This window comes from Dermacentor andersoni, chromosome 4 (assembly GCF_023375885.2).
Source record: "Dermacentor andersoni chromosome 4, qqDerAnde1_hic_scaffold, whole genome shotgun sequence".
Taxonomy (NCBI): Eukaryota; Metazoa; Arthropoda; class Arachnida; order Ixodida; family Ixodidae; genus Dermacentor; species Dermacentor andersoni.
This window is the reverse complement of record NC_092817.1, coordinates 201,377,270-201,449,358: the sequence shown is the minus strand read 5'-3', so window position 1 is coordinate 201,449,358 and position 72,089 is coordinate 201,377,270.

Here is a 72,089-nt window from a genome sequence, read left to right as displayed (position 1 = left end):
ATTTTCTATAGCAGCACAAACAAAAAAGGAACAAATAAATGGGATAAGGACAAATAAAAGCAATGCAGATAGTACGCTAATCGTAGTGTTTAATTCGTTGTCCTTAATTAAGTAGCCGAGAATCCTGATGGTTTTAACATGTGGGATTGGTTGTGCGCCCCCGCCACTATACTGATATGTGGGGGGGGGGGGGGGGGGGGGGAGCACTGCGCCTTCTCTGCACCTAGGTGGGACCACGTAGCAGGAGAAGCTCGGACTCTTGCGGGGAGCATATAAGTACGCAAATTTGCGCGTAAACCTGCGTCTGTATGACTGCTTCTTGCAAAGTTTCTTCTACTTGGGCATCATTCCCTCTCTTAATCCAGAAGGTAATGTCGACTGCATAGAGACTGTAGAGAAGGTTGGGGATGCGGTCAAGTATCTCGAGAAGCAGGGACATGGCGACATTGAACAGGAAGGGCACAAAACCGATCCTTGAGGTGTGCCGCTACTTCCTAGTCTGATGGTGTTGGATCTAAGGTCGCCAAGATAGAGCTGTGCAGTTCTATTGGTGAGAAAGGTACGGATGTACCTGTAGGCCTTCTCTCCCACACATAAGTTTTGAAGCCGAATGAGCATTTGAGAGTGTTTGACTCGGTCAAAAGCTTTTGTGAGGTCGAGGCCAACAATTGGCTTGGTTCCGCCCCTCGTGTTAGTGTTCGAAATTTGATGCTGGCAGCATGATATCCTGTGTGATATACTGCAGGATTGGCAGCATGATATCCGGTGTGGATAGTCCCTGTCGGTAGCCAATCATGTTGGCAGGGAAGAGATTGTTATCTTCGATGTATTTCTGCATTCGGTTTAGGATAACGTGTTGCATTACCTTCCCTACACATGATGTGAGAGAGATGGGTCTTAGGTTAGCCAAATGAAATTTTTTGCCTGGCTTGGCAATAAATATAATTTTGGCGCGATTCCACGTTTCAGGTACTTGAACGTTGTCCAATATAGTGTTCAGGGAACTAGTAAAGGCACTGACGGACCTGTCTTCCAAATTTCGGAGTGTCTTGTTTGAGACCTTGTCTCCGCCGGGGGTTGATCTGGTACGGAGTTGCTGTAAGGCTGCGCGGACCTCAGCCTCCAGTATAGGAGCGTCTAAGTCGGGGTTGGTCTTTCTGTTGTAGTCCGGATGACACATGGATGGTGTGTAATAAACGTACTTCGCCTCTAATTCTTTAAGGAGGCCAGAATCGGTACCGGCGAATTGGTGGGCTATTTTAGTGAGATTTTCGCTTTGTGCATATTTACTTTTGGCGGGGTCTATGAGGTGTCTCAGTAGCTGCCAGGTGTTCGCCATGCTGAGTTTTCCCTGCATGTCGTTACACAGCTGTTCCCACTGCTTCCATAAAATATTCTGTGCATGGGCCTCTATTTCCCTGCCAAGCAGGGTGACCTTCTTTCGAAGTTTCCAAATGAATGTTTGCGTTTTCCGGCGTCTTAATATGCTGTTGCGGGCTTCCCACAGCTGAAGGAGCCGGCTATTTATCTCGTCCAGGCCTGCCTCCTCTGGTATAGCGGAAGTGACAGTTTCCACATCCTGTAGTAGCACTTTTGTCCAGTCTCTGATGTCTGTGATCGTGTACGGCGCTGGTCCCACCCAACTTGCGCGTTCTGTCTGCCCTTCTGGTGTTGTGGGCCTGTATGGACTATTGAACTTCGGATACAATTATCACTACCGAGGGTCTCCCCGGTATTCGTCCATTGCGCATTTTGGACATTGCGGACGAAGGTGAGATCGTGTGATGTGTCTACCATGACACTCGGTTCCATCCTCGTGGGGATTAGAGGGTCACTTATCAATGGGAATTTCTTATTTTGGACGTGGGTTATTACATTGTTGTCCTTTCGTGTACTCGAGCGGTAGCCCCATGCTGTGTGGGGGGCGTTAAAGTCCCCCACAACCATGAGGCCATGCCGCCCAGTAAGCCGAGGGACGCGCGTAAAGAAGGCGCCGAAATTCTGCCTGCGCTCTTCAGGGCGGCGATATAAATTTAGAATGAAGAGGTTAGAGCCTGTTTTAGGACGGGGCAATAGTTCGAGGAGGACATGATCTATGTCTATGTCGTTGAAGGAATGTTCTAATACCGAAAAATCGCGTTGTACTAAAATGGCGGTGTACTGTAGTTTCATCATCATCATCATCATCAGCCTGGTTACGACCACTGCAGGGCAAAGGCCTCTCCCATACTTCTCCAACTGCCCCGGTCATGTGCTAATTGTGGCCATGTTGACCCTCCAAACTTCCTAATCTCATCTGCCCACCTAACTTTCTGTCGCCCCCTGCTACGCTTCCCTTCCCTCGGAATCCAGTCCGTAACCCTTAATGACCATCGGTTATTTTCCCTCCTCATTACATGTCCTGCCCATGCCCATTTCTTTTTCTTGATTTCAACTAAGATGTCATTAACGCGCGTTTGTTCCCTCACCCAATCTGCTCTTTTCTTATCCCTTAATGTTACACCTATCATTCTTCTTTCCATAGCTCGTTGCGTCGTCCTCAATTTAAGTAGAACCCTTTTCGTAAGCCTCCAGGTTTCTGCCCCGTACGTGAGTACTGGTAAGACACAGCTGTTATAAACTTTTCTCTTGAGGGATAATGGCAACCTGCTGTTCATGATCTCAGAATGCCTGCCAAACGCACCCCAGCCCATTCTCATTCTTCTGATTATTTCACTCTCATGATCCGGATCAGCAGTCACTACCTGTCCTAAGTAGATGTATTTCCTTACCACTTCCAGTGCCTCGCTACCTATCGTAAACTGCTGTTCCCTTCCGAGACTGTTAAACACTACTTTAGTTTTCTGCAGATTAATTTTTAATCCCACCTTTCTGCTCTGCCTCTCCAGGTCAGTGAGCATGCATTGCAGTTGGTCCCCTGAGTTACTAAGCAAGGCAATATCATCAGCGAAGCGCAAGTTACTAAGGTATTCTCCATAAACTCTTATCCCCAATTCTTCCCAATCCAGGTCTCTGAATACCTCCTGTAAACATGCTGTGAATAGCATTGGAGAGATCGTAGTTTACGCATGGTATTAAAGGGGGCTTTGTATCCAGCTAACTTAACCTGGAATCCCGTTTCTTGGAGGTCTATCACATCCGGAGGGGGTGTGATTTTATTTACTGCAGGAGGTTACCACGTTTTATAGGGATTCCCCTGCAGTTCCGTTGCCAGATTTTAATTTCTGGCCTCGACGCCATGATCGGCTGGTCCACTCCAGTTGGAGCGGTTGGTGCTGTGATAGGTCTTTGATATGGCGTAGCCAGTTTCGGTCTGGGTCTGCCCGACGTGGTAAGGGTTGTCGGTTCTATGCAGGCTAGGCAGGTGTCAGAGCTATCTACTTCTTTCTCGGCGGCGTCCAGCCTAGAGTTAATGCTCGGCCGCTGCTGTTGCTGCTGCTGAGCTGTGTCTCGACGCCGGAGGCGAAAGTGGTAATTAGAAGTTCGAGCCGTTTAAGGTCACAACCTTCATCGCTAGATAATTTATTTACGTCGCATTCTCTCGCCTTTCGCTTGGCAGGATTGCTAGCTAAACGTTGGTGGTCAGCTATAGCACAGTGGTTTCACTTGCGGGGGGGGGGGGGGGTGTTCTGTTTTAGTTCGGCGATAGTTTTGGCCTGGTTGGCAATAGTTAGTTTTACCTAGAAGATTTCGGCGTGGACGGCTTGCATGTCCGAGTTATTATTGTTGTTAAACAAATAATTTTGGGAGGCTGTGGCTGCCCAACTCACCTGTGATTTGTTTTGTGGTCCAGTGGGCTATAGCTGCTTGGCTGGTCCTGGCTGATCCTGGACAGGTGATAGTGGCGATATTGGGAGAAAGTCTGTTCCCGTCTTTTGCTGCTCTGGGAAAAGGACAGCAGAAAATGCTTGTCTATGGGAATGTGGGCGAGAAACTTGTAGCGCATGACAAATACCATGAGATACGTGAGCTACAGGGATAATGTAAAGAGCGCGATTAAGTGGTTAGTGAAAGAACTTGTGAAGTAGAGACAGGGTTGCAACGCCTTGGCCGCAAGACAAATGTGATAAGTTAAGCTCGGCTTTGAGGGATGAAGCAGTGATTTTATATAAATGCGAAATATGAGTGAATCTAGCAGCTGGATTTTGAACGGATTGTTACGTCTCAACACGACCGAGGGCCTTAATTAGTTCATTAGCACGAGGCAACCGCACCCATTCATCAGTGATCTCCCGAAGTCAATGCATCGTTTACACTGCATGGTTGACGGGTCCACAAAATCCCCACTACCAGCACCTGCCAATCTGAATTAATGATGAAAAGGGCCAACGTCGAATGCTATATACAGTGGGAATGGCGTAGACCTCGGATTCCCAGATTGCTACGCGCTTGCTAAATATGCAGGGACATATTTAACCCCATCGAAGGCGGAGTTCGTCGGAGAAGTGGGATATCATGGGCAGGATATCGTAACCGATTTGACGGTTGTGATTAGCCGCTATACAGTCACCAGATTTCCTAGTCCAGTCGCCTAGTGAAGACAACGGTATTAAAAGCGGAAACCTTTCGTGCAGTGAGAGAGGGTGAGGAGTCCGGCTGAAAACTCACACTTTTATTACGCTCCTGCATGGGGTAGGCTTCTGTATCAGGAGCCAGTGTAACTAATTTAAAATAAACCTTTTTCCTTCATTCCTACTACCGGACATGCTCGTTGATGGGCTTGGTGGATTCCTGACCCAAACGCTGCTTCGAGCCGCAACAGGATTCTAAAATTTTTGTGAGACCTACTTCGGGTGGGTTTCAGATGGGAGATGCGTACTCTAACTTAGCCCCGACTAATGGTGCATCAGCAATAGTTTTACGCGTCTCGGAGCGTTTCGTAAATGATGTTTTAAGAAACCCACAGTTCTGTTAGCTTATGACGTGACTTCAACAATGTGTGCGTTCCAGGACATAATGTTACATAATGTAACTTCAAGGTATTATTACGTAGTTAGTTTTTTAACGTGGACGTTAGCTATATTATAAGTGAGATGATGGGGATTTTGACGGTGAGCGAAGGAAATGAGTTTGCATTTAGTAGCGTTTAGGGGGACATCAACCAGCCATCACACCACTGTAGTATGTGGTCGAGGTCTTGTTGTAGAATCATGTAGTCAGATTGGCTAGTAACCGTTTATGAGGCAGTCGTCAGCAAACATGCGGATATTAGAAGATGCATGCAATGGGAGGTCTTTAATGTATATTAGAAATAGAATAGGACCGAGGACAGAGCCTTGAGGCACTCCCGATGACACTAGAATTGAGCTGGACAATTTGTTATGTGTAAACACTAGTTGTGAACGGTTAGTCAAGATTTTTTATCCAATTTTTACATCCGGGTGCAAGTTTTAGAAGGGTCATTTGAAAATTAGGCGTTTGTGGAGTACTTTATCAAAGGCTTTCGCGAAGTCAAGAAATATGGAGTAGGTTTGTACGTTAACGTCAAGGTTAGCATGAAGGTCATGAACAGATGATGGCAAGCTTGGTTTCGCAAGAGCGACCCCTACGAAACCCATGTTGAGAATGGTGCAAGAAGTTATGAGAGTCGAGGAAGCTCATGAGGCAAGAGTAGATGACGTGTTCCGTGAGTTTGCGAGGTAGGCTGGTCAAAGAAGTTGGTCGCTGGTTGAGACTTGAGTTTTTGTTACCGCATTTGAAGATTGGAACAACCTCTCCCAGTTTACAGTCATCTGTAATGATAACTGTTGAAAGAAATCGCAAAAATAATAAAGCAAAATAGGTCGAAAAAATTTGCCTTTTGTTTTTCAACAGTTTCGCAATGATGTTGCCCAGTCCAGATGCTTATAACAACTTGATCTTTTCGGTGAAGGTTGAGATACTATCAACAGAAAAACTGATTGCAGGCATGAAAGATTTCACATGACACGTAAGGAAGTGTTCACTTCTTTAGTCAAGACAGATACAAAGGCGCTGTTGAAAACATCGGTACATTCAGTGTCTTAAATAATCTCTCCAGAGTCGTTAGTAAGATTGGAAGTAACTACCGCTAGGGGGTTTATTATCTGCCAGAACTTGCGTGGGTTATTAAATAACATATTAGGCAAATCGTTGTTAAAAAAAAAATAGAATTTGGCATTACGAATTGCTACGAGATAAGCCTTTTCAGCTGCGTAATACTTATCCCAGTTTTGAACGCCCCTTTTAAGTTTGGTATTCCAGAAGCTTTTCTTGTTATTTAGGCAGTACAAAACTTTGTGAAAATATGGTTTCTGGCTGCTTGCACGAATAACAGTTTTAGGAATGAACATGCGTATTAGCTCGATTAGTTCCTGCGAAAAAATTAGCCAATTTTCCTTAACCGAACAATGCTAAAAGTTAGCCTCAAATGTTAATAAGACGGTGCTAAGTTCATTATTTGTGGCAATATTATTGCCGTTATCGTATAAGGCTATTGTATTTTTTTGTGCATGCGAATGATGGACAATAGGCGTGAAATTGAAATCTACATGAATAACTTTATGGTCACTAATTTCACGCAGATAGCGAATCAAACACAGGCTATCGGGATGGGTTGTCAGTAATAAATCCAAAATATTAGAGGAATTGAATGTGACACGCGTTGGCCGATTTACTAACTGGGTTAGGTTACAGTCAACGCAAACATCAAGAAACTCTCTAGCTTTTGTTGGGTTAGCCATTGCAGTCTCTTCGTTCCAATTAATACCAAGAAAACTATGATCGCCAAAAAGAACGACATTAGCTTTAGGATATGTCAACGTAAGCTGGTTTACAATAGTGTTATGTACGCGAGAAAACTTAATATTGTTGCATGGTGTTTATAACAAACAACCAATAATATAAATTGCCGTAAAGCTTGAAGTAGTACCCACAAAATTTCTAAATCGGAGTCAATGCTAATTACAGAACATGGCAATTATTTACGGGCTGCAATAAAAACACCGCCCTCGTAAGTGCTTTTTCGGTCTCTGCGATAGACCAATGTCTATCGCAGAGACCGAAAAAGCACTTACGAAATTCGGTAGATTGGCGAGTGGGTCGGCAGCATCACCAGATAGCCACGTTTCGGTTTGTATCAGTACACTGCTATCTGAAGACATGACAAGGTGAGATAGGTGATCACGTTTGGGTATGTAACTTGACATGTTAGTGAAGATTAGGAAAAAGAGAAAGATTAGCGTTTGGTCCAGTGTGAAAATCGGCGATAAATGCTTGACGGCTACGTGGTTGTCGTTGGATTCCTTTCACTGTTTTTCAAGTTTCATTGAACAAATAGCGTTTCGAGCCGATGTGCAGTTTCTATAGCTTCGGGAAAAGGGAACAGACTTCTGTCTTTCAAACTTGACTGAGTGACTTCTGGTGTTGTGAACCCTCCGTGAAAATTTCTTGTCTATGCTGTACGGTGGCCCTTTCAACTTATATCCGTTTGAAAGGATCCGGTCTTTTGCTTTCTGGAACGTGAATTTGGCTATTATCGGCCTACATCTGCCGGCTGTGTGACGGCTTAAGCGATGCGCACGGTCGATTTTTTGGGGGTTAATATCTATACCTAAGTGATCACAGCAATGGCGAATAATTATTTGCTAAGATGTGGCATACGATTCAGATGGCTTAGCGTCTGGAAGGCCGTAGAAAATTTTATTGTTGCGTCGCGACTTGCTTTCGGCGCCATCCAAACGTGCCTAAATAGCATCTGTTAAGTTTGATGCATAAACGGTGTTATTTTTGATAGCTTCTAGTTCGGCTTGGAGGGATGGTAGGGAATAGTAGCGCTTTTCAACATCATCCATTCTCTCAGTTAGGTCGAATAGGGTTTGCTCTGTCGTCAACAGTTGGCTGTTTAGTCCCTGCACTTGTGTTTCCAGCGTTAACTGGCCTGCGGAAAGTTTTTGTATGAGTAGTTAAGCGAGAATAGAATCAGCACCAAGGTTTGTCTCGACGTCTCCCGATAAAAAGCTAACAACAACTCAACAACATGCGCACACTCAGCAACGGTCGCACAGCAGCAAGGTGTTCTTTGTAGCTGCAGCGAGAAGTAATTGCTGCTCCTCTCATTAAGGAGGGATTGTGATACACCAACCTGAGTAGTAAAAAGTAGCAGGTTTGTAGGTGACGGCACGAAGCAGCCACCAAGCCCGCGAAGTGCGGCGGACAGAAGCAGCTCATTTCTAGTTGGCAGCGTAGGTGACGTTATTAACGATGTCCATCCACCATCCAAGGCCAGGGTCAGCGGCATTGGCGACTTACTTAAGATAGAGTTAATTAGGGCACTCGAACCCACGACCGCTGCTGGGAGTCGAACCGCCTTGGCGCTTCCACGTCATGGTACAAAAAGGGTATGGACCCACGACGATTGGTGGGAGTTGAACCTTCCACCGTTTGTGTTAATTAATGGTGAATTCAAACGGCGGACTCGGAGCACTTCTGGCAGTAGTTTTTCTGCTCCATGCGGAGCAAGTCTATTTCATTGGCAGATTGAGACTGCTTCCCGTATCTTTCATTGGCGAATGGGGAGCAGCTCCGCCGCTAGATCCGCTCCACGCAGTAGCGCTCTCCGCAAAAATTGACGGAGTGGATAAAAAATTGCTTGATGTCAGGCCACCCACGCAGCCAACGTACCGCCATGGCGCGCAAGCGCGTGAACGCAATCGCGGTCTCTCTGAAGCAACGAGTGGTGCTTCACAACTTGCGCTTTTACTCCTTGCGGACAGCAATGATTCATCTAGCTCAAGTTCCGAATCGACCAGCGGAGACTCAAGCGATGAAGAAGCTTAGGAAGCTATAGTCTATTGAAGCAAGCTTTCGACACCATGTTCGACCGAAAGTTGCGCGTTTCGTCGACGACGTCGTTCGCCAGTGTACGGAAGAGATATAGCGACGGCTCCTTTTCGGAAGTTCGCATTTTAACAGCATTTACTTTTGTTGACGAAATGCAGTTCCGAAGGAACTTCAGGCTGTCCCTTATGTGTTACCACTGAAGTGATCGCAGGCTTCGCTGCGTGCCCGATGCTTCTGACACGCAATAACGGCGGACAAAAGAAGCAGACCTAGAAGCGGTGTGACTTCCATTAGAGCACGCCCATTATTTCCATTCCGACTCCGCTATCAAGGATTTGACAATTTACACGGCGCAAGTGGCCCCGGATTTCGTGCCACCCAGCGTCTAATTCCCGCTTTATGTGGCCGAGTGTGAACTTTTACGTGCACCGCTGGGCTCGCGAATGCCTTCCGAGACAACGTTACAAGACAACACGACACAAGAAGTCACCAATTGACTCGTTTCGTCCACTTTACGTCCGCTTCGATCACATTCACATCGACATCGTTGGCCCACTGCCTTCATCCCGAGGTGCTCGCTACATACTCGCTTGAGTAGACCGTTACGCCCGCTGGCCTGAAGCATTTTTATGCGAAGCATACTACTAGCCGCACAACCACGTTCTTCCTTGCTGCGCCGCGCGCGGCCGCGTAGCTACCATATGACGTCATAACAGCTGCAAAAGCGGAGGCTCAACTCGTGCGCTCGCTTGCGGCCGCTTAGCTACATAGCCGGGTCTCAGCTCGTGCGCTCGCCTGCGGTCGCACAGATGGTACTGCGGCCTAACTCCCGCTCCTCCCGCTAGGGCACTGACGTCACAACAGCTGCAAGCCGGGCTCAACTCTTGCAAGATGGGCTGGGTGGGAATCGAACCAGGGTCTCCGGAGTGTGAGACGGAGACGCTACCACTGATGCCACGATGCTTCAAAGCTGTACAAAAGCGCCTCTAGTGAATGCGGTGTTGCCTTAGAAACGAGCTGTTTCTAAGGCTCAGGCGTGCGTCGCTTGCTCAGGCGCACATTTCGTTGCCGCGCCGAACGCTGCGTTGCTCGACGTTGAGTTGAGTTGAGTGGTTGTAGGCTACTGGTGGGATTAGCCTTGCAGTAGCTGCCGGCAATTGCTCCACCGTAGCGACACTTAAAATACATAAATCATATAAATCAGACACAGACCTCACAACTACACTACACATAGTCACACCTAAGGTCACCATGTGGAGGCCAAATCCGTGTCCTGCAGGTAATTTAAAAGAAGGCGAGAAACCTCCTTCCTATCTAACCGGTTCCCGCGCGGGAAAACAATGTCCTGTATAGAACTGTGGGGAATTCCTGTCCTCTTGAGGGACCCGAATAACACGCTCCTTTCCGCGTCATACAGAGTACAGCACATAAGGTAATGTTCTATGTCACCGCACACACCACACGTTGAACATAATGGTGACAACGCCAGGCCAGTCTTACACATCCACCCAGGGGTACGAGCAGAGCCCGTGCGAATGCGGAGCAGTAAAGTGGCTTGGTTTCTTTTGAGACCCTTAGTCACACATGGCTTGTGAGGTGAGCTCCACAAAGAGTGGAAGTGGCACGACACCGCTTCTCTGAAGAGTCTCTTGTCCTCTTGAGGCACTTTTCTCAAAGGATTCCCAGACAGCGCTCTATGGGCAAGGCTGTCCGCCATCTCGTTGCCTATGATACCTATGTGCGAGGGCACCCATTGGAATCGTATGGAGAAGCCTTTGATAAGGAGAGTGTGCACCAAGCGTAGGGAGCTTAGACATAAAGCATCAGTAGGGAACCCATACTCTAACCTTTGAAGGGCGGATTTCGAATCTGTAAGAATGACTACGGGTTGAGGCGTACAAAGCCGTAGCTTTTTTAGGGCTGCCTCAATGGCAACGCTTTCGGCCGTTGTGGAGGACACGATTGTAGTGAAGCGAACCGACCAATCATACTTTAAAGCGGGAATATGAAAAGCAGCTGCACTAGATCCTCTGACCTTGTCCACAGAGCCATCAGTAAAAATTTGAAGATGACGTGCATATTCAGTTTCAAGATGTTCCAGTACGAGCGAACGTGTTGCCGCCAAAGGAGAACTCCGCTTAGCACGAACGTGAGGAATTGTCAACGAACAATCGAGGCTCGCGAAAGACCAAGGTGGATTCAACCTCTTAGTTCGACCTCTAGCGTCAAGACCCAGGTAACCAATAGTATTAAGGGCCAAGTACGCTCGGGACTCGGATCTCTTTCGAAGGCTCTGTAGAAGGGCTCGACCGGCTATCGTCTGTTTGAGGCGGCCAATTTGCATCAATAGCCTTTGTGAAGCGACTAGGCTAAGAGGTCTCGATAGAGACTCATAAAGTACTGCATTATTAGGAGCAGACTGCGGGACGCCAAGAGCCCTCCTTAGGCCCTTTCTGTGCAAAACCTCAAGTCGTTCCAGCTGTGATAGTGAGGGGGAAATTAAAGGGAGCTGGTACATTATTCGACTCGTCACTAGTGCATCGTGCAGCCTGATCATTGAAGAAGGGTGATTTCCCCATTGCTCACTTGCAACTCTACGGATCACATTGAGACGCGGAGATAGTGATGTCACAATAGAGTCCTCAGCTCGTCGCCACTGTAGACGGTAGTCAATAATTACGCCCAAAAAGCGTTTGTACTTCAATTGACGAAGGCAAGATTGATCAATGTCTATCTTCAGCCGCGCATACCGTCTTCCTCTACCTGGAAACATGATGAAGCCAGATTTTTCCACCGAGAGAGTCAACCCTACACCTTGAAGGTAATATTGAACTGAAAGTAAGGCCTGTCGAGCTATCAGAGCTAAACGCTTGTGTTGATATCCGCTTAACCAAATACAAATGTCGTCCGCGTATATCGACATATGGATATGCCTGCAATGTTTTTGCACTTCAGCGGGAAGACCAGCCATTACAACATTAAACAGCGTCGGGGAAAGAACACTTCCCTGAGGTACACCTCGCGATACCGCCCTTTCGGTGCTTATGGTACTTCCTAACCGCACTTGGATTTTACGATCACTGATAAGTGAGTGAATGAAGCGCAGAAGATAGCCCTGTACGCCTATGTCCATCAAGCTATTTAGTACTGAACTTTGAAGTACGTTATCATAAGCCTTTGATACGTCTAGGAAAATAGCTAGTGTTGAGAGGCCGAAAGCTCTTTGATGTTCAATGTGGCTTATCAAGTCCAAGACGCTATCTTGCGCGCTTAGACCTGTGCGGAATCCAGTCATGCATGTTGGCAGAGCCCTTCTATCTTCAAGCCACCATGATAAACGCTTACTTGCCAGCTTCTCCATGAGCTTAGCCACACACGACGTTAATGATACAGGTCGATACGAGGCCAAGTCTGTCATTTCTTTGCCGGGTTTCAGCACTGGGACAACACAAGCCACCTTCCATGAAGGAGGGACGTCGCCAGTCTCCCATACTCGATTGAGAAAGCTTAGGAGCATCTTCCGGTGTTCTAGAGGTAGGTTCTGCATCATCTGGTTGGTAATGTCGTCAGGACCTGGTGCACATCGACGCCGCAGGCTGCTGAGTGCTGTCTGTAGCTCTCGAAGTGTGAACGGGGCGTCCATAACAGACGTAGATGTTGCAGGCCGAGCGCACTGATGAATTCCTGAGCTTGCACGTACAAATGCATCTGCAAATTCCTCTGCCAAGCAAGCGAGAGGTTTCTGCTTTAGCAGTGCAAGCGCTTCGAAAGGCTTACGAGGACGAGAATCACCAGCAAGGCTGCCAATGACTCGCCAAATTCTCGTCATTGGTGAAAAAACAGACAAGCTGGCGCAGAAGGACGCCCACTGCGACCTACAGAGCTTGTTCGTATGGCGACGAATGGCAGAGTTAAGCCTGTTATAGGTCGTCTTCAAGGATCTGTCGTCCTTCTTCCGCATCATTTGTCGCTCCGCCCTTCTGCGCGCTGCGCAAAGGTTCCTGAGTTTTAAATCTGGAGTCGGAAAATGATTAGGCAACTTGACCGCCGTGGTAGCTGCCATCTTGCCATAAATCATTTTTTCTATCACATCTCCAGAAACATGTGCAAGTTGCTCCCTGTATTTGTCCCAATTAACAACATGGCTTCTTTTAGTGCCGCGCGTATTGAAGTCGGCAGTAAACACAAAAATTGGGTAGTGATCACTTCCCATGCGGTCAGGTGCAGTTGACCACTTCACACGAATGTCAGGTGAATGCAGAGTGAGGTCTATAGATGTGGCTGAGGCGGGAGGCCGGAAGAAAGTGGGACTTCCGTCATTGGCCACGCACAGGTCCAAACTGTCGATAACTTCTACCAGTTCGCGTCCGCGGGAGTCTGTGTTCCTGTCACCCCAGACCGAGTGATGGGCGTTGAAGTCACCGCAGATAATTCGGGGCGCTGGGCAACGGTCACAAAGCTGCTGGAGAAACAAATCCATTGCTACCTTCTTCCGCGGAGACACGTATACGGATGCAACTGAAAGAGTTCGAAAGCCGAGCCGTATCTTCACAGCCGCTACCTCAATGCTATCGGTGCAAAGATCGGTAACGTTCACAGCCACATGAGGAATCTCTCTTCGTACGTAAAGGGCGGCACTTCCTGTGGGAAATGACTTTATGCTGCAATTCTTGTGCGCAACATATCCAGTCAAAGATCTCCCCCTTGGTAGGCCAGCCTCCGAGAGCGCCAATACTGGAACACAAGTTTCTTTCAAAAATAATTTTAGTTCTGCTAATCGACTTAGAATCCCAGCGCAGTTCCATTGCATAATAAACGGCACTTTTCGGTGATTTTTGGTTGCACGAGGTTGAAGAAAACTAGCCATATTATAAGGCAAAGTTCGCTGCGAAGGCGGTAATCATGGACTCAAACGAAAGAACGAGCTGTAGAAAGGTCTTCAGGGTGCCAGCCTGCATCGCTTGAACATAGGAGCGGAGGACTTCAAACAGAACTCGCAGAAGGTCGGACAGATCCCGATTTTTGAGCTCCTTATTTTGTTGAACGCACTGCCTCACCACTTCAACAAAAGATGCGGACTGGGACTCACTCTTCGTCGCTGCAGCTGGTTTCTTCGTCTCTTTTGAGGCAAGGGAATGTCCTCCTTGGCTTCGAGTCTGGTTGTGATCTGGTCGCTGAGGAACTTGGACAGTTTTGGTTGAAGCAGATCGAACAACCGACTCACTCACAGAGGACTTTGCCGTCTTGCTAGGGTCAGGTCGCTCACTGACGTCGCTTGTTACCAAGCCACGAACTTCCGACTCTAACGCAGGGAACTCAACTTCCGACTCTAACGCAGGGAACTTGTCACTTCCAGGTGTCGGCTTCTCAGTAGGTCGTGGTTTGGGACCACTAATGAAGGACACTCGACGGTGTAAGGCGCTTACACGGAAGGGGCAGCCACCGAAACTCGCTGGATGGTCGCCCCCACAATTAGCGCAAGCAAAATCTGCCTTGCAGGCTTTGTAATCGTGGGCGCCACCACATCGTTTGCAACGTTGATCTTTGATGCAAACTTTGGCTACATGCCCAAAGCGTTGGCACTTAAAGCATCGGGGAGGAGTTTCAACGAATTCTTTGACTGCATGCTTGGTGAAACCGAGGTTAATTTTCTCTGGGCGCTCGGTGTTGGGAGCAAACGTTAGCACAACAGAGGTAGTAGGCTTCGCTGCCCATTCTTTTTCTTGAGTTTCCACCCGGCGCATCATACGTTTCACGTGCAATACACCTTGCGGTTTCAAGTAGTCAAGAAGGTCGCTTTCTGAATACCACACTGGTACTCCCCTAATAACACATGTGTTCGTCATGTAGGAGTGGGGCAACCGGGCTTTAACTCTTATGTCACAAAGCTGAGAGCACCGGAGAAGAACGTCAACTTGCTCTTCCGTTGCGATATCTAGATGAAGAGCACCTTGCGTAGTGAAGCGACTGCGAATCGGAGCAGATCCCAGCAGCACTTTAATGGCTTCGAAGAGCCTGATAGGGTTCTGCTCTCTAAAATCAGCACCTTTCTCTGTTGGTAAAACTATCACTGGGATTCCGACCGTTCTTTGCTTCCGATGACTCACCACCTTGAAGCCGTCGCTGTCCACTTCCGCCATATCAGCCACTTCCTCGTCAGGGTTGACGATAGTGGAGTCGTCCCCACTGAGCGATAATGACGTACTGGACTGCTGATCGTCCCTGATGACTGGCAGCTCCACGCCTTGCGAGGCCATGGCCGCCTCCGCCACGCTGGCTTCCTTCGGATGGCGCTGTCCCTTTAAAGATGTCGGCGCCGGAGCAGCCGTACCCTTTCCATAGGGACAGTACCGCCTTAAAGATGCGGCCGTCTTCCCAGGATATAAATAACTCACTCAATGAATAGCAAAACTTAGGGAAAATTACAGAGCTGAGGTGACAACAGATCGAACAGCGTCGTCGTCTTCCTTCTCACCCTTTGCACTTCTGGGCAAAAAAAAAAAAAAAAAAAAATGCGGGGCGCGTAGTCGCTGCGCCGTAGCCCATTGTCTTACACCCCTTGGCGGGTCGACGGGAACGCTGTCGCGTTCCAGTCTTGAAGGCGAAGCAGAGTAACGCATGAGTTGTTTCTTCGTCTAGCCGAACCAAATATAGCCAAGCAACAGCAGTTCACCAGGCTAAACAGTGGTTCAACAACTAAAATAAAGGCCAGTATGCTTCGCATCCTGGGCTTAACCTTAGCTAAGCCACAGCCATGTTTATGCGAAGCATATTACTAGAGCTGAACCCAGCTCATCAGGCGCGGCGGTGTCGCCTTCAATACCACGTGACACCGTGACGTCACGACAGAGGAGAAACGGGGCTCCAACTCGCGCCGTCGCTCGCGGCGTCGCGGCGGTATATAAGCAGCTGCGCTTTTTCTAGGTGGCTTTGGCTCAACTCTTGCAAGATGGGCTGGGTGGGAATCGAACCAGGGTCTCCGGAGTGTGAGACGGAGACGCTACCACTGAGCCACGAGTACGATGCTTCGAAGCGGTACAAAAGCGCCTCTAGTGAATGCGGTGTTGCCTTAGAAACGAGCTGTTTCTAAGGCTCAGGCGTGCGTCGCTTGCTCAGGCGCACATTTCGTTGCCGCGCCGAACGCTGCGTTGCTCGACGCTCACCGCGTCCGATGCGGGGCGCGTAGTCGCTGCGCCGTAGCCCATAGTCTTACACCCCTTGGCGGGTTCCACTCTTGAAGGCGAAGCAGAGTAACGCATGAGTTGTTTCTTCTACTAGCCGAACCAAATATAGCCAAGCAACAGCAGTTCACCAGGCTAAACAGTGGTTCAATAACTAAAATAAGAGCTAGTATGCTTCGCATCCTGGGCTTAACCTTAGCTAAGCCACAGCCATTATTTTTTCTCACTGACATACCCCATTTACAGTGGCTTCCGCATTTGAGAGTGGCTGGATCACGCGCTACCGTTGCCCCAGCGTTGCTTTGACTGATCGTGGCCGCCAGTTCAAATGTGATCACTTCCACGAACTCACGTGCCTGCTTGGCGTCCGCCATATCCATATTACCGCGTATCACCTATCGGCAAATGGTGTGGTCGTACGCCTTCAGCGTCACCTCCATGTGCGCCAGGCTCGTCACCAGATGGCGCGCCAGGCTCGCTGTCTTTAGGCTGAAGACATTCTTCTCACCCTGCTAGGCGTACGTTGCTCTTTCAAGGAAGACCTAGGCTGCACGGCTGCGGAGATGGTCTATGGCACGACCTTGCGGTTGTCCGGCAAATTTTTCCCAACAGCTGCTGTGCAGACGGCCGATCCAGGAAGCTATGTTAGCAGCTCCGCTTTTTGTTTGCACCCTTGCGTCCTTGCTCTAGTAGGGTTGTATCCTCGAGTAATGTTTTTGTCAGCAAAGACATGCCTACAGCGAACCGAGTTTTGTACGGTGTGAAGGCATCCGACCATCTCTTACGCCTCCCTATGACGGCCCTTTCATGGTACTCAAGCGGAAATAAAGGACTGTTACCATCGACATCAACGAACGGGAAGAAATCGTGGCGATAGACAGGGTGAAACTAGCCTACCTAGCGACCTATCCGCTTTCAACGACTTTACAACCGCTGAAACGATGGATCTACCCGATGGCTCGACATCAAAGGCTTTGTCTTTGACACCGCTCCACCACTGCACTTCTGAAGGGGTCGCGGAGGGGGGGGGGGGGGCGCTGTCCTCTAGCAGCCATCATCTTCCCCGGCCGCCTTTTACATGGCGCGCTCCGGCGTGTGTGTCTCGTGCCTCGTGCTGCGAGATCAGAAGAAAAAAGGAACGAAGAATAAAAGGAAGCTTCTGCTGCTGCTGAGGTCTTTCGTTTGCCGCCTCGCTCATAGTTGTAGTAGACCTAACTTCGGTCCCCATAGAAACAATTGGGCATATTCTTCGCCAGTGCCCGCAGTACAGTGTTCCGAGACAATCACTTTCCGTCGTGCTGAACCAGTTGCACGGCCAGCCTAGATCGGAAGAAAGAATTTCGAAACATCGACGCGACTTAACACTACTGCGCTTCTTGAGGTCGACCGGCCTTCGTGAACGCCTGTGATTGGAACAATTTTTCAGTTAGATGTTCCTTTTTAACTTTTTCTGTTTTCTTTCTATCTCTCTTTGCCCTCTTTCCGACCCTTATATTCGTCAGCCCAATGCAGGGTAGCACAGCGGAAACTCGCCTCTGGTTAACCTCCTCACCTTTTCTCTCTCCCTCTTTCTGATGAAGTGGGAAGTGAAGGCTGGCATGGAGGAAGCGTTGTAAGGCCTTTTTGTTTGCGAAATGTTCTGTTCAGTTTATGTGCCCCCATGTTGCACGAATATAAGTGATTATTTTCAAGAAGTCTGTGTAGAATGCGATTTCCTTTGAAATAGCTTCTGTTGCACCTATCCTGAAATCAGCAATTTTGTATCCACGATAGGCAATAGATATGTCCAATTGTAATGCGCCTTTAGTAATAACAATTGTTTACTGATAGAGTGAATACGTGTTTTTATTGCCGCATTAATCGTTTTCAAGTGTACTTGCTTGCGGCTCAACTTCCTAGGAATTTCCCCTTGACTCATCCAACCTATGGCCTTTGATAAAAATTAGATAAAGTTTGTAGGTTTATTCTTGCGTTTTAAAGTTATTGGGAAGCTTTCGATGGTTTTCGTTCCTTCTAGCAAGAGAACTAATCATTGTTTAATAACCACTACTACTAGTAACAAATATTAAAAATAGTGTAATATGATTCATAAAGAAGCAATACTCCTCAATACGCAGGTGAGTTTCCTGGACGCTACTTCGTAAAAGCTGAGGCACGGTTAGACTGAGAGAAAGCGAATACAAAAATAGGGGTAAGAAGGCATGTTGTACAGGGTAGCGCCCAATTTACATATTGCCGCCGGTATTTGGAAGAGGCGTAAAAGGGCAACATAGGATGAAAGGAAGGAAAAGAGCGTCATTGCGAAGCAGTGTCCGGTAGGGAACATTCGTCAACATAATCGCAAGTGGTAATGAAACCCATGTTCCCGCAAGAGGAATAGTTACGCTTGACTGGCGTCGTGCGTATGAAATTTATACAGCAGCAGCAGCAGGGTTCTTTTTTTTTTCAGACAGGGCTTCTGTTTACGCTTGGCCCATGTTATGGCTCACCGACTGCACATGGTTCCGTCGCTGAACGCACCATTACTTTGATTCTCGTTAGCAGTCTCAGGAATGCAAAATTGGCCGCGTAAGTGTGACTAGAACAAAGCTGTGTTGTTGATATGTGAAACATTTATATACGTATACATTTCTGTAGCGCTAGCTGACATGCTAGCAGTGCAGTGATAGTCACAGGCAAAGGTCGCAGGCGAAGAATGAGATACTTAAATAATTAAGAACCGGATAGTCACTTCCTCTATTAAAGCAGCCATCTCTAAGTCTTGCCCACATGCAATCAATGAAAGTGTGCGTCCCAGTTGGAAAGGCTGAAAAGGAGTGGGTACCCTATGCTTGTAAACATGAAAGGTTGTGGGAGACTGGCAAGGTGGATCAAGGCAGGGTCGCGACCCAAACTCCAGGAAACAGACCGTCGAAACGTTGCTGTTATACCATACGTGCAGAAATTGTCACATGACCTAAGAACGTGGCAGGGCGTCACAACATCCCGATAGTGTTTTCCGCTTCTCGGAAGTTGTCAGCAATCTGTTCGCAAGTGCACAGGCAGACGAAAGAAGACGGCAGAAAGAAAAAACAGTAAACAAGTTTGCAGAAACAAGCACACAGCCCCGTTCGTTCCTTGTTACAGGGGAGTTGTCTACCAGGTGCCATTATCTTGTGGCGCACTGTACATCGGCCAAACCGGATGATGCGCTAATGAAAGACCACGAGAGCACCGAAGATTACTTGGGGGAGACTCCTTTGATAACCTCCCAAAACATTGCCGCACGTATGGCAAGAACGATAAGAAAACGATGCAATTCAAACCGCACTTCTACAAAACAACACTCTTTTTTAGGCACATGGATTAACTCGTGCGACCATGGAAGACTTCCATATACGTATCAGCGCAGATAAGTGCGTCAGTCAGACTTCCGTCCGCTTCTATGATAGAGAGTTTCGGTTGTTGGCCAACTCAGTCAGGTACACGGAGTAACATGTGATGTTCGAAATGATAGCAATGTTTTGTTCTGTAGCGGTTTTCCTATTTATTCGCCTATACGTTTGGAATAAACTTCAGCTGTAAGTTAGCGCTCGTCGCTGTCTTTTGTCGGCATTGTTCTCGTGTCTCCGCGCAATCTTTTTCATTATGCATTTCAACCAACTAGCCCAACTATCTGCTCTCCTAAGTATCATAAAAGACGGAAGGATACAACAGTCCCAGTTGCGAGTTTCTTTAACAAATCTTAGAGCACAAAACAAAAATTTAGTGCTCTTCCACTCTGTGAAGAAGGATAACCAGCGCAGCTGCATTGGGATGAATGCATTGACAGCTATTTTGATTTATATGGTTATTGCTACATTGATCAAATAAAGACACATATACGTATCTTCGTGGTTTTTATTGTCTTTTGTCTCATTCGTTACTACAGTGACTACAGCTTTGTGGTCGCTGTGGTAGACCGCGATCGGTTGTACTGCTATGCCAGACACGTTCTTGCCAAAGGTTAAATCTATACACGACAGGGGACGCGTGGTAGGCACATTGACGTCCGTGTAGCACTCAATTCGAGACCGTTCCAACAGGAAGGATACAGTCCACTTCATGTCGGGGCGCGCTAGGTCGACGTGAAAGTCTATGATTGGTGGGTATTGCGTTTCATTATACTTTTCGAGCTCCCAATAGGAGCGAAGGAGCGCCGCCATCTAACGTTCTATATATGGCCAGGAAGGCCATGCGGCATAGCATGACGATAATAAGGTAACATTCAGAGTAACCTCCGCGACTGATAACTACACGCGGGAATTGTAACGCACTTTCGACACAGACGGAAGATGAACACATTCAGAGCGAGCGGCGCGACTTGATCTTGTCAAAATCTCGGACTCGATTTTTCCAGATCCTAGCCATATACAGTTTCGCTCTAAAAGAAAAAAAATTGCATTGCTATCACAGAAACAACATTTTGCACAGGCGACCAAATTCGATAAATTTAGTTGATACCCCTATCCGGGTGTTCTTCTTTCTCGACAATGTCAATTCAGATTTAAATTAGAAAATGGTCCTTGTTAAAAAGCACTGACATAAGGAGAATTGCTAGAAGCAGTCGAGGTTTTGAGGAGTCAATGGCGGACGCGCAGAGAATCGGGGCGTATTTGGAGGGACCGAGGGATCGCTTTCTTAAATCCGCCGCCATATAGCGAGGCGCCTGCAGAGCCTGAGGACAGCCGACAACAAGGCTTACTCTTGCCTCGTGACGCACCGTTTTTTACGTCTCTGGTATGGCTTATAATGTTTTTCTTATGGCAGCTCATCAGAATTTACTGAACAATACGACAGGATTTTAAATTCTGGTTCGAGGACGTGTCACGAAGGACACAAAGGTGAATGGTACGCTATTATTTGGGTAATTGTGTTTGTTTTATTTACTTATACTTGCTGATTCGCCTGTCTACGTTGCGCACTGTCGTTTTCATTTTATGTGCAGTTTTTCGCTTTATTTCTCGCTCATACTTGACAGAGCATGTAGAACGCGATGGAACATAAAATAAAGTATAAGGAGAATTCGCCGGCAACGGTCGTGCTTGAGATACGACCTCCTTCGTTACCTCGCTGCTCGCGCTCGCACTTTGAACCTTTTCCCACATTTTTGTACCCTTCTGTGCCTTGATGGATGCGATCGGTCTGACGCCGACAGCTGTGCCGTGTCTCCAAGCCATCATGCGCTCTAACCCTCAGTTGTAAGAGACGTTGAGGCGTGTCGCCCATCGGTCATGAGTCGCCCGCATGGACTGTCTTGAGGAGAGCCAGCAAACGGGTTGTGCTGCAGCACTGGCAATGGGAGTAAAATATCAAAGTAAGCAAAACATGCACATACCTCGTACGCAGATGCTGCGCTGCTAACTTATAAGCGGAGTTCAAATATATGGCTGTGCGCCGTATCAGCACCGTGCAGTCAACAACACATGCAGGAGTGGCGAATTGGTAAGAAGGCATGAAAGCGCAAATAAATTGGGGGCATCAGAACAAAAATAATTGAAACGATCGCTGACGATCGCTTAAAATATTATCTGACAAAAAGGTAACACCAAGACAATGTGAACTGTCAGACAGGTAGGTCCACAGAAAACCAGTTGGTGGCACGTATATGTATATGTATATATATATATATATATATAACCTAGAAGAATATAGAATATCTTGCTAAGTCATTGCAAGGCATTGGTTCCGCGTGAATGAAAATGCAGCAGCTTGGTTTCGCTTCTCAAACTGGTAGATTGCGTCTAGATGTGTCATCGTACCGCCCCATCGCTTTCGCCACTTGGATAGGAAAAATATGGAAAATAATGGTTTTGACGTGTCTGGAATGGTACTTGGAAAATTACAACATGCACCCATATGATATGGCTGGTTTGCGGCCTCTGCGCCAATCCATAGATATCATCGATATGGTTACGTTTCTTCAACATCAAAAGCATCTGAAACAACTCCCTGAGGTATTTTTCCTTTCACCTAATACCATGCCCCTGCATTCATAAAAAATACATTTTGAATGTGATTGATTTTGCCACACGTTTCATTGTTCCAGCCGCTGTGTCGTCAACATCTACAAACGATGTTTTAGCTCACATGCAGCCTGCGTTCTTCAAGTTTGGAAGCACCGATGAGTGCCTCTATGACCATGATTCTATGTTTGAATCTCATCAATTCAAATAATTCATGTACATGCATGGTGTCACAATTCATTGCCCGGTTGCATACCAGGCAGCCAACAATGGTCTCGTTGAAAGAATTAATGGAACTCTAGTCTCTGTTCTTCGTAAGCTTTGCTCAGACCACCTTCTCTCCTGGCATTCGACACTCGAAGAAGCGGGATTTGCCATCAACTGTAGCTACAGTGCCAGTAGTCGTTTCTCTCCGTTTGAGCTTATTTTTGCTTATGTCCCGAAGCCCCCAGGCTAACGACTCCGTCCTATGACAACCAAGACTCTCCAAGATCACCTTTCAACCCTGTCCGACAGCCGAAGTACAGCAGCCAACAACACTGAAGACGTTCAAGAAAAACGCAAAACAGCTTATGAGCGGACTCATGGGGACCTCCCCTTTCGCCTTGGCAAATTCGTGTGGGTACGTCGCCAGGAGCCTGTTGTAAATGGCACTACAAAGTTAGCTCCAAAGTTTAAAGGTGTGTATCAGATAACTGAACAGAAAACACCTGTGGCATTGGTGTTTGCTTGTGTCACAGGCGAAGGGCCCCATGATAGGATGCGTGAGAAATTAGTACACGTATCTCAACTCAAGCCATACGTCCCGCCATACATCGAGCCCTACATCATGGACAATGAGCACGTCACTGCCTCAGAAGTTTCAATTCCTGCAGGGGCCCCTGAAACTACTGTGTCTGTACTGCCAGCAGTACCTGAAGTCATGCCTGCTGAAGAGTGTTTGTCAAGACCAAAGCAAAATCGCCGGCCGCCGGTGCACCTGACGCGTGCTACGGCATTCAGGAGTGAACATGCTTAATTCCAGACCAAAGGGACTTGGTCTAGTAAAGAGGTGCCGGATGTGAGCAGTGGATATATCTGAGTGCACCAACAGCTAGCGTTACCTAGCTAGCCTTTCGTAGCTTGGCCAAGCAGAGCCAGGCCTGTGAGCAAAAGTAGCCCTGGGAATTTGTTGTTTCCGAGCCCGCGCCAGCCCGCGCCAGCCCGCGCCAGCCCGCGCTCCCGGCGCGTTGGCTCCCAATGCCAAATAAGTTTTGCTGGTTTTCCAATCTCCGTTAAGTCATCGCCAAGCCCCTTCCCCCACCCCGAGCCCTCACATTTTACACACTTAGCGCCAAACTGCATAGTCAGATGTGGTTGACGGGATATTTCTCCCAATTCGCTTTTTCGACACATTAGCATTCCCTGCGCATAAGCTTACAAATAAGCAATGTCGCTCTACTACATCACCAAGAGGAGCTTTAGAATAAGTTTCCGAGGTTTCGTGAACCGGAAGTTCAGATACTTTGGCATATGTACAACTAAACTAATTGGCGACAGCCCGAGTCTTGTCGTGCGATGAGCGTTAAAAAGTGAAGCCTAGAAAGTCAAATCACTAAGGAAGACATGTACATGTATTTATTTTTAATAATCATTCTTCTGAACGACTTCCGGTAGACTCTGGTGTTCCCCAGGGCTCGGTCCTTGGACCTCTCTTGTTCCTTTTATTCATTATTAATATGCTGCATGGTATTCCAGTTATGGCTAAGCTTTATGCAGATGACTGTGTATTGTACTCAGAGATAGACAATATTATTGACCAGGAGTTGCTGAACGATGCTTTTCGACAAATTGTCGACTGGTGCGCTGCCTGGCAAAGGTCAATTAATTTCCAGAAAACAGTTTTTATGTCCATCTCACATAAGAAGCATAAATTAACGTTTCCATACGGTATTATTAACATAATTATTTCCGAAGTAACACATTATAATTATCTAGGACTCTGGATCACAAATGACCTCACTTGGGCTAAGCACCTTGAATATGTAGTAGCTAATGCTAACCGCAAGCTTTATTTTTTAAGGAGGGCTTTGATACTTTCTACTCCTACTGTACGCCTGCCTACTCGCATATAAAGCTGTAATTCTGCCGATGCTAGACTATGCATGTGTAATTTGGGACCGTTTTACTAAAACTGGCACTAACAAGATAGAAATGGTGCAAAGAAAAGCAGCTCGTTTCATTTATAACTTCGGACGCACTTCAGTGACAGACCTCTTAACAAAAGCAAACCTGCCACCATTAATGCAAAGAAATCGTGTATCACGACTAAAATTTTTTGTTCAACTTATTAACGGTGATTATAAGACAGATCTCACGGGAATAATTACTTTTTCATCTGGTTATGCTACTAGGCAGCGACATAGCCGAACAATAACCCCATTTAGTACACGTAATAATTGTTTTAAGTATTCCTTCTTTCCCCGAACAGTCGTTGAATGGAATCATCTAACCAATGACCAAGTTTTAAAATCATCACTTTCGGCGTTTGTTTCAAGTATTGAGTAACAATTTGTTATCTTGCTGTGCCACTGCTATGTTCAAGCTCTGTTAACCTGATTTGTTTTGTTTTCGTTGCCTATGTTATAGTATTCTTTACATATGTATTGTTTCCCACCCTGCTAAAATCCCCAATGGGGATTGCAGTATTGATAAGTAAATAAATAAATAAATAAATAAATAAATTATGACCACTTCAATTACCTCCACGGATGCAAAACTTTCGACTCCTCGTATTCAACTAAGCCGGTCACTTTTTTTGTTTGTGTGAGCCAGCGTGTTTACAAACCGTACATTTGGCAGGCCGCCTTAGTATAGGCGACCCACCTCCTGCAAGCACATGTTCGCTTCCCTACTTACACGTTCGCCAGCTCAACGCCGAACTCACGTCTGACGTGCCGCACTACAATGGGGTAACAGTCGTCCCATTCGCTAATGGCGTGGCAATAAAAAGAAGGATCCAAAGGGCGGGCAAGCAGGAAGGAAACCCCTAAACTCTCCGTGCTAACATCGATCCAGCCGACGGTCGCGCGAGATGTACACACGATGGTCGCTCGCATCTCGCTTGTCACGGCGGCCGAGACGCAGATTCCGTACCGCGGCCCATAGCTTAAGTGAGCGCGTGCGTGACGGCCAGAGGGCAGGAGGGCTAGCAGCGCCAAGATAGTACGAAATTGCTGGCCTTATACGCGAGAGTTTCTACATAGAATGTCATGGTAGGAAATGGCAGTGCTAAAGAGACTTACACAGTGGAGAAAAGTTTTCACGCTCTACTTGAGACTCTATGCTGCCACTGTTTCACAAATATAAGTAACTTGAGCAGAAAGCCATGCATGATTCTATGCTTATGCAAGTTCTTGTGTAACAGCATTATCTTACCAGGTCAATAGGGCGGTGTTCAAAAAAACTCAAATAATTTTGGCAGAACCCATCTCACGATGACTATCGACGGTAAGACGATTAACATGACGCAATGCAATGGCACAAGGTGATGCCACCGCCAGAACGTGTCGTGCATGAGGCTTCTAAGGCAGCGGGACTTCTCTCTCGCGTTTCCCTTTGCACACGCTGCGACATATAGTGGAGCTGCCGCGGACATGACATGGCAAGAACATTTGTGTCTACAATTGTGGCATTCCTGTCAGTTTTCCCGGTCGCTTAAGCGCATGATGCCAGAGGTATGGTAAGGTCTAGTCTGTAGTTTCTAAGCGCAGAGGCCTGGGCCCGGTGAAGCTTGGGGTGGGCCAGGGGGAAGATTCTACGGCTAAGCGTGGTAGCGTGGCTAAGCGTGGATTCCACGGCATGAGTGGTAATCTTATGATATGTATGGAGCGGGTCTTTTCCTAAATCTATGGGAATTTCCTAGGCCCCAAGTTTGGCTGCGTGGCTCGTGAGGTCACGCGCAAATCTATGGGCAGCCTCGTTCGGTTTAATCACATTCGGTGGAGTGATGCCCCTTAAGTGAGCAAGGAACCAAGAAATGTGGTGATATGCCTGCTCTTCACTTCTGATAGTGAAGTCCTGATCCCGAAGGATCTTACTTGTTTCCGCTGCCAATCCGGACGAGAACTAGCGAATGGCCGAGAGTGAGTCCGGGTATATAAAGGCTGCCTTCTTTCCAATAGTAACAGCTAAAGCGATAGCAGCCTCCTCCGTCTCATGGGACGTCTAGATCCTTACAGAAGCTGCGTTAATGATTTGTTTCTCTACGTCCACCACTGTTATGGAGAATCTTTCCCGTGTGGGATGCTGTGCTGCGTCGACAAAAAGCGCGTCTAGCTTGTGTTGATGTAAGTTTTGTAGGACTGCCCCTGCTCGTGCGTTCCTCCGGCCCACGTTATACACAGAATGAATATTACGGGGTACAGGGTCTGTTATAAAGTGAGACCTGGTATCTTTGCTGAGAGATTTAGAGGGTTTGGGGCTGTGCCGGGGTTAAATGCCGGCCTCCTCCAGCATTTTAAGACCAGGTTTAGTGGCCAGAAAGCCGAGTGATTTGGGCTATGCAGTGTGCTTCTCATCAATAGTATTGTGGATTCCCAGGGCCAGCAGCCTTTCCGTGCTAGCAGACTGTGCCAATCCAATGGCCCTTTTGGGTCCCGTTCGAACGAGTGAGCCAAGCTTAGCTGTTTCAGTTGTGTCCATTCTAAATAAGGTGCAGAGTAAGATACGTGACTTAGGAAAAACGTATGAAAGGCCCTGATGAGATTGTTCTCCTCCAATCCTTTTCCTTCGGCTAGCTACCTTAGCAATGAGTTTCAGAACACTGTTTGCTTGTCCTGTTAGACGACTCAGAGCTTTTGATTATGCCCTTTAGAATTAATAGTTAGCCGTAAGACATTAACAGACTCTGGGTATGCAGGTGCCCGATTTAGTTTGTATCTGAATAGGAAGCGAGTCCAGTGGTGCTAATCCTTTAGTTTTGCCTCTTTGTCTCACTTTCCTGTGCAGGAGTAGCTCGTTGCGGGAGAGAGCGTCAACCCCGCGCTAGCGAGGAAATACTCTGTGATGTCAACAGCTTCTTGTAAGCTTTCCTGTAATCTGGCTAGCGACCGTCCGGGGGCCCAGATGGTGACGTCGTCCACATAGATGACATGCCGTACATCTGAGATGCCAGCCAACCTTTCAGAGAGCCTGTTCATAGCGATATTAAAGATCAGGAGTGACAGCACCGATCCCTGGGGTGTGCCGAGACAACCTAGAGGAACAGCCTGCAACCTAGAGCTGCCGCGGAGTCTGCACGGCGCCCTTTGCGCGGCCTCCGTGATTACACAGGTGGCGCACTGGTGCCTATGATCTGCTGACTGCAGCAGTGCTTATCTCTTGAGCTTTTCTGTAGACGGGCGGTGCCACATACACAGAGCCCGTTCATAGCCGCGCATGGCCTTTGAATGCACGGCGCGTTGTTGCATGTAGAGGGTGCGAAACGCGTCTTGTAGGAGGCGTCTAGTGCAGCCGGCGCTACGTTCTCGCTCTTCTCTCTGGATACTCTGCGCTACCTAGCGGGGCTACCGAGAAGTGCGCACGCGACCTCTGAGATGCGTGGTGCGATCACCGACCCTGTAGGTGCCAGGAGCTGTCAACCAAATATATTTGCATATACAACAAGAAAATATCAATTTACAACAAGGAATCTATTCATTTATGACAAGAAAGGTGCAGTACTTACCAGGTTAACGCGACTACCAATGCAGATTCGGGTACAGTGAACGATTACGGCTTTTAACATAATTGGAACCACGACAAAAAGGAAACGACTTTTATGTTTCTAACAATGCAACGGAAGACAAACTTAAACATTGCGCATCTAAGCTGTCGTGCATTCTGAATACGAAATCTGGTTTATCGATTGTTATTCAGTAAGGAAAAAAAAAAAGTCGGGACATTTGGCTTTCCCGCACTACATCAAGTCAGAACTCGGGACTTTTATTGGAAAGTCGGCATTGTACTGCAAAATTTGGGACGGTTGGGAACTATAAGTGGGCGTGGGCTTGATACCGCCAAGCTCTGGAAAATTTTAGTTTTTTTTTTTTTTTTTGTTGGTGTTGTTGCTGAAGAGGTCGTGGAAAACGTTTAGATACTCAGATTTTCGCAGACCAAGAAGCGCGTGAAGTAGCCGAAGGGCGCTATAACGTAAGGCTATTGCGATTTTTTCTATTCTATTTCCGCAATCAGCTCACGATGGGTCAAACATTTTGGGGGTCGCACCCACTTTGCCTCTCTGTCACGCGACATCACGAAAACAGCGAAAACTCCCCATCTGATGTGGTGTGTACACGCTGCTTATGCATGAATTAGACCATATACTAGAAACATAACTATTACTGACCTATGCCTTTTTCACTATTAGCCCTACGACATTGGTCGAAAGCTTTCGCATGGCACCCATTTCGCCTGTCTGTCATGCGACTTCGCAAAACCGCTAGAACTCACCCCGTCAGAGTTGCGTGCACACATTAAAGATGCATCATTATGCCAAACAAAACAGAATTTTTTTTCGCGATAGCCGGACACTGCCCGTTCGAAAAGGAATAGGAGATGGCTGCCCGCTGATTGCCCCTGGCAGTGACTGCTCGAAGCTGCACAGAGGAACGTGTTTATTTGTGCGTTCTAGTAGATTCTTCTAGTAGTTCTAGTAGTAGGTTATAGTAGAGTGAAGCCTTTTAGCCCACATGTTTCTATATTTCTGAGGCGTGATTCGCCTACTACTATGCTTTTGCCATTGTAATGCACAAACAGTACTTTTAGGGCTGAATATTATGCAGCTGAATTATAAGTTACATTACATATTTGGCCACCTTTTCGAGGGACGCGAAAGTCTTCTGGCGTGCGTTACAATTACACGTGTATGTCTATATGGCTAACGAGTGAGGGCGAAAGCTGGGCTAGTTGGAATTTAGGGAAATGCTTGTTCCAGCGCGCAATAAAGAAGTGCAGTGACCGAAAAGCTAGAACGCTATGCTTTTTCTGTCCTCTTTTTGTCTGTGAATATCTTTGTTTTAGGCGCTTGAATGTGCGTGCGGCTAACCAGTCAAAAACGACGGCATGAGGTCCACCAGGTTCTGGCCGACAAACTCACATGGCGCTTCTATGGCTCGATAGCGATGGCCACTTCGGACGTTAATGTCAGGGGATGACGTATGAAAGGATATTATATAATTAACTGGCCCTATTGGGAGCGCCTTCCCTTATCGTAACTAAAAATGAACTGCCGCGCTTAAGTAATCCAGATCTGAGCATCACGGCATTCAGTAACTACAATACCTTGCACAATGCGCTCTTCCGTTAAAGCACAGCCCTTCTCTCCAGGGAGCACAGCGAGCGATTTTATACAGTGTTACTGCTGATACTTTCGCGAGAAAACAAAGGTAGAGGAACAATGAAAATTCTGAACAGCAAATATTCGTGGAGTAAATAACCTGCGAGGAGCTCCAGTGGACACATTGCAAGATCCAGGCCAGCTGGATATATTTACCGTATTTGTGCAAGGGCAATATTATGCAATGTTAAGCACCATTATGAGATCGTGGGTTTGGCACTTAAAACGGTAGGATATTTTTTTTCGTGCTGCCTGATACAATAGAGAAACCAAAACTCAGTTATGGTATATAGAAAACACCGTTCCATTTTTTATGAACCGTTGTCTCTTTTGATGAGTTCAGCAGTGTGGCGGTGCATAGAGCTACCGGCAAAGGGGATACATGCCGAAAGGAGCGCGTGCAAGGGAGGATCCTCTCGAAGGCACGGCTCTCACGCATTGACTTTCGTCCATCACTTGATAGCGGCCACAGCTGGCTATGTCTCCTTTCTGCGTCAGTAGAGCCGGCAGAAGGCTGTTCAGCTGCTGCGAAGTGTGGGGCCCAGCGGACACAGTGTGGTGCAACACCAGGATAAAATTAAGAGGTGGTGAGATGGGGACGACAGAAAGCGAACCGAAAAAAAAATGTTCACGGGGCTTTACGCTCTCCAATGCGATCAAATCTTTGGTACTGTTTATGTTGAATGCGGTATGTTGAGCGCTTCATCGAAGTAAGTGATGTACACAAGTAAAGTAAGAAACGCCGTGTCAAGCAATGATTACCACCGCCAACTACTACGTCAACAAGAAGGATTTTTTATTTCTGTTAATTTTGATTCTATCTGATGTCTGGCTCTAGCGCATTTCTTGCGCTTGAGTACTTCTTAGATATGTTTGTTGCGTAAGCGCTAATAATTTGGCGTTCAGAGGTTTACACTGCTTGGTAAAAGTAATGCAAGAGCACAAGTTAAACTTGCAGCCGGATTTTTTTGTTTAGTGCTTCATCCAGAGATAAAGACAGCGGGAAAAGCGTGATGCCACTTTGGATAAGTTTGTTGATAAACATAACCAGCGTTATGAGCTTTGTGCAGCTGGTTGCGGCTCTGCGGTGTTCTGTGCTGTTATATAAGACGGACATTGTTCGAAACTGGTGTTAAAGTTGGAAACTGACGTGCCATAAAGCACTAAAATCGAAATATACATTGTTTGTTTCTTCTTTTTATTTGCAGGTAAGAAGCCGGAAACGCGGCACTGCCTATTCCTGTGGGATACTTCTTGAAACGGTGACGTTATTCTTCAGGTTCCGGCAGCTTCCTCTCTTGAACAGCTGCTCCGTTTTTTTTTTTTTTCATTTTCACGTGTGTTGAGCAGAAAAACTAATGAACGTAAACATTACTGCTGGCTTTGAGGGAAGTCCGAACCCAGCTTTGACTAATACAATGTAGTACAATATATTGGTCCGTAGAAAAATGAGAGATTAACGAAGGAAAAATACCGCTTGCCTGCGTGTCGCCATATATAGGCAGTTTCATTTTTTAGAAGCACGAAATTTAAAAAGGAAACGCCTGTGGCAAACAGCACAATTATAACCTTTGACCTAAATTACTCGATGAGGTAATCATTACTTCTACGAAAATTGAATCTGCTTAATTGAATAATTATTATCATGGCCCTAATAAACTTTCGCATAAATTGCCTTACAGTACAGTCTTGATTTATGAATAATAGGCGATGAGTGTTCGAGGTGTATACGCTCTGAACAAATTCTTAGGGCTGCACAGGTTTTGATGTATTAGGTTTTAACGTACCTGACGAAATGCACTAGCGTTCCAGTTGCTTTTTTTAAAGAAAGCACTGTTTTATGCATTTAAGCATAAGAGTAACAGAAATACCAATGCATTTCTTCCAACACTTTGAAAATTGTTATCTCGGAACTGCTGCAGTCCTAAGAATTCGTTCCAAAAGTTTACCCCTTGCATATTCACTAGTTAAATAATAAGGTAAAAAAAGTTTCCTTAGACTACACTTACAATTTAGCTGCAGCACCTTTACAGAAAGTAACCTGCTATAAGTATTTAGGCTTAACATTAACGAGTGACTTATCATGGAGCTTGCACATAAATACCATCTGCTCTGCCGCTTTCCGGAAACTATGCCTTCTGCGCCACAAACTCAACACTGTTCCGCCTAGTGTTAAACTACTCTCTTACTTTTCCTTAATTAGGCCAAAACTTGAGTATGCTTCCATAGTTTGGGACCCTCACACTAAAATTAACATTAAGAACATAGAGAGAATTCAAAGAAAAGCAGTACGATTTATTTACAGTAAATTTAAGGCTACTGACTCCTTCACTGCATTAGTAATTGATAACGGCATTGAACTATCACAAATTCGAAGAAAGAAAAGTCGACTAGAGTTTCTTTCAAAGTTAATTAATCATAGGATAGCCTTAGACACCGCAAAATACGTATCCCCCTTGATAAGGGGGATACCTATACGTAACGGGGAAACTAACTGAAGCATACCCCAGCGCCCGTGAGCTGTATATAATTTGTGTAAACAATCTTGTTATTTCGTGTATTAATTATAGTTGTATTTTAATCAAGCTAAAATTTTTCTTATTCGTGTACCTTACCACCAAACAGTTTGTGTGAAAAACGTGCTACGCACTTGCTTCATCTTGTTCTTCTGTGTATATCATTTTTGTATTTTGCTCACCCTGCTTGGACTTCTTCTCCGCAGTATTGTATAAATAAAATAAATAAATAAAATAGTTCCAATTAGTATTCAAATAAGTGCCATAAAATAAATAATTAAAAATAAATCGCGTAATTCTGTCTTTTTATTAAATCAAGCATTTTCATTCCTCTTGGAAGTAATGGCAACCTCATAGAATAACTTACATCAAGGGATAGAATTGCGCTACCTGCCTGAGACGATTTTTTAAAGATTTCGTGCCACTAGAAAAAAATAACGAAAGTGACTCGCCATCCCGGCCCTGTGAACCCGATATCTGGCGAAGCTCTTGCAAAACCATCACTAAAACTGCTGATGGGGGTATTGACTGATGGTTCGGGTGTTTTGAGTTTGTACTTTATTGAAACGTATGCTGTTCTGTACGTTGTATGCGTGATTCGACTGAATATCTGCACTGTTCGCTTCATTTTGCTGAGTGCTTGTACCCGGTGCATTAGGAGGGGGATGCGCCTTTGCATTTTTCCGTGTTGATGAGGGTATGAACCACTGCTGATGACAATAATTTTTGTTGATGGATGGCCACTATAAATTCCGACCACCGAGAGACTAACAGCTTTGCTGTAAAGAACACACTGTAGACGAACATAACTTAGTTTCACTTATAAGGTCATGTGTATAAAACTATTTGATCTGATGAACTAAATTCCAAAAGCGCAATATTTCAGTTTCACTTTCACTTTATTACCTTAAAGGCCCCACTGGGGGGGTATTGCATAAGGGGTGTGTGTACAAAAAAAGGAAAACACGTTGACCATTCAGGATGAGTAGTGAGCTCTTACAGCGTCAATAAAACCATATGGGTTGGTGACGCCACGATGACATGAGGAAGGTTGTTCCAGTAGTGCGTGGAAAAAAGGAGGACGACATGGTGAGAGTATGGGTTTGGGGGTGAGCAATACTTAGGGAATGTCCTGTACGAAGTGATATGTGAGCTGGTGGTAAGATGTAAGGTACCTGATAGAGAGCTATGATATATCTTGTGAAATAGGGATAGATTAGCGATGCGACGGGGACTTTAAAAGGGGGGCAGACTTGTTTCTGTCTTTAATGAAGATATGCTAATGTTGTATGAATACGATGAGTGGATGAACCTAGTAGCACGATTCTGCACCATCTCTAGTGCATTTATAAGATAAGTTGGTTTAGGGTTGCAAATTGCTTGCGCATATCCGAGTTTAGGCCGAATTACAGACTTGTATGTAATGAGTTTAACATGAGGAGGGGAGTTTCGTGAATGACGACTGAGAAAACCCAGGGTTTTGCTACTAGATGAGATGATGTTGGACACATGCGTAAGCCAATTAAGACCTTGAGAGATAGTAACACCTAGAGATTTAGGCAAATTAACTTTCTCAATGCGAATGCTAGCAATTCGGTAAGGAAAAATGAGAGTGTTACGAAAACGAGTGAAAGATATTGCTTTACATTTAGTGGGATTTAGAACCATTAGCCAACGGTCGCACCAGTTTAGGATATTATTTACGTTGCGTTGCAGTGTGACCTGGTCCGTAGCGTTAGTTATTGATTGGTAAATAACAATCGTCTACAAACATGCGAATTGTGCAAGAAACTTCCAGTGGCAGATCATTTATGTATATGAGAAACAATAGGCGGCCCAATACTGAGCCCTGCGGGACGCCAGATGAGACGGGGACAGGGTTAGAGGCAGTGTTATTGATGCATACATACTGGGAACGGTTAGTAAGGAATTCTTGAATCCATTGTAATATGCTGGATGCAAGCCCAAATGCGAAAGTTTAAGCAGTAAGCGCTGGTGGGGTGCTTTGTCGAACGCTTTACTAAAGTCAAGGATAGTTGCGTCAGTCTGCATGTTAGTACCCAAATTTGAGTGTAGGTCATGAACGAAAAGAGCTAACTGAGCTTTACAAGATAGTCCCTTGCGAAAACCGTGCTGTGATGGATGAAAAAAGCTATTGGACTCAAGAAAGTCCATTATAAGGGGGTAAATGATATGCTCCATCATTTTACATGATGTACTTGTTACAGAGACAAGCCGATGGTTTAACGGTGAAATTTGGTTACCTGAGTTGGGGACCCATAAGGTAGAACTGTTCCAACATGTTTTCATTCCAATCTCCTGACGTCAGATGTGCGTAACCACCGACGCAAGCATCGGGCGGTCACCCGCAGGGTTGTCTCAACAGACCAATCAAATGCTCTCCTCGTTCATAGGAGGTCACTTTTGTTGCCTACATTTTTGTTGCATAACATTGCCTACACTGAGCGGCTTGTCTTATCTAATTGGCTTAAAAGAGGCGAGGAGCGCGCTCAAGTGGAGAGGGATTCGACGGGGCTGAGCCACTGCATTGAAAATTCATAACCGGATGAAGGGGGTCGTGCCGGTGTCTGTGATTGGTCCGCTTTCCCTTACTTAGCTCACGGTGGCTCGTCGAGAATCGCGGCGGCATGCAACGGAAGCTTAAAGATGACGCTAAAGCGGATCCTCAGCAAAGAAGAGTTGGCAGAACGAGGTCGAAAACGTCACACGGCCAAGCAAAAAGTTTTATTACACGCAAATAAGTGTGCAAATAAGTGTGCAAATAAACAAGTGCGAGTAGCCAGTGCCAGAGCGATCGGCGGCAGCCATCCTTGATTCCTTTCGGAACGGGGCAGCCTGCGGCTATTCAGAAGAAAATTCAGTTTTCTTCGGCATATTAATGCATCTTTAACACGTACACGTCACTTTGACGCAGTGAGTTTTTTGCGGTTTTGTGACGTCGCAGGGCAGGCAGGTGAAGTGAGTGTAGCCCGAAAACTTTTGACCAATAGCCGAAGGCTAATGGCGAATAGGCGTAGAATCAGAAATAACTATTTTTCTTTTGTTCGGTCAAATCATGCACATGCGGAGCATGGTCTGAGCCAAAAAGAGAATGCTTACATTGGCAAACCGCTGTTAGATATGCGTGCTCAGCTTGATAGTAAGTGTGCCACGAGTCGGCATTTGGTTTTAACTTCGCAGAACGAAAGAGCCGTTTCTTTTTGTTCTCAAGTGTTTTCAAAGTTCTGGCGAACCATGATTTGTCCCGGTTAGTGGGAATATAGATAAGTGGAATATGGTCATCGGCTAAAGAATTAATCTTGTTCTGAAATAATTACCACTTGTCTTGCAAAGACCGATTTCCGAAAGCGGACTCGATTGTTTGGTAAAATTCAAACAGTTCGTCGTTTATAGCAGAGTAGTTAACTTTTTCGTAGAGGCGAATTTTCTTCATGTGTGACTGGCGCGAAGACGCTTTGAAGGAAAATGTGGTATGAATCACTTTGTGTTCACGCACATAGGGAAGATATTGCGGTATTTGACCAGTTGTGAGGGATCAAGTTTCCTGGGCACATGCTATGCGTAATGCAAGTTCTGTGAGAATACACTGTCCTTTAAGTAACGCTTTTCAATTAATACAATTCGAAATAGTCATTTGCCCGTAGAACGTCGGACACGGATCACGAGAAGGGAGAGTCAGCACCGACGACTGATAATGGTGCGTTGCTTGTTCTGTAGAAGAAAAGAAACTTTATTAAAAAGAATGGTACGGCAGTTTCGGTAGTGATGGCCTTAGGTGCCGGGTCGAAAATCTTTGGACGCGGGCGGCATCTTCGGCTTGCCGGACGGCCCAAAGCCAAAAACTCCAGCGAAAAATTTTAATTATTGTGCCAAGTGATTTGTTTATCTAGATCACGGTAATTATATTTCGTACCTAACAAAAGTGTAGACTCTTTTGTCGCTGCCTTCGTTATCGCAATATTGAGCGCGCTTAATCTCTGTGAGGGCTACAAGGTGGACAAAACCGGTCATTTGGGCCTTTGTATTTGCACTTATTATTGAGCCGCTGTCAGTTTACTGCGGTACAAATGCAATGCTTCATTTTGTTTCTTCTCGTTCGTAGCAACATAAACGTAGAATAATTTTTGTAGTATTTCAGCCACCGTATAGTCGACGCTGTTACCAGGGCGCTTTGGCGCCAGCGCCAGATGCACGCGAAGTATTCCGCTCCACGCGTGCATCTTGCACTGGCGATGCAGATTAGTGCGCGCCCATCGCTGCTGGTGAGCGCCGTGCTAATGCCGCGCTGTGTGCTGGAAGCGCGATTAGAGTTATTTTTTTCTAACCAGTGGCTGAAACCACGCTCTCAGAAAGAATACTGAGAGGTCGGCAAGGTTCCCCACCAAGGGTACGGGTTTAAACAAGCATCAATGCAGCACGTACTGGAGCTCGCCGTCGACAGTTGAGACCGCTCTCGTGAAAACGACGTGAAGAGGCTTCGCTGCAGACACTTGTGTGCTGCTGAAAACAGAGGTCCTATGGGGCCAGCCTGCGCTGTGGCCCAGCGGCGTGGTCCGCGCAGACCCTTTAATTTTATAGGCTGCAAAATATGAGATCGCTCATTGTTGAACAGCTCTCTCGTAAACGCCAACGGTTGGTTGAAGAATGTTACCTTGTAAGGGGCTGGTTTCAAAAGACAAGCAACACATATGAAATATTATAATGGAACGCTAGCTTGTCGTATGCACACAATGTAATTAACAGAAACCTGCGCATCTCACGCAGGGCGGAAATCGATGTAAGCGAGGCTTTGTAGGCTCTTTGCTTTGATTGACGATAATTAGCGGTAATGTTGTGGGCGAATGTGCAATCTCTTCAGCGTTTAATCTAATACGAGTGTGGTGAGTTGATGTTAAACTTCACCTTGCGTGCACTACTGCTCCGTAGTACACAGATCACACACGCAGACGTGTTTGCTTGAAGCGTTCTTCGTAATCTCTGAGATTATCATTGCCACGCATGGCTCATCGCATCGTGGCAGAAGCGGTAAACATTGCTTGAATTATGGACCTGTATTAATTCAATTCAGTATTATAAAAGTGTATGTGTACCTTGTGTACATACATTCGCGGCCTGCACCTCGTTTCGCTGCGAAGACGCTCCTGTTCCGTGCGACGCTTATTTCGGGCCTGGGGGCCCTCGACGCTGAGTGCGCGCTTTGGAGCCATTTTGCTGGCGCGTGTTTTCGTGCTCCTTCTGCATGCGTGACCGTCATGCAGTTGAGAGGCCAGCTCCAAGCTCTCTCTTCAGGCTACGGACGAATGCAATGTTCACACTGTCGCAGCCCAGCACGAAACCTCCACAGCACAGCACCATCATTTTTGTCGCATAGGAAAGCAAGCACAGCGCGTGCCGTACGCACGAACCACGCATCCCGGCCCGCGGTGGCGCCGGCCAGCTGCATGCATGTATAAATGAATGGATGGATGTTATGAATGTCCGCTGTGGAACGGTGGGGTGCGTTGCACCACCAAGCTCTTGCTAGTATACTGCCTAATCTCCTACCTAGGTTAAAATAAAGAATCGAAAAAAAAACACAACGAATACCTATAACCAAGTTTTCGGACCCCGTATTGTGAACTTTGTGCATGTCTCCGTTTTTTGTCGTTTCCCTACTTTTCTTCCACCAATCTTCCAATCCCCTCTTACTCTATATTCTCTATTGCGGACATGCGTACTTTCCCCCTGCTCTCGCTGAACCCAAGGGCTTCAGGATGCCAGTGGTGCCTAAATCGACCGATGGGCAGGTATCTTCACATTCTAATAAAACGTGCTGCATAGTTTCCCTAGCTTTACAGTAGCAACCACATGCTTCTTTTTATTCTTATACCTCGCTTTATAGGTGCGTGTTCTAAGGCATTCTGATCTCGCTTCAAAAAGTTATCCTAAATTTCTTTCCTGATTTCCTGTTTTCCTCTTAATTAGTTACTCATGGCAGGTTTATTTTCCATTGCCACCACCAATGAGATTATTTCAGTCTCTCTGACTTTCCGCTTGACGTTCTTTGTTGCTGTGTTGCTCACCCTACAGGCCACATACTTGCTGGTAAGCTTCCTAGTTCTTTTCCTCCACTATGAATCAATCTTTTTCCTCCACAAGTACCTCAACACTCTCTCAGCCCTTTAATTTATGTAATATTCCTCACTCGTTCTTCGTAATCAATTTTAATGTGAGCTTCCCCCGCTTCGAAACTTGTCGAGCCCGTATCACCCTGCACAGCTTCATTCCCGTCTTCCCGTGAGTGCCCAATGCAAGGCGTCCCACTGACCTTTGCTTGAATTCAAGTCCTGATTGTACCCCTCATTTCAAGCAAACAAACGCATTTCGAAAAGTTAGTCCTGGAACCATTACACCTTTCCAAATACCCAGGAGCACCTAGTACCTATTGTATCCCCATAGCGATCTGTGTTTCATTATGGCTGCATTTCTCTTTCCCTGTACTGTTATTGTTTTTTCCTGTGTTTCCACGTATCTATTGCCGTCGTTTATCTATGTACCAAGGCATCTATTTTCTCTTACCCGAGGTATGTCCTGGCCCTGTATTGCCACCGTCTGTTCACTGTTTTCATTCAATACCATAACACCTGATTTTCTCACACTCAATTTCAAACCTAAATTCTTGCCTTCTTGTCCACAGATATTAGCCAGACGTTGCAAATCACTTTGCTTGTTAACTAGCAACACAATCTCGTTGGCATAAAATAAACCTGGAGGCTGCTGCTCAACTACTGTACCCGCCTGTTTGTATGAGAGATTAAACCCGATATTACTTCCTTCTAGCACTCTCTCCATCCTCACCATGTACATCATAAACAGCAGTGGGTATAAAGGGCACCGCTGCCCCAGTCCTTTGTTGATATAAACTTTCTCCTCGCTCCTCATCCCTTCCCAACAACGCAAACCGTATGTTCTAGGTAAATCTCTCTCAAAAGCTGTAGACAATTGTTACCCAAGCCTCCCCTTCCAGAATATCCCACAAAATGTTGCGGTCTACGTTGTCATAGCCACCTGTAATGTCTAAAAACGCCACATTTACCGGTCTGCTTTCTACTTTTGATATTTCAATACACTGAGTAAGAACAAATACGTTATTATCTAAACGCCTACCTATTCTGAAGCCATTCTGAAGTTATCTCAAAATGCCATTATTCTCTGCCCATGCTTGAAGCTTTAATTTGATAGCCTGCATTGCTAGCCTGTATATTACCCATGTAATGGTCAACGGTCTATACGAGTGAATTTTATCTTTCCCTTACCTTTATAAAAAAAATTAATTCTACTTTGTCGCCAACTGTCTGGTATTTGTCTATTTTTTATAGTTCTTTCCACTGCTTTCACCAGAGCTCCCTTACTTATTGGTCCTAGTTCAAGTTCATTAATCAGGATAACGGGAACCTCCTCATGCGATGTGGTGGTGAGCTTAGGAATTTTTTCTTTGGCTTTCTTCCAGTTGACATTTATCAGCACCAGCTCCTTTTCCATCTGGTTCTCTTTCATGCCCTTTTTTTTATCATATACAACCTCGTCATTGCCTTGAAAACATTTGCTAGCTGTTATTTTTCGGATGATTTTAATGCCGCTGCCCCTTCCAGTTTGGTTCCATCTTCGTCTAGCATATGTTGTTGTATTGTTGTTGAGCTCCTGCCTAATAATTTTATGGGGTTCCAAACATTATAGGTGTGGCCTTCTTTTTCTCACGTATGTCTGACAACTAACGTTCAATGTTACCTTTTATCTTTGCTAGCACCAGTATTTGAACTATAGATTTTTTCTCCCGGTATATTTACCATTTACTGGTTATTTCATCCCGCGGTAACCGCGTTTTGTTTGCCTGTCTGTGCTCTCGGACTGCTTTCGGCCGTTCGGCGACCGCTTCTCGTATCTTCCTTTTCCACCGGCATGCGCAGAGGCGAGGGCCATATGGTGGTGTTGCGGGAAACCCAGCTGCATGCGTGGCAAAACCATAGCAGCAGCGCTCGGAAGGTCGGGAGAAGAGGCAAATGAAGCTTCGCTTTAAGAAGGACGAAAAGGGAAACATTTATTTAGCACCCCACAGATGGAGCTTAGGTTCAGTGTGCGTGATTCCACTGTTGGTCAAGGTGCCAGGAGAATTTAGGCCCTGGCGGCTGCCTCTGCCCACTCCATAACCCAGACTTGCGTTCCCGGGTGGGAGACGAGTAGCGTGGCCTCCCACTGCTGAGGGTTAGCGATATGCGAACCCTGGGGATTATTAAGTTGCTTCGCTTGAGGGCAGCTCCAGATAATGTGGTAGAAATTTGCGTTCTCTCTTTGGCAGAATTTACAAGAGCTGGAATATACTGAGGGATTAATGCGCGATAGAACAAAAGGGGTCTGGAAGGTGGTTGTTCGGAATCGCCTCGAAACGATTTCCTGTCTCTTCGTGAGCGTTTGTGCGCTGGGGGTAGACTAATCTGGCTAAACGGTAATGTTGTGTTATCTACCATGTTACCTTTGTAGATAACATGCGGTAACGTGCGGTTGTTACCATGCAGTAGCGCGCCGGCAGCCCCAAGCTCTCAGCTCCGGTACCGTCGTACCCGGTTAGTGGCCGGGCTTCGGCCACCAACTGTGTACGAGCGACTCATCGGCCAGAGCCTTGATGATTTGTATGGTAGGTGGTTACGACTGCGATCGAGCATGGATATGGCGGTAGGAGATATTCGACGCCGCGCGAAATTTCGGGCTGTTGATTTGGAGCCGCTTATTATTATGGTACTAATAGTGCTAGTGATAGCCAATGCTATGGCCACTTCTTCTGCCACCTCTGAATTAGCCCTTTTTTACCGATCCTCCCGACATCAGTTGTCCTTGGTGATTCACTACCGCCAGTGAGAATGCCGGTCGGTTTGGTATTTCCGCCGCGACCACGTAGGTTACGGTCTTGTTTGCTTGAAACCTCGTTTGTAGGGTTCTGGCCTTATGTGCTCTTCTGTTTCTGTGGTGGATTGGGTGCATGTTGCGAGGTATGGGCGTGACCTTAAGGTGTCTGATCCCCGTTTCTGCTAGCGTGAAATGGCCCGCTGATGTCCCTGAAAGCCTTTCGTATTGAGCCGTCTAGGTGTTTTTTATTGAGCCGTCTAGCAGTCTAGATCTCATCTAGGGTGTTGTGTACACCAAGGGCGAATAGCTCGGCCGTTGATGTACGCATCGGTAGTTCTGTGGCCACTTTGTATACGTTTTGAAATAAAGTTTCGAATCTAACCTTCTTTGCCGATGTTACACGAAGGAATGGTAGGGTGTAGGTAAAGCTGTTGAGCACAAATGCTTGAACAAATCAGTATAGGTCCACTCCCTTCACACCCGCATGTTTGTTGCTGATTCTCGTAATCAGTCGCAGTGTTTGTGGCACATCACTCTCCAGTTTGCCTAGTGTTTCCGAGTTTCTTCCTTTGTTTTGGATAAGACGGCCCAGTATTCTAAGCTTAGAAACTTCTGGAATGGGGTGTCCGGTTGCCCACACAAGAATTTTGGTTTGTTGACTATGTGCGTTGTTATGATTTCGCAGACCGCGTAGGACCGAGCAGCTCCGACTTTTGTGGAGAGCATGCCAGTCCTCTTGCGCGGACATAGTCCTCAGCTGTCGTTACTGCTGTTTGTAAAGCTTCTATGTGCACGTCACTGTCCTTGTTCATTGAGAGAGTAATGTCGTCCGCGTAAATACTGTATTTTAGATCGGGTATTTGATTTAGTTTGTCATGACTATGTTATAAAGAAACGACGAGAGTACCGATAGTTCGGGTGAAAGCCGAACTGTGTCCTACTTTAGCCCCTCCCCCCAACAGGTGCAGGTTAGCTACTCTGTTGCTCAGCAAGTCTTTTGCATAGTTGTGTCTTTTCGGCTCCCACCCCAAGTTGTTGCAGAGCCTCGAGTATCGTGACGGGCGATGTGTTGCGGGACGCTTTAGTTCGGTCTATATTCGAGTATAACTTTAAATGAAGGGGCGTTTACTCCTCCAACGCGGATGCACTCGAGCCTCTACCAATGAACGTGCACTTTAGACTGATGTCACGAGCCGGACGGCCGGTGACCCTGCCGATGGAGAAGATGGTCGCCCGCGCTTCGAACTGGACCGAATCGCGTCAGTCGTGTGCGTGTGCCCCTCGTCAGAGAGAATTCCCAACCTCTTCGTGGTCGTCTATCATGCCAGAAATATTATTGCGAGCTTGAGCTTATGATGCACCATTTGTCGCGCGTGCGTTTATTCTGAGCCGTGATCCGGCGACGAAATATTGCAGCGAGCATCGCTGACGCTACGCTACGCAAACTGGCGAGATTACAAGCAATTGCAAAAAGAAAAAAAGAAACGTGACGAGGAACAATAAAAAAAGGTATCACATTCATGAAAATAAGTTTATGAAAACACGAAACGAAAATATATAAATCTTATGCTATTTAAATCCAGGAATATTTATTTAAACCGATGAATGAGGCATATTTTTATGTTTACAACCTCGATCGTCTTCTCGCTCAAGGTCTGTAATGGTTTCGGTAAACGCATTGTCTTTGTTAAGTACCAGCTAAATAGCAATTGATTCATCTTAAACTCGGACAATGAGTAGTAAATGTGCCGTGTACATGTAAACCAGTGCAAAAGTCATGCAGAGCTGCTTGTTCTTTTTTTTTTTTTTGTCCCTTGCAATGAAGCTAAAACGCAGACGACGCGCAGCATTGTAGAAGGTACTGGCGTTATTTTTCTTTCACAATGTGGCATTCTGTCGCGATGGGAATGCTGTATCATTCCAAACACGAGAGCTCTACCAAACGAGTCATCAAATTACGCAAGTCTTTATTTATACCGAGAATTGCGCAATTCCGAAGCACGATTTTCGGAGCGGGACTAATTTAGTCGCGGAGGCAATCGGCTGTCGCGCTTCGGTCATCTGGGCAGGTCCTCCCCCCCCCCCCCCCTCTTTTGTTTAAGTAGTACCCGACTATAGACCCAGTATGGTTTTAGTGCCCGCCGGGGATATTTGCTCCAGTATGTCGTGCTTTATTCTCAGCATCGCGTCCCGGGTGGACAGGTTCGGCAGGTAGCCTTGTAAGGGTTGGGGTCGGGCATGAAATAGATGGTAGCTGGCCCATGCCGTCGTCCAACTCATCCACACTGAAGACGTTGTTTAAAGGGACACAAAGTGAAAAATAATTTCTCCTGCATCAGTAAACTACCGTTCTACAACCCCCAAAACACCACTCTTACAACGATAAGACGTTTGGTAAGCCAGAAAATGCGCAACAACGAAATACGGGTGGCGACGCCTACTTAAGTTCCCGCATCTGGGGGCTTTGACGTCTTGGATTTTGATGGCATCTTCTACAGTCGACTAATTGTATATAGCGGTACAGATTGACTACATTTTGTTCTAAAGGGACCAAATGTTAAACATGGCAAGTTTCGGGAACCTTTATTCAGCCAATGCGGCCCAAATGCGAAAACATACTTTGGAATCCCTGACGTCACTCTGCCGTACCGGCGCTGGGGTTTAGGCGCGAAATTCAAATACTGATACTTGGACCTTCGTTTTCTCATCTAATAATCAAACTATATTTTTGAAATGACTGCCTGCAGGGTTCTCAAACAATGCTTCATTAGTCTAAACTGATTTATTGTTTCGCTTTAGTGTCCCTTTAAGGGAGAGACTTGTTCTCATCGAGAACGAAGAATATGGGATTTATTTACAATATCTACATGAAGGCTTGAGAACATTACAATTAATCAGTGTAATATGACTGAAAGAGGAATGCACACTCAGACCCGCCGTGGTTGCTCAGTGGCTATGGTGTTGGGCTGCTGAGCACGAGGTCGCGGGATCGAATCCCGGCCACGGCGGCCGCATTTCGATGGGGGCGAAATGCGAAAACACCCGTGTGCTTAGATTTAGGTGCACGTTAAAGAACCCCAGGTGGTCGAAATTTCCGGAGTCCTCCACTACGGCGTGCCTCATAATCAGAAAGTGGTTTTGGCACGTAAAACCCCACATTTAATTTTAATGCACACTCAGCAGCCGCACAACAGCTGCTTATAAACACTCTGTCCTCCCTAGATCCCTAGTTGAGGGAAAAACGGCCTTCAACCTTCGACCAATAGGAGCGTCCAAAGTCATCGTAGCCTTTGAGGGGGAGGGTTTACACACTCACTTCCGCACAGGTTTCACTGAATACGCCGAGGTGAGAGGGTTCTCGCAGACTTGGGCCTCGCCCCGAGCAGGCGCCTCTTGATCCCAGAGCTGACCCCACAGTCAGTGGCCGCCGCGTCTGTCCATTGACTGTGACGACTTCTGGGGCCTGTGAGACCGCACCACAAAACATCCTGTTCCAGAAATTCTTTTGTTGCAAGCCAACCGTGAAGGCGACGGTGGATCCACTAACAGTACTTTGTCCGCCGACCACGTCTAGACATGCCGGCGCCGTACGGCTGTTGACGCGGTGAATTGCCGTCTTTACAGAGCGAGTCGTCGCAGCGGGCTTTGGAGGGTTCCGAGGTCGCTTCTCCGACCATCGCCACCCCCGCAGCTGCGGCGGGCTGGGAAAATTTTGCAGGTTCGTACCCCTGCAGGCCGATCGTAAGAGCTATAATAGTGCGGGACATTAAATTGTTCTCTTCAGTAAAGTTACGAAGCCTGTTCAGTATAACGTGTTCCGTGAGTTTGCCGAGACAGGAAGTAAGGGGTATCGGGCGGAGATTGTCTAATGACAAGGTATTCCCGGGTTTGGGTAGGAAAACTATTTTTGCACGTTTCCACGAGCTTGGGCGCTCACCTTTGTCCAAGCACAACTTACGTACTTGAGGGCAGTAACAGAGTTGTCGTCTAAGTTTCGGAGGTTCTTGTTTGTTATGTTATCCTCCCCCGGAGCCGAATTAGTTTGCAGTTGCAGGACAGCTGCCCTTACTCCTCCGTCCAAGATAGGCGCATGGAGAGTGTCGTTATCCTTCCCCTCGAACCCTGCGTGGGAACGGGATTGTAGTGTTCCAAATTACTTGGTCCTGGGGGATTTGAAGAGTTCCTCGTTTGTCCCTTAGAGCTGGTGACAGAGCTGTATGATTCGTTCTCTCCCTCCGAATTTGCATGCGTAGGGTTCTTGTAAGAACTGAAGGAGATGCCAGGTGTGGTCCATACCAAATTGGCCCTGCATGCCATCGCAAAGATGGGGCTCGATAAGGTAAAGCTATTTCAAACTTTTTCATTCCAATTCTGCAATCAACCATTCGCGGTTGGTCAAAACATTTTTGGGCCACACCCACTTTTCCTGCCGGTCACACGACGTCACGCAAACCGCGAAAGCTTCCCATCTGATATGACCTGTACCCTCTGATTATGCATGAGTAGACTGAGCAAGAGAAAAATAGTCATGTCTGATTCGATGCCTTTTATCCATTCGCCCTCGGCTATCGGTCAAAAGTTGTCGGGCTGCCCCCACTTCACCTGCCTGTGAGGCGACGTCACAAAACCGCGGAAACTTACCGCGTGAAAGTGACATGTGCGCGTTAAAGATGCATTAATATGCCAAACAAAAATGTACTTTTCTCTGAATAGCCGCAGGCTGCCCCGTTCCGAAAGGAATAAACGATGGCTCCTGCCGGTAGCTCAAGCACTGGCTACTCGCACCTGCCGGAGAGCATGGGTTTATTTGCGTATAATAAAGCTTTCTGCGTGGCCCTGTAACGTTTTAGAGCCCTTTCGGCACGTTTATGACCTTTCTCAGCCAACTTTGCTGAGGATCCTTCTTAGCGGCATTGTTAAGCTTCCGTTGCATGCCGCCGCAATTTTTGGCCTGCTAACGCAAGCTAAGTAAGGGAATATGGACCAATCGCAGGCGCCGGCACCACCCTCTTCTTCTGTTTATCTTCATCCGTTTATATGGGGGCCGTGGTACCCCCCGCTCTGGCTGATCTGCAGAGTTTGTTTAGGGGGCTCGGGTTGGGGGAGCCACCGATATCGTCTGACTGGTTTGATTAGCCGCCATCTTTTGAGCCTGGGATGTTGGCCTTTCATTATCTTTTCTAACCGCCGTATCAGAAATGCTTCTTAAATTGAAACTCATTCTGACTTGATATAAATGACGCCTGGTGCGAATGCACTGAAGACGCTCATGCGTTTCTTTTCGTAAGTTCACGACAGGCGTCATTTCAGTCAAGTCGGGCGCGGGCTTCAACTTAGAATGCATATCTGAATACGGCGGTAAATATTTGATTTTCCAGCTGCTCTTTTGAGACTAGTTCGCTAAGTTGATTAATTTATGTTGTTCCTGGACTCAAATGCCCACATTTTCTACCTCTCCGCCGTCAGTGACCATGATAGCTCTGTTCACCTGGTTAGTGTGTTGCGCTGGCGTCCCAGCTCTCGATAAGGGCCTGGAAGATGTTTCGGACTTGTGCAGTTTGGACGGCGTCCCCGTTCTCAATCCAGAGCGGGAGCGAGACTCGGGCCGCCGTTGCTGCGGCGGTGGGTGGGTGACGGTGGCACCATTCCCCCGTCGCTCGCAGGATTTGCTGGATCTGGTTCGGCTGCGGCTTCGTGACCGCCCCGAGATCATGACCGCCGGCGCTTTTGACTCTGTTGTCTTCTTTGTCTTACTGTAGGTAGTGTGGCGTGGGATCGCGTTTCGTGCGGGCCTCCGCACGCTGCACATTTCTCTTTGCACTCGTGGCAATCCAATAGATCTTGGAGTCCACACTTTTGGGCCTTCTTCAAATTTGGTGTATCACATACATCCTTCCGGTGACCCATGCGCAGACATGTGTCGCACACTTCGATTTTATTTCTTATAGAGCACGCACCTCATGATAGTGCCCTTGTACTTAATGTAATGGGGAAGAGCTGTTACTTCGAAGAGGACGATAATCGCTGAGGTGTTGCCCAGCCGCCGGGCATAGAAGACCTGCAGATCTTTCTGCACCAGGTCGCGCATGATCACTTCCTGCGTGTCATAGTGTGGGAGGCTACGCACAATACCTTTGGCAGCGTTGTTGGGCGCCGTAACGTATGAATACAACTAGTATTGAGTTTCGCCTAGTGAGATGTCCGCGCTGCCGTTTGCTGCGGCTCTTCCCTCATCTCGGGTGCTGACCAAGATAGTATTTTGGGAGTAGTTACGCTCACCCGTGTGCGCTGCTGTTGTCTCTTCCGATACCTTGACGGCCTTGCTGACGCTGCCCAAGACCTGCGCCGCGCACCACATTTGGCGGCAGAGGCAGTCGTGCGAGCGAATGATTATCCTGCGTCCGGCAGCGGCGGCGGCGGTGGTGGTATGCCTTTGCGAGGGCGGCGAGAAACTTCCTTGGGCGAGGAGCGTCCTTCAATGCTGTGCCTTTCGGTGCAACGTCTGGCGCGTCGCGGTTTCCCTTCACCGCTGCCGTGTTGTGAGTCTGATGTTCTCTCATTTTCTTCAGAGTCTTGTGCGCCTGGATCCATCCGGACCGCTCGAATTCTTGCGGGGAAACGTCTTCCCCATCCACCGTTACCTCCATAACGAACGATTGCGTAGAGTGTCTCTGGGGCAGACACCCGAGGCCTCAACCCCGCCTGCGCTATATAGGGTTAGTGCGGCGGCGCTTTCGACCATTGGTATTTTGCTCTTGCAAACAAACAGGGGTTGTGGCTTGCCGATTTTGCTGGCACTCCGTATTCCTTGTGGCTTTAGCTGTTCGGAGAGTATATTTACGTCACTCTAGCAAGGAAATTGTAGCCGCTGTAATTGAGAGTAGCCGGAGCCAATGTGAAGCGTGTCAGCTCGGCTCGACTGCGCCACACCACCCTGATCGCTTTAACAAACTTTGTCTGACTATAATAGCGTTCATATTTAGGCAACTGGCGAAGTAGAGAAAGTTAACGAAATAGAGAAAATAGAGAAAGCCAGGATCACTGGTGCCCTGGAATAAGGTCCCGCCCCGCCCGCTTCCTCCCATCCTCCCCTTTCTCATATTTTCCTTTTCCCCTACCTTGGTCAATCAATAAAGTTTTTCCATCCATGCATTCTACAGCTGTCCCCGATTTCACTCACCATGCCAGCATTCCCATACTGCCCCTCCCTCTATGAAATCACTGATGGCACTGGTCGGCTTCCAGTTAGTGCGGGGATTTCCGTCTCAATTTCTTTGCCTCATATATAGCGAAATAAAAACACGTATCGAGCTGCGCTCCAATTTCGCTTTAAGGAGTATCGTAATCGTCGAAAACCTTTTCATAATCGTATCATAACATCCTATCAGAATGAATTTCTGCTTGTGGTCTCCTACAACTGTTAGAGTTCATCAATTCTGCTCTCCGGTGGTACCTGAACCGTGGCCACGTGGTGCCGCTGATTTGCGATCCCTGAGACAACATAGTAGCAACTATCTACTTGTCGATTAGATGAATTAGAATTAGCAGTTACTACCCTGTCCGATGCCTGGGGCTTTACATATAATAGAGGAAAGGTGAATGTATGTGGCGGCGCAGCATAGAAAAATACGGCTGGTCTATTGGTAACGTAAATGGAGGGAACACAGATAATGGATCGGCGTTACTTATCGTGGCAAATAATTAGTTCTTTCGGTTCAATGGTCCCAGAAAACGCAGCACGCATTTTAGGGGCTGGCATTGAACGCGACATTAGGGTAAAGGTAACAAGCTGGGTTTCACGTTTCGAAAGGAGAGGTGTCCAATCAAACCAGTCCAACCCACAATGCACAGCGCCTACAGCACAGCGAGCTGTGTACGCGCACCTACGCGCCTAAAGCACATATTTCCCGTGACAGACAATCTGCATTTTAATGACGTCCATTTCACGCGGTTGCCACCGGATTTCTCACTGATGGCGTTGCTGGGGCTACTGTATTGCTTCCAAGCTCGCTCCTATAATGGAATAAAGAACATCATTTTTAAACCCACGGCAATTTCCAGCCTTCAAGAGACCCCTCAGCACTCGTAAATGTGACAACGGCGAACTTTTGTCCATCGCTATTGTACATTACGTCCCTTTATATCACCTGCATATATGAGTGTGAAACGTTAGTAAAGCAACTCTGTTGGAAAATAGGATACCGCAGAAGAGCATACTGCAAAATGATAATAAATGCAACGGGACACGCACGCACACACAGAAGAGCGCTACAAAACAATTCAGGATACAAGGTACAATAAGAATCATTTCACGAGATAGCTGTTCTCTTCCGTTTTGTTTTTAGTGGCTCATAAAAAGATCACTTGAAAGATTTAAGAACGTAGAGCTATCGCATGATACTTTCTAAATCCAGGAGACATGTAAGATAATTAAATAGTGAAGAAAACTTTAACGAAGAAGCACCACTTGTTTCTTGTACCCAGGAATGTGCAGATGTTGAACGCGATTAAAAAAATATAGATGCAAGCTTTGCACAGGAGCCTTGCAAACAAAATGTAATACGAACGAGTACGTTCCTAAATTTTCCTTTTGAAAATTTCTTCAAGAAACGATGATATCTCACACTAAACATACCTAATTTCAGAACGGAATTTTACAATAGGACTTGATATGTTATCAAGTATAGCTTTTTATCACCAACAGTATAAGAATAAAATTTGGTCAATTCGTCATTCCTACACATTCATTGCGTGCCTTGTTTTTTCAGTCAGTGTTAGTGACTCCGTAGTATCGGCAATAGCCACATCAGAACAAGCCACAAAAAATTACGTGTTTATCAGATAGAAGACGTGGCAGCTTCCTGATTTCATGGATGCTGACCGAAGAAGAGTAAAGATTCCTTGAGTGTGCTTACTCCAGTGTTCATGATGTTGCTTTGAGCGTGGTCAAATGGTGTTTTGATTTTCTTATCTTATATTCTCTCTCTATGTATGTTGTGTGCGTGTTTGTGCGTTTAGTAGAGTATGAATCGAATTGAATTCTGCAGTTTTACGCGCCAAAAGCACGATTTGGTTATGACGCACGTCGCAGTGCCGGTTTCAGGATTAATTCTGACCACCAGGGGATATTTGACGTGCCTCTGATGCACAGGACATGGGCGTTCTTGCATTTCGCCCCCACCGAAAGGCGGCAATCGCGCCGGGATTCAATCCCGCGTCTTCGTACTTAGCAGCGGAGCACCATATAGCCGCTCAGCGGCGGCTATGGTGCGGCGGGTTAGTAGTGTACTGCATTTTTTAGTAGTAGTACTGCATCTTTAGGTTAAAATCAATTGGCATCAGACGGTCTCCGGCCGTCGGTCAAGGCATCTCTCCTTTATGCCTCTCTCACCTTCTGTCCCTTCCCCTTTGCTTTGTGCGGCTTGTAGCAAATAATGGTCACGGGTTTGTTCCCCTTCTTTGCAAATACTATGATTTAAGACAGTGTCTAAGCTTGTCTTGTCGAATGTTTCGATAAAGGTTGAGGTACTACGCTGAGAACACACTGGGTGATGATTAGAGCCCCTGCATTGCAATAAGAGAGCGCTTTGACGAGCCCTAGCCATAAAAAATGAAAGAGTAAATCGTTATAGCCATCGCATAATGTTGTTTAGCCCGTGAAGTTGAATAAAAAAAAAACCTTTTATCGCTCTTTATTTTGCTTTGTTGAGCCACTTAAGCCGGGCCAGCTTTCAGCGCTGGCTGAATGCGTGCGCCCATTAGTTACAGCGGCGAAAAGCTTTAAAATCCGAATCGCAGCTTTTGTCGCGGCCCGACAACCCTGGCTTATCTCGCTTTTGGGCACAAAGGCGTCAAAGTTATCTATGCGCCAGCACCTGGATTTACAAGAACGTACAGCGAAAGCCCGTTCGATTCCTACAACAAAAGGACAAGGCGTCCCTTTTGTTCAGCAGCTCTTGCGCTCTTCTTTCAACAGATCGGGAAGATTGCAAAACCTTTGTAAATGGAGCTTTTATTTCCTTTTATTATATAGCTATAAGCGTCGGTGAAAGGAAATGAAGAATGTAAGCGAAATTGTCGCAACGGCAGTAATTTATACACCCTGCCTTCTACTTTAAGTAGACGTATTAGCATTAGTATTATTATTTAAGTATTAGTGCATGTCCAATCGCTAATACAAAACAAACCATTATTACCGTGTTACTGAATTTAAGGTCAACAGTTTTGTTATTTACAGCCGTTCCAGATACAGAGTGCGCTAGGAGATTGTCAGTTGCCGCAGTTGTGAAGATACAGCCATGGCGGCACAGAATTTAGGCTCTTGCCTCTTGAGCTCCTTCATTGAATGGAATCGTGCTGCATAGTGTCTTACTCAGTGCCACAACATTCTCATGCCTTGGAGCTACTCACCGATTATATATGCTGTTCTGGAGCAATAAGCCAATCATATCGTTTTTTTATTCTACCGCATACAAGAAATACTCACAATAAAAATATGAAAAAGACAATTATGTATTTTTTACCTAGGGCGAATTGCTTGACAGATCTAAATTATGTGTTTTGTCTTCCCTCTCCAGTTACGTGACGAGCCAACGAATTCTGGGGTTTTACGTGCCAAAAGCACGATTTGATTATGATGCATGTTGTAGTGGCAGACTGCGGATTAATTTTGACCACCAGGGCATCTTTAACGGGCCTCCAATACACGGGGCATGAGCGTTACTGCATTTTGTCCACTTGGGTGATTGCGAAAGAATGGTTTTCTCCTTTACGATGTTTTCACGATTCCGTCCTGGAATGCGAAACGAGTGGCCCCCTAGTGACGTAAAACTAGCGTCCTGTGAGTATCATGGTTCCATGAAGCAAGCCATTGAGCAATAAATATTTAAAAAACAACTCATTTTAGGCAGAATTCACCGGAGCATCGAAATGCTGCTTGAAAGAGCCGCGTACTAACTCCACGCTTTACGCATAGATCTAATCATCTACTCAAACTGCAATTCTCACGAGCCAGTATATTCTATTCTCCGAATTGTAAGAGTTAACCATTGGCGTTTTCGCATTTTAGTCGTGAAGCAAAGGCAGTTTAACGCTTCTCGACGCTTGTTCACTACACTTAGCGGAAAACCCTTCAAATGGGTCATTCATAGCGCTAAAATTGCGCCCGTGTGTCTCATATTCAGAAATCGCAATCTTTCTTTCGACGACCGCGGCCACATATTATGGTTTCTTTTAGTGAAGAACAAAAGAAAAACTCCCCAAGAACTGCCTAGATGGAATTTACGAGCCGCTGTGACTAATTCATAGTCTTTGCATCTATATTTAGCTGACTGCTCCTCTTCAGAGCTGAACAGCGTTAAAAGTGCATGGGTGCTTTGTGTGCGTGCGTGCGTGCGCGCGCGCGCGTGTGTGTGTGTGGGAGGGGGGGGGGAGGTGTGATTTGCAGCTATCAGAGCAAAGGAACAGAGTAAACCACAAGCCTATATATTGAACCGTACACGTCATAGCATGGTCTACCACGATGTGGCACAGCTGCTTCGCGCTCGCTAAGGTTTCGCTATAACGTGACTACGAGTGTGCTGCTTCGATTATAACGCTGATAAGTTCATTGCTTGCCGTTTTTATGATTAAATGCACCACGTGGTTGCATATCACCATTTCTCACAGCTTGCGCCGTGTTGGAGATTTCGAATTTTGTAAAATATTAAGAAGGCAGTGGTACACAGGTTAACAAGGAGTGGCAAGGTGAAATAATCTTTTTATTTGCAACGAAATACAGAAGGTCCTTTCATCATTTGCAAAAAGCATCAGGTAGGGTTGTCTGCGTAACATGCTTATAGAAATGTTTGTAAATAACTACGTTTCATTGCGGTACCCAGTTTATCATGCAGCAAGATTAGGGCACTCTGGCGCAAGGATAGATTTGGGTTTAAGTTCCACTCTTCGACTGAAAAGTTAAATTTACATCGCACAGATCCATAGGCAGAGAAGGTTGTAACGGATACTTAAAACTGCAATTGAATTGTCCCGACTGTGAGCCCTAGCTTAGGACACTGGTGTTGGAAACCTGCAATTGTATACGACAATTCTATTTCCGGGAATAATGGTACCTAAATCCTTACTAACTATTGCGCCTTAGTCTTAGCACGTCTGCAACAAAAACTTGGAGAACGCTTAAGCTTCGCCTCTAAGAGCTGAACGCAATAGCGTTATGGCGTCCCGTTCACACCGAAAGCGACACCGACACCGGATATTTTGCGACACAGGGCCCGATAGAAAACAATGGTCGGCCGATCCTGGCGGCAGTGCAGGGTAGAGAAATGGTTCGTACCTCCGTAAGGCAGAGGCTACAAGCAGTAACTCATCAATGGCCTATACCTCCGTAAGTAAGGAAAAGGGGTGTGTGCTTGAGTTCCGGCGTAACAAAATTATGCTTTCTCTTATATTCAAATTACTTTCTCTTATATTCAAATTGCAATCCGACGCTACCATGTCTGTTGCCTGTAGGTCGTGTGGAAGCCTCACTATACGAATTTCCCGATGCGTTTTACTTTGATCAATTCAGTTAGTTCAATAACACCTCTGCGCACGCGGAGGACCTGCGTGGTTGTGGCTCGGGAGGATTTTTTTGCAGGGACAACGCCGCTGACGCAGATACCGGAGTTTCTGCAACGCGGGGCCCTTAACGTTATCGCGTTAGTATATGTTATCATCCTGGTGAAATTCTGCCGCAATTGTGATTCAGTGTTCGTATCGTCTCTTGTTGAATTGAACTTTTCAAAACGTAGGCCAACAATATTGAAAAAAATTGTTTCTTCACTGCTTCTACGTTGTATATACTGCTGTATTCGACAGCTCTATGTGAGTGCTGAGTTAAAACCAAGCTATCAGAGCATTCTATGGCCACCCGATTCACTATTGTGTAGCTTTGTTGACTTCAAGCTACGCTCCATAGATTAGAACGAGAAAAGATAAGTGGTAACCTAAACACAGTAGCGAAAAATTAGCGTTTCCATTGATTCAAATCAAAACATAGCGGCAGAACATGGCGTAAGACAATAGACCCTTTTCCTCATTTCCGGTCGCCCTTCAAATGGAGACGAAATGCTAGCTGCAAGTGCCGGGGCTTGTGTACTGCGCAAGGTTTCAACGCGGGCGCCTCGTCTACATCTTCTAGGCCATAGGACAAGCAAACTGTGCTTCTACATCGTGTTACGAAAATGTCTATGCCGCTATTAATAATGCAAAGACCTTCGCTGGAAACTAAGCTAGCTTCACGGTTAAAAATGTGGTCTATTTAAGCCCCCCCCCATCACCGGACAGGCCGCCATTGGAATCTGAACCTGGCAACGTTTCACGCTAGAACGTTATCTTGTGAGACGAGTCTAGCAGTGCTTTTGGAGGAATTAGAGGGCAGTAAATGGAATATAATAGGGCTCAGTGAAGTTAGGAGGAGAAATGAAGACTATACAGTGCTAAAAAGCGGGCACGTCCTGTGCTACCGGGGCTTAGCGGAGCGACGAGAACTAGGAGTCGGATTCCTGATTAATAAGGATATAGCTGGTAACATACAGGAATTATATAGCATTAACGAGAGGGCGGCAGGTCTTGTAGTGAAACTTAATAACAGGTACAAATTGAAGGTCGTACAGGTCTACGCCCCTACGTCCAGTCATGATGACCAAGAAGTCGAAAGCTTCTATGAAGACGTGGGATCGGCGATGGGTAAGGTCAAAACTAAATACACTGTCCTGATGGGCGACTTCAATGCCAAGGTAGGCAAGAAGCAGGCTGGAGACAAGGGAGTGAGGGAATATGGCATAGGCACTAAGAATAGCAGGGGGGAGTTGTTAGTAGACTTTGCAGAACAGAATAATGTGCGGATAATGAATGCCTTCTTCGGCAAGCGGGATAGCCGAAAGTCGACGTGGAGGAGCCCGAATGACTAGACTAGAAACGAAATAGACTTTATACTCTGCGCTAACCCTGGCATCATACAAAATGTGGACGTGCTCGGGAAGGTGTGCTGCAGTGACCATAGGATGATAAGCACTTGAATTAGCCTAGACTTGAGTAGGAAACGGAAGAAACTGGTACACAAGAAGCCGATCAATGAGTTAGCGGTAAGAGGGAAAATAGAGGAATTCCGGATCAAGCTACACAACAGGTATTCGGCTTTAACACAGGAAGAGCACATTAGTGTTGAAGCAATGAACGAAAATCTTATGGGCATCATTAAGGAGCCTGCAATAGAAGTCGGCGGCAGCTCCGTTAGACAGGATACCAGTAAGCTATCGCAGGAGACGAAAGATCTGATCAAGAAACGCCAAGATATGAAAGCCTCTAACCCTACAGCTAAAATAGAACTGGCAGAACTTTCGAAGTTAAGCAACAAGCGTAAGACAGCTGATATAAGGAAGTATAAAATGGATGGAATTGAACATGCTCTCAGGGACGGAGGAAGCCTAAAAGCAGTGAAAAAGAAACTAGGAATGGGCAAGAATCAGATGTATGCGTTAAGAGACAAAGCCGGCAATATCGTTACTCATATGGATGAGATCGCTCAAGTGGCTGAGGAGTTCTATAGATACTTACACAGTACCAGTGGCACCCACGATGATAATGGAAGAAAGAATAATCTAGAGGAATTTGAAATCCCAGAAGTAACGCCGGAAGAAGTAAAGAAAGTCTTGGGAGCTATGCAAAGGGGGAATGTAGCATGGGAGGATCAGGTAACGGCAGATTTGTTGAAGGATGGTGGGCAGATTGTTCTAGAAAAACTTGCCACCCTGTATACGCAATCCCTCATGACTTCAAGAGTACCGGAATCTTGGAAAAACGCTAACATAATCCTAATCCATAAGAAAGGGGACGCCAAAGACTTGAAAAATTATAGACCGATCACCTTACTGTCCGTTGCCTACAAAGTATTTACTAAGGTAATTGCAAGTAGAATCAGGAACACCTTAGACTTCCGTCAACCAAAGGACCAGGCAGAATTCCGTAAAGACTACTCAATAATAGACCATATTCACACTATCAATCAGGTGATAAGAGAAATGTGCGGAATATAACCAACCCTTATATATAGCTTTCATTGATTACGAGAAAGCGTTCGATTCTGTCGAAGCCTGAGCAGTCATGGAGGCATTGCGGAATCAGGGTGTAGACGAGCCGTATGCAAAAATACTGAAATATATCTATAGCGGCTCCACAGCCACCGTAGTCCTCCATAAAGAAAGAAACAAAATCCCAATAAAGAAAGGCGTCAGGCAGGGGGATACGATCTTTCCAATACTTTTCACAGCGTCTTTACAGGAGGTATTCAGAGACCTGGATTGGGAAGAAATGGGGATAAGAGTTAATGGAGAACACCTTAGTAACTTGCGATTTGCTGATGATATTGCCTTCCTTAGTAACTCAGGGGACCAACTGCAATGCATGCTCACTGACCTGGAGAGGCAAAGCCGAAAGGTGGGTCTAAAAATTAATTTGCAGAAAACTAAAGTAATGTTTAACAGTTACGGAAGAAAACAGCAGTTTACGATAGGTAGTGAGGCACTGGAAGTGCTAAGGGAATACATCTACTTAGGACAGGTAGTGACTGCGGACCCGGATCATGAGACTGAAATAATCAGAAGAATAAAAATGGGCTGGGGTGCGTTTGGCAGGTATTCTCAGATCATGAACAGCAGGTTGCCATTATCCCTGAAGAGAAAAGTGTATAACAGCTGTGTCTTACCGGTACTCACGTACGCGGCAGAAACCTGGAGGCTTACGAAAAGGGTTCTACTTAAATTGAGGACGACGCAACGAGCTATGGAAAGAAGAATGATAGGTGTAACGTTAAGGGATAAAAAACGGGTAGATTGGGTGAGGGAACAAACGCGAGTTAATGATATCTTAGTTGAAATCAAGAAAAAGAAATGGGCATGGGCAGGACATCTAATGAGCAGGGAAGATAACCGATGGTCATTAAGGGTTACGGACTGGATTGCAAGGGAAGGGAAGCGAAGCAGAGGGCGGTAGAAAGTTAGGTGGGCGGATGAGATTAAGAAGTTTGCAGGGACAACATGGCCACAATTATTACATGACCGGAGCAGTTGGAGAAGGATGGGAAAGGGCTTTGCCCTGCAGTGAGCGTAACCAGGCTGATGATGATGATGATGATAATCTCCCCCCCTCCAAGAAAGAAAAATGATCACGCGTACTGTTAAGGACAAGTTAAGGACAAATACTTTTACGAAACCTTGTCATTCAAGAACCTCGTTTACATTTTGTACATATGCAATGGCCAGGGAGAAATCTCAGTGACGCTGTCCTTTGTTCAAATCTATTGTCACCAATGCTGTCGCCGGTCGTGTATTGTAATTGCACCGAAGTTATAGTCGCAACAGAGAGCACTTATAAAAAGCCTTTCTCCAATATATACGAGGGCAAGTCAAATGAAAGTGAGCCAAATCGAATATATGACAAGTGGGGTGCTTTCTTTAAAAGTAGCCTTCATGAACATTTACACATTTGTCCCACTGACTAACGGGTCACGTGATTCCCATCTCATGATATTCTTTGGGTTGCTGCTTCAAAGAGTCTGTCTCTGACTCTTTCACGTCATCCTCCCACACGAATCTGGTTCCCTTGAGCAGTTTCTTCAGTTGCACAAAAATGCCCAAGTCGCAAGGCGACAGGTCTGGGCTCTATGGCGGAGGCTGCAGTATTTACCACTTGAACTTTGCCAGTGTTGTATTAAACACATCAGCGACGTGGGGACGGGCATTGTTGTGGAGCAAGATGACCTCATTCCTCAATTTTTCACGTCGTTTGTTTTTGATTGCGACGCGTAGCTGATCCGCCGTCACAATATCGGAAACGATAGTCTCTCCAGGTTTAGCAAATTCGATCACTAATGGCCCTTGATGACCGAAAAAAAAAGTCAGCAACATCTTTCCGGCTGAAATGACGGCCTTTGCGTTCTTTGGGGCTGGTGAATTCAAATGTTTCACTGTAACCTTTGCCGTCGCATTTCAGGCTCGTAGTAGTGGCACCATGATTCGTCCCCGGTCACATTTGCAGACAACATGTCGTCAGCCTCATTCTAATACCGGATTAGATGAGCCAAGGCAGGGCCGAACCTCTCCGTCTTCTGGCGGTGGTTCAAAATCTTGAGCATCCATTGCGCACAGAAGAGCCGATAACCGAGATGTTCAGGAATTATGGTGTGACCCGAAGCGTGACTAAGTTCACACTGCCTCCCAATTCATCTATGCTTATCCTCCGTTCTTGTCTAATCAGTTAATCAGCCTTTGCAATTGTGGAGGGGCTGATTGATGGTGGCTTTGGCTTTGGATTGGCTTTGGATGGTGGTGGCTTTGGATCGTCTTTGCAACTTTGACGACCTTATTCTAACAGTTTGCTCCATCGCTTCACAGAAGCCAATGAAATTCAATGTTCAACGTAGATGGCAGCTATACGGTGACTAATCTGTTTTTTGGGAAACACCTTCAGCTGTCAAAAACCTGAAGACACCACGTTGTTCAACTTTTCAAGCGTCCATTATGTCACGCAAGCATGTTCGACCCATTGTATGCGAGCATTAAAGAACATTTATCCTCACACCTGCGTGTCACTTGTAAATGAGAGATGCCTGAGATGGCCCACAGATAACGAACAGAACCATTATTGCGCGGGGTCGCTTGGCACACTTTCATTTGACTCTCCCTCGTACATTAGAAATACGAAGATTCAATGGAATATACAAATAGAAGATACAGCCTGATAAAGGGCAAAAATGTGTCACTGGAAACAAACCTCACTGCACGTATACACAAAACTTCGCAATAAGATATTTATATATACGCATAAGTCTCCAATAAAATCTACGTATCCAAAAGAAAAGTGACTGTATATAATGCGCCAAACAATGCAAATAAACATGTTGTGCAACCACAGATTCGCAGATCACAGCCCCCCTTCGCTCCACCCCCCTTGATGTAACGCGCGTGACAGGAGGTGGCGCGCTTCCTCCCCGCTTTTCTCCTTTGAGCACACAATACTGAGCCACCATCGTCGGCTCACCCATGCCACCCCCACCCCGCTACGCTTTCACTCGCACATACAGCACGCGGCGCGCGGTCACGATGTTATCGCCCTTCGACTTTATACGAAACACGAGGGCGACGACGATGGCAGTAATGCGCCTGGACTGTCCATATCATTGTTACCGCAATAATATATAAAGAGTATCTGGCAACTGAAGCGTCAGGTGGCCCATTACTTTCCACAAAAGGAAAAGTAGCAATAAAATCGAACTTTCACCATGCGACAATTTGCTGCCCCGCGATAATCTCTTTTTTATTTATTCTGGGGCGGGGTCACGGAAATGAGAAAACGCGAAGGAAAGCATGTTAGCCACAATCGAATGCCTACTTTGGGCATCTAATGTGGCTACCGAAGGAATACCGAAGAAAACGTCAGACGCTTGGTCCACAAAGAACCATACGCATACTGCTCGGTATCCTACACCGGCAAGACAAGACTTTCCGTAGAGGTTGCGCTCAGGAGAACGCGTTGCAATCCGTAGAATCACCGCAGTAGGGTTGTCAGGTCTTGGGAAGAAAAAGTAGCAGAAAATTCCGAAAAGTAACCAAAAATTTCGCCAACTACTGCAAATGCTTTAATTTGCACAGCGAAAAATCTAGCCGCGATGCGACAAACGAACGTTTGCTCATATTTAAGGCGAAAATAAAGAACAACAGACGAGAAAGACCTGTAGTTTCCTGCTGCGCTGATGAGAAACGAAAATAACAGAAAACAGTAGTTATCACATAATATTGTATCGTAATTTACCATTGTATATGACCCACTGATGTTCTTTGATAATTTCTGCACACACTTGTGTGCTTTCTCTAGCCGAAGTGGCATCGCCAGTTTCAGTAGAATAAACTTGCTGAACACGGTGCTTGCACAGATGGTGATATTAACTGAATGCCACTATAACTTCAGTTTAAACGTTCCCGTGCGAACTATATGACGTCGCACACGTTCCCCGTTCCCAGGTATGCAGTCGCATATAGTGACATAGACAATGGCAAAGACCTTTAATGTCATGGCTGCCATGATGTGTTTTTGGTTTTGCATTCGTTTCTGACGCGAAGAACCATGTTCTTCGAGATTCTCTATAGAGGTAACCGTCGCTGGGGTGATATTAGGACATCACCTATTGCTTTCGTCCTTCGAAGGACGCAAAAGCATTGCCTATGAGCTTGGTTAATTCCTGTTACACGGAGGGAGCTGCTTGGGCCTGTTCAATTATCCGTCAATGATAGTCCCGAAGTGCCCGAGGTGTTGATTTCAGCTAATGAGCGTGGCATATGAAGCATCTCGGGAAGTCCTCGGACCTCGCTGCATGCTTTGCCAACTTGTCTGATAGTGTGTTGATTTGGCTTGTCTCGTTGTATGGTCCGATGTACGACCTTAGAAAAGTCAATGCACCCTTTGACATCACACGTTTATAGCAACATTAAACCCACAAAGTACCAGAACTGAAAATCTAAAGCACGACTTTGGAAATGTCAGTGCACCTTTCGCATGAAAAGTTTATGAGAACTTTATACCCATAAATTTTCAGAATTGAAATCCATGCGCTCCGTAGATTCCGCGGCTTCCGCGAGATGCCACGACGAGCCCGCTCGCCATCAAAACGCCCTTGAAACTTTGTGCTCCGATGGGGCTCCTTGGCGTTATGTGACTCCCGGTGCATGGGTGTTGCCGCAAAATCCATCCCATTTTCGCAATGTTCGCGCTGAAATTTCTTTTAGAGCGTGAAAAGGACATTCTAGACAAAATACAGAATGATTTCCAGCGCCGGGGGGTTGTTTTTGTCCGCAGTGCATGACAGCACGAAGAAATTCCGGGGGGAGGGCTGAAGCCCCATAAGCCCCGCCCCGCTAGCTACGTCCCTGGCCACTAGGTATGTGCTCGTGGTTGTTGTCATGCTGGCGTGTTCATTACATCGTTACCATTCAAGCGTCGTCATTCATCTCTCGTCGTGCCAGAGTCATCACAGAAGGGTTGAAATCTGGGCCGGTTGGTACATACTTGAACGAAAAAACCAGTCAAAAACACAAAGGACAAGAGGAGAGGTTCACACCACAGTTGATAGTCCAGTCGTTGTGGTGTGAACCTCTCCTCTTGTCCTTTGTGTTTTTGACTGGTTTTTTCGTTCAAGAGTCATCACGCCATCGTCGTCATACAGTCTTCGTTCATTCGTTCACATACCATCGCCGTGATGCCGTCGCGGGCGTTGAACGGTGGTCATTGCAGCTTCATGCTCCGATCCTTTCGCTTTTTACACCGACCCACTGGACCAAGTTGTGTAACAACTTGAGTTACTAGTATTGGGCTCGTGGTAATCCTAATATCCTACAACACCAGCGTCTTGAAAGACAGCGCTGCCCCCCGCCAGACCCTCAGTTAGGTGTAAAGGAAGCATATGAGTGGCGTCACTTGCAGACAAATACATACCAGCACCTACGGTTAAAACATGCCATCCACACCACCGCATACGTAGAACTTGCCCGTAGTGCGGAGGCCAGCCAACTCTCGCCCACATTACGTGCGAATGCGATGTCAGGCCACCTAAAATTAATGCGCCTCACGTTCCGGCTCAAAAATTCAGAACGGAGCATTGGAAGACTTGGCTCGCCAGCGAAGAAAAGGAGGCCCAAGAGGCACTCCTAGACCAAGCAGTGTTCGCTGCTGAGTCCAGTGGAGCCCTGGACTAAAGCCCCACTCACCTGCTCCCACAACCTTTCCTTTATACAATAAACGTTTTTCAATTCAGTTCAATCCCGTCACAGTTGTTTCATCGTCGCCCGTCAAGCTTCATCATCCGACTATCGTCGTGCCGTCGTTGTCTCGCTATCGTCGTTATTTCAGTCGACGTCACGCCATCCTCTACACACCCTCATCGCCCTCCCATTATCCCCGCACCACTGTCATACCATTTCCGTCGATGGATTACAGCGTCATACTGCCGTCGTGATACCGTCGTGGTCGTTCCGTCGTCGCTACTCCAGCTCTGCGATTCTATTCTCGTCATTCCGTCGTCGTCACGTCATCTTCTCCATAGAGTTTCGCAAGACAGTGCCGTCATACTGTCATCGTCGCGCCATTGTCATCGCGCCCTCTTCATCATCCCGTTCTCATGCCGCTGCCGTGCCATTGTCGTCATTGCGTCGTCGTCACAGTCCCCGCCAAGCATTTGTTGTCAAACTATCATTGTGATGTTGTTGTGTTCGCTCCGTCGTTGTCATTCTAACTTCGCCATCGGACACCCGTCATCCTGTCGTCGTCACGCCACCGTCTTCTCCTTGTCCTTATGCCATCGTTTTTATGCCGTCGTCACTTCACAATCATCATCCCATAATCGTCGTGCAGTCGTCATCATATGGGCTTAGTCATTCCGCTGACGTCATTGCTTCTTTGTCATTCTGTTGTGGTCACTGTGTCATTGTTGTATAGTTGCCATGTCTTCATGATCATGGCCGACCATAGCAAGCGAATGTGACACTAACGTCGGCCGATACCGGAGAACAGTGTATGCGTGTATAGCCGGAAGCAACGAACGTCTCAGAACGACTACTACTGATTTACGTGGTAACCGAAAATTCGTTATTTCATTACGCTCAAACACACAAATACGGACTGTGTGAGCACATTCGCACCGCTCGTATATTGGGCTGTCAAAAACAAATTCACTGCATGGCTGGGTCTCTCGCCACAGCTAGCGAATTGCAAAGACTGCGCATTGCGTAAACGTTCACGCACTTTCATTCTGAGTGCTCTCCCAAGACCTACGCGTCGTTGTGGAGTAGTGGATTTGGTTTTGTGCTGGTAATCTTGAGGGCGAGGGAGGCCGCATTTTGATGGGGGCGAAATGCAAAAACGCCCGTGGTACTATGCCTTGTGTTCACGTGAAAGAACTCCAGGTTGTTGAAATTAGTCCGAAGTCCCCCACTACGGCGTGCCTAATATTGATATCGCGCTTTTGGTACGTAAAAACCATAATTTTTTTTTTCAGCGGCCTAGTAGTAGAAATTATTATGGAGGGTTCCGCCATGCTGACTCTGTTTCCGTTAACTTTTGGTAATTCTGTATTCGAGGTCCACCTCTGGAAGCTGAATGCTCAAAACTTAAAAAAGAATTATAGGCTGAAGTGTATAACAGCCAACAGAGATAAATTGGTGTAAAACAACACATGTACCTAGATAAAGTTGGTGTTGTTACACAGAGAAATGTGTTGTACGACATTCAAACAGTCGCCTAGGTGCCATTACATCGGCAGGTTGGTGAGGAATGTTTTGAATTCGTTACGATCTATATGGCGCCAACGTATTGTGGGATGGATTTAAGTAAAACATAAATTGTTGCCCAGCTGCTAGCACAAAAAAAGAACGCAACTCAAGCTGCAATTTGTTGCCCTTGCAGACAGGCGCCGAGCACAGACAGCATTTCGCAATTACATTTCCCGTTTGTACTGAGACGTCGATTTCTGTCCGTGGCTGTACCTCTTACACATCCATCACCGAAATAAGGCCTGCATTCCTGTTCAAGGCAACTACAGTATAATATAAGATTGTCCTCCTTTCAAGAGGATTGAAGCAGAAAAAGAAAATAGAATTGACCCGCGCACCCCGACTTCATCCTCTGGCGCGGCACAAGGAGCTGGAAGCGAAGCAAAACAATTGAGCCAAATGAAGCCCATACGCAAGCGTTAAAGCCCTCTTGAGGAAGGTTGAGTAATAACGCCTCGGGAAAACAAACATAAGCAAAAAGCGAAAAGACAATAACCTGATTGAGCACACTACCATGTTTTTTGGCAGCGCATCCGGAGCGTACACCAAAGGCGCGTGTAGAAAAAGGAGTGGCGCTCCCATAAAGAGTGTCTCAGCCAACTCTTTAAAAAATTTTAAAAGTTGTCTGTGGCAGATAGCAGAATTCTAGTCCGCGAACCGGTCTACTCGAAAAGGCGGACGTTACTTGCATAAATAATTGAAATGCCTACTCGACTAATTGAGGAAACTTCACTAATCTTGTTTTTAAATAATTACGTTATGGCTCATATTGCAATTTACACGTTCTAGCAGGTGAGACTGCGAATCATATTCACGTGAAAGGAATTGTGCGGATAGCCCACAATACGGCTACATGAAAGCGAAAAGTACGGAGCTAGCCTTGCTGACCTTGACTGAAAATAATTACGCAGAACATTGAAGTAAGCTCCTCACAATGGGATATTCATTTACCTATTAGAAGCATTAGACTTTATGAATAACAAGAAATTGCTGTCTAACTTAGAAGACTAGGTATTCGTGTTACTCCTAAGAAGTGAATAGAAAGCTATCTAACGAATACGCAACACTACGTCTGCATCAATGGACCAAGTTGTCATAAAAAAACCTATTTATACAGGCGTGCCACAGGTGTCAATAGTAGGTCCCTTCTTGTTCATTGTATTCATAAATTATTTCCCATCGTACATACTAGAAGAATGTGTCCTACACGAAGATGACACAAATGTGTTCATAGTGACTGAGATTGAGAAAGATTTGTACAAAAAGCTAATCACACTTTCAACCGACTATCTTACTAGCTACACAGAAACCAATTGATTCCGAATCTTACTAAAAACATTTTTTTAATTTTCTCTGCCAGAAACACGCCGCTTATAGTGAGGATATTGAGTTGCTCTTTAATGGAGTTGCTGCTTAAAACGTTCATCATCATCATCATCATCAGCCTGGTTACGCCCACTGCAGGGCAAAGGCCTCTCCCCTATTCCTCTAACAACCCCGGTCATGTACTAATTGTGGCCATGTCGTCCCTGCAAACTTCTTAATCTCATCCGCCCACCTAACTTTCTGGCCGCCCCCTGCTATGCTTCCCTTTCCTTGGAATCCAGTCCGTAACCTTTAATGACCATCGGTTATCTTCCCTCCTCGTTACATGTCCTGTCCATGCCCTTAAAACGTCAGTCGTATAAAATTCTTAGGAATAGTGATAGACGAACATCTGACGTGGCACAATCATGCACATGAGCTAACTAGAAATATTTACAAAAATATAACAATATTTTATAAGCTACAGTATCTATTTCCACTATGAACCCTTCTAATCCTTTACCATAGTTTTGTCGAATCGCATGTGTCATATTGTCGTTCAATTTATGCACAAACAACTTTACACTCAATTCAAGTAATCAAAAAGCAGTTATACGAATAATCAGTTTTGCCCAAAGTACTCAGTCTAGATGATTTGCTTATCCTCTATTAAATATTTTATTCTTGCATAATCACATCCCGCAGGACCTTTCAATACATTTGTTTGACTGACTGCATAATCACATCCGTTTCCGCATTTCAATTTTTACGTAAAAATAAAAAAAAAATATTATGCCACGTCCGTCAGTTGAATTTTATCAACACATAACACAGCATTCAACACGATCCTCATCATTAACATTGGTAACAGTTTCACGTAAACGCACAAGTTATGGAACATTTTCCTTTACAAATACTGCAGCCAGTCTATGGAATACCATTCCTGACGACATGACTTCATCATCATCCATTCAGTATTTTTCAAACTCATTACACCAGTACTTCCTGTACAATTCCTAAATTCACAAAAAGTTTGTTTCTTTTGTGTATTATATAACGTTTTGCCTTTTTTTTGTAATGTATACACCATCGATATGATCTTGTTACACGGATATAAATAACACTATCTATCATTGGGACCCGTTCCGATACTCACTTTGAGTTCTGAGGTCCCAACTGTATAAATATGATGCATTTTATTCTATTTCGTTATGTATAGCAACCTGATTTATTTATTTATTTATTTATTTATTTATTTATTTATTTATTTATTTATTGACACCATTTACGAGATGTGCGCGTTCAAGGATGCGGTAACATGCACTGTCCTTTGATATACTTTCTTAAAAAGGCATCGTATTATTCATTTAAAAACAAAAGTAACTGGAACGCCACTGCATTTCTCTGCAAAGTTCGGGAATTAATATCTCGAAACTGCCGATATCCTGAAACTTTTTTCTAAGTGAATCGACCTTGTGAACTGCCTGGCTAAAATTTGTAACTTGCAATATGTGCCATAAGGTAATTAGTTAAAAACGTAAAGATATTATGCGAATTAGTCGATTATGCATTTCAAATTGTTGTGTAATAAATCTATTACTAACCAGGTGGCTAGCAGATGCCAGGGCGAAGTCGAATTTGTCGACAACACGAAGCAAAGGCAAGAGTTTGACGTAGTAGTTCTACAGAAACACGCAAGGTGGAGAGAAGTAATGAATAAAGGGAAAATCAGATATCCACCCGTTCGTAGCAATTGCTACAAAGGAAACCCATACGGGTTCCTCGAAAGAAAAGCCTCATAGTTGAAGAAAAATTCGTCCTGGTCCGGGATTCAAAGCAACGTATCTATATTCATATTCATTTCATATTTCATATTGCATAATTTCATATAGTTCATATTTGTTCAAATTTGTTCAACGTTTCAAAGGGAGACTGCACCAGGTGATTTACGCTTATTTTCTTGCAACGCAGCCTGTGCATGAAGTACATAAGTCTACAATTTTACAGAAATGGCCGCCGTAGAAGCTGTGGGTCGATTTCTTTTCCAAAATAATGAATGGCAATTTCCCCTCCTCTGTTTTGGTGCTATTTGGCAAAAGTTCCCTTGATATCTGGCCACTATGGAACAAGGAAAAGAAAAATAGAGAAAGTGTCGCCCATTTTGTTGTTGCTGTTGCACATTGTTTGTGAGGCGTGAACTTCGTAAACGATGTGCGAACGTGCGTTAGTGCCGTCTAGTGGTGCAAAATGAGCATGTGCTGGCTTGATTTTTGGGCTGCATTCAAGAACAATGCGATGTAATATGCGGAAGCGATGGGGAGCATGGCGGCGCTGCACTGTTCGTTTTCCGCGAACAGAAAAGGAAATCTGTGGCGGGTGAAACCGCTGACTTTCCCTAAAAGCTTCGTCGCGCGATCGCTGCGCTGTTTATAAACAAGGAACTCGAAGACATTGTGGTAGAATTTCTTCTCGAGCGTCGTGCTCGAGGGCGACTACACGCCGGGGAAAATCAGCGGCGCGGAAGGGCGCACTCGTCGTCCGCCGCTGTCTGCAGACACAGCGCGAAAAAACCCGAAGCTGCTTTCGACTGAACTGCCACAACGAGCCACGCGAATCCAACTATACAGTATATAAGCTGCGGTGATCGCCGGCGGGTACCTTAGGAGTGCAAAGCGCTCATTGCCTACTGCCTAGTCTTGCATAAGAAATGCCTTAGACGCGACCAATTATGTGCTGCGAGATGTCATGCGTGGCCAGCGGCCGTGCCCGGACGAGAATCGTATCAGGTAATGTGCAGTTTAGGTCACTAACGCTGAACAAGGGCACTGATTAAATAAGGCATGTTCTGCAGTTAACAGCACTGAATATATTAGTTTTATTTGTTCAGTTTTATTCGTCTGAAAGCAAAGGGTGGATTTTCATTGCGAATTGGCCCGTTTTTACGTATTTATTAATGAAAAACCGCTCGCACGCCATTTGTTCGTACTTCTAAATCCCTAAAAAGTAGTCTCTGCCTTCACGTATTTTTTTTCTTGCCTTCAAGCGTGTTACACAAAATATTTGTATGCACCATGTGTGTGCAGATTATGTACATGTACACGACGTTCCTTAATTGCGCCCCTTCAGTCTCTACAGTGCTATCGCACAAAAATGTGGCCGTTTCGCCTAATGATCCTAGCATTATTGAAAGGCATAGCTGCAGCCTTAGCACTGCACAGAAATTCCACCGCTGCTGCGCTGCGGAAACCGTGCCCGGGCGGCTACTGGGCGTCGCACCAGACGAGCGTGATCGCCGCCAGCAGTGTTGCGCGAGTCGTTGTGCACGGGACGAAAGCAAAGCGCAGTCGTCGGCGTTTGCAGCTTGACGCGGACTGTCCGTTCCCCTCAGAATGCACACAGCTGCACAGTAGGGAACGGCAGCGTTAGTGCGCATTGCACGCGCGCTATGCTTGCGGACAATATTTCTGTGGCCATGGAGGAAAAGCTACGGAGGCAAAGCACGCACAAGTAAGAGAGCGCTCCTCAAAAAAGTACCGGATTCCCATCAGCGTTACAATAATCTAAGAAAGAGAAAACACGAGCATGTGATTTACAACTGCAAAGTAAAACAAAATAGAAAACTGGATGCTAATTTGACTTATGTTTCTTATATTTTTTCTTCTGTGTTTCGATAAATGGGAAACTATATCGCCTGGACACCGTGCAGATTCGGTATATGTCAATGCAATCTATGCTGCAACTGCACGGGGTCCTCTTCATTTAATTTTTCCGGTACAGCCTTCCGGTCATTTCCAATACCTGCAGAACTAACTAGAATACACTCCAAGGCATTCAAACCCTCAATATATGCCTTGGTTAACCACGGAGTGCGTCAACAACAGAAGTTACTTCAGTTGCTCAAGATTGCACTATTAGTATGCACATTATCGTTGAAACAATGCGTGTGCACACAAGACACTTCGCCCGAAGCTTTACCCGCCATCGGGCAAGTCTCCGGCTAGAAAGGCCTTACACGACATTCAGTGCAACTGTCTTCGCGCACCGCGCCCAGGTAAGGTTACACCACCTGCGGCAAGACCTTCGATTCACCCGTGGTGTGTGAGCGGCACTCAAGTGAACCGACCAATCCCAGGGCTTCAGAAAAAGTCGCACTTACCGCCATCTGCGGTCAAGCAACTTAGTTTACTCCTTCTGTACGAGAAATACCGCGACTGCACACGCGTCTATACTGTTGGCTCAACTACATAAATCATTTCCTATGGCGCTGTAGGTATACCAACAACAGGAATAACCCAACGGTTCAAGACTCCCTACATCACTACGTCTACAGCTGTAGAGCTCGCGGCTCTCCGCGATGCGCTTCATGTGATAAATACAAAGTGTTCGAAAATGGTCATTCTTCTTCGATTCAAGGCCGGCCTTACAATGTGTGCAGTCGTTTCTCCGACATGTAATTCACGATCAGTCGACGTTCCAAATCATGGAACTTATCCATCCTATGAGAGAAAAAGGCCGCGGTATGCCTTTTCGATGGAAACCAAGCCATTGCGGGATCATTGGAAGGGATGATGCTGATAAGGACCGACGGACCCACGCTGCGCTTCAGCTTCACATTTTAGCACGCACACTCACGTTAGCTGAGTGGAATACCGCCCATACGCTTACAAGGCGCACCAGACTGCACAGACTTCTCTGCAACTCGGACTTCCGACCGGACTGCACCAACGCGAAGCGTCTCTTCTGTGTCGGTTGTCGTTGGGAGTTGCCTTCACGAAAGCTTATTCTGCACTAATTGGAATGGATGACAGTCCTGCATGCGATGTCTGCGGATGCGAGGAGAACATTCACCACTTGTTGTGCCGCTAACCTCAATTTGAAGCACAAAGGCTATCAATGCCCAACGCATATGCAAGATGATCGTCCTATGAGTGAACATACAATATCGAACACCGTCCACGCCGATCATCGGCTTAGAAGGCAGTGAAGGCACCTCTGTGGTTTCTGAGATCGTCTGGTGTGTGTGAACGCCTTTGACTCTTGTAGTACGGTCCATTCAGGTGTCTATAGCCCCACCATCTCTCTCCCTTCTTTGACTTCCACTTCTCCCTTCCCCAAGCACAGGGTAGCCAACCGGAATCTCGACTAATTACCATCCCTGTCTTCCATATATCCCTCTATCTCTCTGTTCCAATAAAATGAAATCCCAAAAGTGTTATTAAACGCTGCCGGCATACTTGGGCCAGTAACACACACGAAGAAGCTCCACCCCCGTAGCTTTCCTTCCATTGCCACGAAAAAGCTGTCCGCGAGTTTTGCAGGAGAAGGCGGAACGCTGACGTGGCTTCGCGACTGAGTCATCTGACGGTGTGTCCACTCGGCTCAGTCATTTGGCAGGCAAATTTGCTGACAAATGCAGGCACATTGCACGTCGCGCCTGAAGGTAGGCAGAGAATCTTTACGGCACGTACCAGAAGGGCTCCGCTAAACCGGGTTTCGTATATGTACTATTGGAGATGTGCACCTCCTGTATGTCTGCAGTCCATGCTTTGCCTTTGGCTTTCCACTATCGTTATTTTTTTCCTTAGCTTGATCACGAAGTCTGGCAAGATACTTCCTTCCAAGGGAACTGGAGAGGCCCTGCGCGAAGCGCGATGGAGGCCGTTGGACAGAATGCGGCTTTAGCGGTCGCGGACCATCGCATAACGACACGTTGTTGCTACCAATTTTTCTTGTAACCTATTCATTTAGTGATTCATTTTGGTGGTGTTCAGAGCGCACACATGCAACGGAAGAACGGACAGGCAGAGTGCAAGACTTCTAACCAGTTTCTTCCAAAGGACGAAATATACCGCTTGTCCCAGCTAACATTCCGCAAGCTTAACAATGAAAAATAATATAAAACAAAAATAAAAACTTGTACACCATAAGGTTATATAAGGATTATACAGGGTACGGTCATCTGCCCTCTTCCGCGACCAGCCTAATGTTGTGGGCTAATGACTTAACTAATTAAGAAAAAAAATAAAAAGGTAGACAGAGACCAGCATGGCTAATTTTGGCTGGCATACCCCATATACACTGGTGGAAAGAAAACAAGGCAAGGTGTTGGAACTGGTATTAAGTAGTCGTGTTAGATGAAAGTTTCTCAGGTCGGTATAATCATAACTGAATGGTAAAATGGACGCCACCACAAACGTAAATAATAACAAGACATTTCAGCTGCCAGACTGAAGCAATGAGTTCTTGTTTACAATGAAAGGCAAGGAAATAAAAGAAAGGGTGATTTATTCACATGTGAATAAATGACACAGGCAGTGGGCACGACGAAAGGAAAGCTGCCAGCATTGCGGTTCAGGCTGTAATCAGTTGCTTTGATTAATGATGATTAGATTCGAAAATGCGAGGATAAATTTCTGGGATTTTGGGGGCCAAAACCACGGGAGGCGAGGTTAGATATTCCTCAGTAGATATCACATGTGCACTGCACCAGTCAATAGCATGTCCTTTTAACGCGGAATGTAAGGCGATAACCCTCATTTGCGCATAAAAAAAGCAAGAAAGGTTTTAAATTCGTTGATGAGAACTCTAATTCACTGTGATGATGCCTAATTTCATAATGTAGAATCTTTTATCGTTGCCATCTTTGAAAACTGCTCACAGTCGCAGAAGCTGACACATGAGTTGCATAAGAAAGATACCTTCGGTATTCCCGACCTGGAATTTTCATGTTCAACTGCTCATTTGTGCTGGGTTTATCAGCCAAGAACTGAACAACCACTAGACGAGCATCAAAAACCTATGCTTTGTCAACGCCTCCAAGAAATTCTACCCTCATGCCTTGCATCGCAGTTTCGAAACTCTGTCTCCCTGCCGTCTTTCTATTCTCCATCTCCCTTCCCCAAGTGTTGGGTAGCCAACCGGACGGTTTACTGTTTCTATATCTATCTCACTCTTTTGGAACACCAGTAGGCCGGCTGGTGAACACCGGTTACCCAGAACCACTGCTTTGGCCTAAAGACTGCTGCAGCGTGTTCTACGGGGGCACAATAGTGCTATACATGACCGCACCGACAAAACCGGGTGCTTGTGCGGCTACTTGTGGTAGAGGAGCCGGTGTACACAATGTCTCACACAGGCTGAAAAGGATTGTACAGCGCGCTAACGTGCAAGCGCTTTTTTCAGCCGCTGAGAAAGTTGAAAGTTCTGCAAGTAGGTGAACACACCTGACGGACGCACTTCAAGCTAATAAGTTTTTGTCCCCCGTGCAGTGGGTGCCGTATGTTCTATGCGACAGATATGAGGAGAAACGCCTATAGGGACCGAGGTTACGTTCCTTACAACAATGTGTGAATGAGCGAGGGAAAGACCTGAGAGCCGTTCGGACCGATGGCATGAGCACAAGAAGCTCCTTTTTATTCTTCTTCTATTTCCGTCTAATTTCGCAGCTCGCAGCACGAGGCATGAGACACACGCGCAGTAGCGCGCCATAAATAGAAGGTGGCCGAGAAAGATGACGATGGCAGCTAGAGGCATCGCCCCCTTATAGAAGAAAAGCAGCGGTTCAGCCGTGCATTAAGAACAGCCTTTGATGCCGGGCCAAGATCCGTTGTTTAAGCGATATTAAAGTAATTGAAACCTGTTAATGACGGCGAGGTCACTAGGTAGGCTGGTTTGACCCTGTTTATCGCCAC